The following is a 72089-nucleotide window of genomic DNA, read 5'->3' as shown; positions in this document are numbered from 1 at the left end:
AAATGAAATAGTAACCATTTATGCTTAAAATAAAAAATCCCAAAACTATAATAACGCAGATACCGAATTAAACCTCTATTTTATCTTTTTTTTTTTTTTTATGGGAAGAAAAGGTGCTCTACAAGACATAGACAGCTCCAAGACCGCTGCAGTCTTCACCTCCTATTGTCTCATGATTGGCTCAATCCACCTACAGGCTGTGCCCACACTGATTCTGTCAACTGGGGGAGGGGGTAGAGACAGTAAAAACAATCGCGGAGCTGTGGAGCCGAGCCCCAAATCAGTCGGGCCCTGGGTCCACAACACCTCTAGCAGAGACACACACAGAACTACCATTTCCGAGCGACCCTTCCCTGGAAATTTTGAAATTTAGTAATGTCCCCAAAACCAAAGAATTTGTAGTCGGTGCTGAAATATGATCTCCCGATTGTGCAACAACTATGGGGTCTAGATCTCTAGTATGATGACGCTCATCAATATTCAATGCGATTTGTGGCTCGGCGAAAGTAAACAATTCATACCATTTCCGCTGTCCAGGGACAAGGCACGCGTGCGAGGCAACGCCAGTAGACATAACAAATATATAATTCTAACGCAAGATGCACTCATGACTAAATTTGGATGAGTGCATTTTTGATAAATCAAATCATGTTTGTGATCACATGTACAATGTGATATGTCAATTGGTGAATTGAAAGGGTGGCGGTTGCTAAACCACTCAGACCAGAGCAAGAACAGGGCATACCCACCGCGGGAGGATGGGAACCAGGTTTCAGAGCTGCCCTCAAATGTTTCAGTTCAGTTTAGCCACTGGGAAGGAAGAGAGCACGACATATGCTCCCTCCGACGGATGTGCAGAGTCAAGTTCAGTCCCATCCGGGAATGCCACTCGAATTCCAGTGTTCGTTCAGTCAATGGCAGTGACTCAGGCACTCTTGAGAGTCCACATGGCTCAGTGGGGGTTGCGGAAGGAGCTCATAGCTCGCCCCAATATCCAGCACCATCGAAAACTTGTCCATCCACCGTCCCCGGACTGCTAGGACCTGCTAGTCCTCGAATGCTGAAGCTCCGCTGCCCCCTGTCATGGAATGGGGTACGAGCGGGTTTGTGTCAAGTGCGTTGGGAGTGGGTAACGGTGGCGCCCCCTGCGCTGGTGGAGCTCTTTGTGACAGATATGGCACCGGAGGATGGCACATTCCAGAAAGTGGCTCGGCATGGACAGCTCATCACCCAGTGACCCCACACCCCGCAGCCAGAGCACACCCCACTCACAACCCCCGTCTGTAATCACCCATACCTCTTTTACTGCAATCCCAACCTCGTTGACTGGCCTGCTATGGACAGCAGCCAGTCTGCTGTGGCGCTGCGTCACCCGAACCTTGCCCAGAAGCAGCAGAAGTGGAAGGAGCAGCTACCTCCTTTTTTCTTATCTCTCTTGGCCTTCTAAACCTGCAAGTACAACAATTTTAGTCACGCTCCTTAATCCAATCCCATATATTCCTTTTCTGATGTCGTGCAAAGTGTGTTCTACTTAGGCCGATTAGCATTATTTCATTCATGGACTATTTCGCCTGATGTCTGCCACTGGAAGGTGCACGCCCTTGTGGACGGCCAACTGGAACAGCTGTGTAATGTCGACATTATTGGATGGGTCACTGCCGGAAGTCTCACTCCATTCATGTCTCGCCCTGGCCACATAGACCAGGCCTGTCTCCCTTTTCCCCACCTGAAAGACACAGCAACATCGACCCCAACGGGCCAGAAATATCTGATGCACGGCACAGCCAATCTCACCTGAGGTGTCCCCATTTAGCTGGTGACCATCATGCTGGTCAGCAGATCTGGCCTCGGCCTCAAGTGAGGACAGTTCCTCTTAAATAAATTTTGTCCCGCTTGTAACTCTGTATAAACCTCTTAGTCTGGTGTCTCCTTTGTAGGAGATTTCAACCAACGTGACCTTTTTACAACGTGTCAAATAAACCAATGTTGACCTTTCTGCTATCTTTACAGCTGTGAGAGCTGTTACTAACGCCTCCTTCCCCCTTGGGTAATTACAAATGTCTTATCTTCAAACTTCCTACAAGCACCCAGTATCCTGGCTTCACTCATTTTGTGCCCCTGCTGGGAGACAGAAAGATCCTTGTCACTCTAAATTTGCGCCTGTCTTTTGTTTTCCTAACACTTTTCACATATGGTCAACTAAAGTTGCTTCAACATCTATTTCCCATTTGTTCTTAAATTTGAGGTATTCTATAAGTTCTTCCAAACAGTGTTTTACAATGTCTTAGTCCTAAATACAATGAACTACGTTACAATGGAAAATATCAGAATAACATTCATACATCCAACATGAGACACGTGCTTGAGACCACTTCAGGGTCATTTTTGTCTGAAATATCTCCTCTACAACAACTTACCCTTGCGTTAAGTGAGTAATTTTCCATAAAAACAGTGCCACTAATTCGACATTAACTTCAAGTATCACTGCTGTGGTGCTGTATTATATGGAAAAGTCTAAACAATCCAAGAAAATTTTGCCCTATCCTGGACTGGGTGTGTGTTATCTAGTCGCGCATCCAATGTGAATATATCTTATATCTCCCTCCTTGTTGAGGAGAACCTCTGGGATGGTAGTGGTGAGGCGCTATTTGAAGCATTCTCTGGCCTTCTGGTCACACTGGTCACATGTCACCTCAAACCTGTGGACAGAACTGGACGAGTGGCACTTGCCAGTGAGAATGAGAAGGGGTAAATTATCTTCCTTCCAAAACTTTCAGTTTTGCATAAATTTTGTGTAATAACGTCAATCAATCATTCACTTGATGCTTGAATTTAATTACTCCAATCTTTCTCCAAAAACAATTTCAAAATCAATACTCGGGAGTGCAATAGGGATTCAGGTTGATCAGGCCTGTCCACCCATCGCATCCTAAGTACTGTAAGGGCTTGCCGGTGACCTCAAACAATTTTCTGTCCTGAGGCCCGTCCCTACAACATTCACTCAAACCACATATGCATACAAACACTTTTCTTTCACACTGTCATTCACCAAACGATACTTTCCAATTCCACACAGAGACCCCTCCCTTGGCGCGTCCGCCTTGATTTCACTGAGATTTGTGCTGGCAGATCCATAATTTTGCCTTAATTTAGCCAGCGTATGCCAAAATTTACAACTGTGGGTCTCAGGATTTTCCCATTCACTCCCCGTGAAGTTGTTTCTCCTCTCCTGGACGCAGCTGACGAAACTGCACCTGTGACATCAAACAGCTCATAGATGCGAATGTTAGCAGTCTGGTATTTATGGAATGATGTCATATCCTCTAAAATTGTCATGTCAGCGTTCGCGTCGTACAGTCAAACAAAAACATCTGTCTTCCACCTTTGTCACATTTAATACACATCAGTTAATAAATCATCTACAAAACTATTTAGTCCAACTTTAAATTTGGTAAACCAATCTCCAATGGCTAGATATTCCCCTTTCCAAAGATTTTCTTTCAACATGTTCATAGAATACTTCACTTAAAACTTATCCCAAAACCATAATCCCTTTGCTTAAAATTTAAATTTTAATAAGATTGTCGCCGCCCTGCTGTTCCTCAGGCATCCCCTGCATGTTTCAGTGTTTAACTTGTGTTCTAATTCCCTGCTAATTTGTATTTATTGTTAGGTTGAATACATATATTTTATCCCGTACTTTACTACACTAGCACTGTAAAAAAAAACTGCTCCACACCTCAATGAGAGGCAGATGCCTGAAGATTAGATCAACGTCTGCAACATCGAGGGGGGTGCCGCGACACACCTCTGAAACAAAAGGACTGTGACCTTCTTACGAGAGCACCAAAAGGCATATCTTCCTTTTCAATCAGTTAACGACTGCCATTGATGCCTGTTTTTCCTCTTGTGTCTGAAATGTTTACATGTTCCTGCTGGTGCTTCCCCCCCGGGGCCAGCACGGGCGTCTCCACACTCCCCTGCTGTTCTCCGCGCACACTCTCTCTCATTATTCACAGCCTGTTCGATCAATTGTATGGTCGCTGGTGCCATCCGTGAATCGTTTTATCTTTTGCATCTCAAACCATTCTGCTCCCCCCCCATTAATGGCGCCGTCGGATCGGGCGGCGGCTCAAACACATACTGTTGCGAGTCCGGCAACTGTGGATAAATGCCTCTCAGACATTCCGTCTTTTCTTCCACTTTTTCAATCACTTCATCCTCTTTCTCTGACTTCCTCCCCCTACTTTGGAACGAGCATCTAACTTCAAAGGGCTGTGAACTCTTTGTTACAGCACACTCATGATTTTACGATTACACCTCTACCCATTGCCTTCTGTAAAATCTTTCTCACTCTTATTTTTTCCTTTAATTTTCCAAATTCACTGTAGCCTTACCAAAGCCACTCAAACAATCAAGGTATCAAATCACAAACTACAAAGTCAGGAACCACCTATGCTCTTGCAAAGTTTTCTCATGCTCTCAAAAGCTTCATTCAATTATGATTTCATAACACCAATCTTTTATTTTTTTTTTTGGTCTCATTTCCATCCGTGCATTTCATTCCAGTTACTAATTACAGTTACCTTAATAGAAAGACCATCAACTAAAGTATGAAACATAAAATATTTATTTCTTCAATTCCTCCTTACAGCAGACCCTAATTCTTATCCTTTTCATTTGTTCAAGTCACACCTTCTTCAATACTGCCTGTTTAATCATCCTCCTTTCAATGGAACATTAATTGTTCCTTTCTCTTTTCTTATTGAACTTCCAATCGCTACACTGACACAATTTCTTCTCTTTTCTCTAGCTTTCTTTCTTTCTCTTTTCTTATTTCATCCCTACTTCATGTTTTTCTTCTCTTTTTTATGTTTCATTTTTATGAATTTATCCTTAATCTCCGTGCCACACCCGAGACCACTATCACACTTACTCTCCTTCGCCATCTTGAAATCCACTCGTGTGTGTCCCAACCACTTCTTACGCAGAACAATTTTAGCCTTCACATTCACACAGCTTCCACACAGACACGTAAATCCCAGATTTTAAACCGTGTCCCGATACGTAAATCCCAGATTTTATACCGTATCTTAACCACGAATAGTTCCAAACTATTCTAGTAGGTAAATCCCAGATTTCAGACCCTACTAACGTCCACACTGTAACACTTTTTATTTTTTTTTTTTAAGTATACTACTTTACTTTTGCGCCATTAATTATGCTAGAAGGTAAATCCCAGATTTTACACCCTAATAGCGTCCAACACTTTTACGCTTACTACGTTCCGCTCCTCCTTCCTCTTATAATTTAGCGTTGCCAATGTGCAGAATTTGAAAGGGTTCTGCTTACCTTGTTTCACTGTGGGCCCAAGAGGAAAGATGGTCGGATGTGTGGCTCTTTTATACTTTATCCTTTCTCAGGTCGTCACCTGGTGTGGACGTGCGAGACCCAGTCTCATGTGGTTTTTCTCGAAGTTCCAAACTTCTTTTACCTCTCATGCATCACGTCGGGGTCACCATAATTGTTGGAATTTATCTTTAAATCAATGTTAGAATTTAATTTTAAACCAATGTAAACTCAAATTAATAATCTGACTCCAATTTGTGACTTTACCCAACTCTCATTCATCCAACAATATGCGCGCTCGTTCTGCAATAGAAAGGTATCAGGAAGCCGGCATTTTCACACACGAGTGGATTTATTCCTAACACACAAATCTACAACTTGAGTTTGGGTCCCTCTCAATACAGCAGCTCTCTTTGTCTTCGCTGTTCAGCATTAATTTATAGACACAATATGCAAATGACACAGAGACAAAGGCATCCTGGCATGATTCTATTGGCTATGTGTATGCTGCAGTTAACTTTAGCTTGCTTCTCTTGGTCTTTCTTCAAGTGGTGGCCCCTCCTACTTGTGGCTGAAGGGTCCAGTTTCTTGTCGACCCCCTTCCCGCTCGAGGTGTCTGTCTGCGCCAGGCACCAACCTAAAACCTCCCAAACCTCACATTCTTTCACTTTCTTTTTCCAACTTCACCAGCCACACACTCAGCATTCCACAGAATAACAGTGACACAAGATGCAGGACATCGAATAAAACTAGCCAGGTTTCAACTCTTCCACTCCTTTACCGTAGAGGAACAACCTCCGCCCGTTTCGTTCGGGACCGGTGTCGTGCCAAAGTACTTACCCCCTGCCAAAATCTGCATCCCCTGTCGCGGGAGCGCGCACGCATTGACTGAAGGCGGCGCGATGTTACTACGTTTGTTTTCATTGAAAGGCACGAAGAATGTATGAGTTTGTGTTTTTGATTTGCTTTCATTTAAACTAGGGTTTCCATCAGTGGTAGTCTTAGTCGGTGCGGTTTTCAGCACACCATTCGCTACAATTCAACACGTCAAGTAAGCGTTAGACTGCGCCAAAATCGGGTGGGGTGGGGGGGGGGATTCCCTCCATTTGCATTCGTTAGACCAAAGAAATTTCGCAATCAATGAAGCTACCATACGGGAATTTCAGTGATTAAAACACGATGAAAAGGGGAGAGGGTTAGTGACGTGGGCTATATCGTGTTTCCAGCAAGATCAAATTAAGTGGCATCATACACATAGGTGGTATCCTGTTAGAGAACACGTAATTGTACTCCAATTGACTGATTTGTTTATTTTTTATAACCACCGATAGCTGCGTCAAGAGTAGCAAAAGAATAAAAAAATAAAGTCACTCGCGTTCTGCGTCGGACTCGAGGTGCATTCACTGACCACTTACGCAGTAGGAAAGTTACCAGGGGTGACTGATTCTGGCAGCCCCCCCCCGATAACTTTGCCTAGAAAAGAGGGATCCTGCTCAAATTTGCCACACGTACTCAAAATGACCCAATAGGTACACCGAATAAGTCACTTGATGGTTGGGGTCAATTTTTGTGATTAGAGGGGGGGTACTTATTGTGGCAGAGGCTGCCAGAATCAGTCCCCCCCGGTAACTTTCCTACTGCGTAAGTGGTCAATGAATGCACCTCGAGTCCGACGCAGAACGCGAGTGACTTTATTTTTTTATTCTTTTGCTACTCTTGACGCGGCTATCGGTGGTTATAAAAAATAAACAAATCAGTCAATTGGAATACAATTACGTGTTCTCTAACAGGATACCACCTATGTGTATGTTGACACTTAATTTGATCTCGCTGGAAACACGATCGCCCAATTCACTCATCCTCTCCCCTTTTCATCGTGTTTTGATCACTAAAATTCCCTTATGGTAGCTTCATTGATTGCAAAATTTCTTTGGTCTAACTAATGCAAATGCAGGGAATTTCCCCCCGATTTTGGAGGAGTCAAACGCTTACTTTACGTGTTAAATTGTAGCGAATGGTGTGCTGAAACCCACACTGACAAAGACTACCACTTTTATGGAAACCCTGGTTTAAATGACAGCAAATCAAACACACAAAATCATACATTCTTCGTGCCTTTCAATGAAAACAAACGTAGTAACATCGCGCCGCCTTCAGTCAATGCGTGCGCGCAGGGGATACAGATTTTGGCAGGGGGAAAGTACTTTGGCACGACACCGGCGTGCGTGAGCGGAGCGCGAGGCTGTCAGTTATGAATGAATAAATGAATAAATAAATAAATGAAAAATGCCACCTTTGATTTCACAGGGCACACCGGACTGCGTACCAGCAGGTAAAAGTCGAAGTAATTAAATAAATACAAAAAGAAGTAATTGAATAAATACAAAAATAATGGCTGGGGAATAAAAAAAATAATACGTTTTCATAATTTTTTTTGTTATAACATGAATTTCACTCTCTCTACCCGTATATATATATATATATATATATATATATATATATATATATATATATATATATATATATATATATATATATATATATATATATATATATATATATATATATATATATATATATATATATATATATATATATATATACATATATATATATATATACATATATATATACATATATATACATATATACATATATATATATATACATACACGTTTTTTTTTTTTTTTTTTGAAGGTACGACGCTACTTCACGGATTTTCAGTTTTCGCGGGTGGTCTCGGTCCCCATTAACCGCGATAACCGGGGGTTCACTGTATTTCGATTGCTGGCATTATTTTAAACACTTACAGGACCGAAGGTCAATTATTTAATTTAGCAGGTTCATATTTACTGAATATGTTCAACATTGATTGTTAAAGATGTGCTCTCAAAGTCCTTACTTTGTTACGTATGTTTATGATGTATTACTTTGTCACATGATTGCTTATGATGTGCCGCCCCTTTCATCCCTTTTATCCTTTGTAGCCTCAGAATAAAATCACTTCTTCCACACTGTCAGACGAGACAGGTTGTGTGCAGTTATTCCTCTGTCAATACAGAAATTCTGGTTTGCTGATCCTGAAAATAGTTGGACGCGATACTACTGCTGCGTAGTACCACTCTGCCAACATTGATTAAACAAAAAGCATTTTTCAAATGTATGTAGAAGTACAGTGCATAGATAAGATTGACTGGGATTGTAGTCATGGTGTTTACTGATGCATTCATATGCTAAATTTATGACTTAGTTTAAATGTAAGACCTCAAAATTGCACACATAGTATTTTCATGACCCACACTCTCATTCAGAACAAACAGATTCAGTCTGCTCAGGTCAAACTGATGACAAACCAGATAGCACTTCATGGACAAATACGACAAAACACATTCTCCACATAGGCCATAGAAGATACAAACATAAAGTTGGGCCGGGGAGGACGTCACCGGGACGCGATCAGGAACACCAAAAACACAATTTGATCTGGGAAAACATACACCACACAATCTGTACACTGACGAGATTACAGGGGAATGTGAGCAGGAGAGACGGAGAGACTGCCGCCTGCCTGAGAAGGTCAGCCTTGGACGTGGAACGTGGACCGGGGGAGGGAGCAAGGACGACCGATTCAACCTACATGACCCTTGACATAGAAAACCTCCGATAAAATGTGAGGCTGGGCTGAGATCAGCGCAACATTTTTCGATTGGGCTCGTCCGAGTACAGTTTCTCGTCAGATTAAGAAAAAGCCGCCCAGATATCTGTCTTTGTACTATTTCCTGAACTCCAGAAATCAAAGAAACTAAAATATCGGAACTCTAATCAGCTGTTGTTGAGTCTTTATTTGACCCTATTCTTCTTGAGTACAAAAAACGAACACGCATTGGAGGAAGTTTGGCTTTTAAGATTCATTTACTAAATGTTTCTCATTTTCTCAGTGGCTCAACTCCAACAGTGTATATAAAAATACACTTCATCTGTCAGCATAGTTTTGAAACATAATGACATGACAAACTTAATTTCTTTAGCAACATATAAATACCGGAATATGTAAAATGTTAAATAATCAGTTCGAATTTTAAAATGGGGAAAAAAAACACGGAGTTTACCCCCCACAAATGGTTATTCTTTGGCATATATTTTCGGCACTGATTTCATTTGGCATAAACAAATGTTAAGCAGACCTGCAAGTAAACGGCAATATTCAAAAATAAAACGGCAATAACCTTGAACGATTTCCCCAAACAACTTAATGTTGTGATGCATATTTTTAACGATAGAAAGTCGTTCTTTACAAAGCAAATCAGAGTAAAACGTGTACAAACCTGCTTCGTTCTCTTCTTTTATTCCACAAAGTTCCACTTTGTACTTGGGTGTCGTTCTTTCACACATTTTCAAACGTCAATCTCAACAAATCCGCACTTGATCTCTGCTTGGCGATAACTCGCGTGCTTCTCTTTGTTCGACGAGATGAAAGGAAGATGGCGTCGTCTTTTCAAAGTCGCACAGAAAGGATTTCCTGTTCGGCACGAAAGCGGAAGAACAGGACACACCCCGCTGTGATATGATTGGCTGTTGGCTCTGTGGAGCACTGTCACCAACTCACCGACAGATGTCGCCATTTGCGATGCAAATCATTGTTATCTTCTAAACATAGAGAAAAACCTAAGATGCACATAAACATTTTAGTTCCCAAATATGAACTTGCGAGATGTATTGAATTTTACTTTTGTTGCTGGTTTTGTTTTCACATCTGACACCATGTTGTTGGTTGGACAGTATTCCAAATGTATTTCTCTATTATTCACAGTTGACATGATAAAGTGAAACTTTATGTCAACATATTTGCCTTTTTACAGGGTTTTTCGCCAGCGACGTGGTTGTGAATTTTAAATTAAAATACATCACTGTTTTATTCTCTAAATGTTAGAGTCTTAAAAAATGGTTTCAGTGTTTATAACTTAACTAACTTAAATATTTCATTATTTGTTTCAGTATTCATTAAACTACGGTGATTCATTATTTATTTCAAGATTCATTAAACTGTTTTAGTAATAATTTAGTATTCAATGTTTACTCGTTACTGTAGTTACTTTTTCAATATTTGTGTCACTATTTTGTTCAATCTTAATATTAATATTAATAAGGCTTTGGCCTTACAGCAAGCAAACCAACTTGGTGTAAGGCCTCAACCGCAGAGAGAAGAAAAATGGTCGTGGAGGAGGTGCGCCGCCAGGAAGAGGCTGAAAGGTCTGCAAAGGCTGTCTCGCTTGCCAAGCAGGGACAGTGGATGAGGTGGGAAGGCCTGGAGAAAAGAAAGCTTGGCTGGAGGGATCTCTGGGAGATGGAAGCTAGCAACATCAGCTTCATCATCAGAGCTACCAATGACGTGCTCCCATCCCCAAAAAACCTCCACCAGTGGTATGGCGAAGATCCAACCTGTGCCCTCTGCCCAACACCAGCAACTCTCAAACACATCCTGACTGGTTGTAAGACCAGCCTCACACAAGGCCGCTATACCTGGAGGCACAACCAGGTTCTCAAGAGCTTGGCAGCAGTGCTTGAAAGCAAGAGAATTACCATCAACTCCTTGCCCTTAAGAGCCACCACGACCATTACAGCACCAAAATTTGTCAGAGAGGGACAGAAAAAGCCCCACCATCCTTTTCTCAAGACAGAAGTTGGTCAGCTAACCAAAGGCCCGGGATTGGAAGATGCTGGTCGACATAGGTCAGCAACTAATCTTCCCAGCAGAGATTGCAGCCACCACCCTAAGGCCAGACTTAGTGCTGTGGTCCCCTTCATTGAAGACTGTCTACATTGCAGAGCTGACAGTCCCGTGGGAAAATGCAGTTGAAGAGGCCTATGAGCGTAAGAAGTTGCGCTACACTGAACTGGCGGCGGACGCACAACAACGAGGGTGGAAAGCCAAGGTCTATCCCGTCGAAGTTGGATGCAGAGGGTTTGTGGCCTCATCAACCATCAAGCTGCTGAAAGACCTGGGCATCCATGGACAGGCTCTGCGGCACACAGTCAGATCGCTCTCTAAAGCGGCTGAAAGAAGCAGCCAGTGGATCTGGATGAAGAGGAAGGACCCCTCATGGGCTCATAGATCAGCAAAATGACCCCCGCACCCCCTCCCCATCCCACCACTAATCTCCGTCATCCCACTTGAGTACCCAGGGCAGAACCATCCACCACAGTTGATTGGGCATGGGACACAAGCGCGGGCGTGATCAACCCGCCGCTGGCCACCATCGATGAGGGTGTCTAGTGATAAAGGCCGAAACACCCAGTGATTTGATGGAACACTACTGACGATGTGTCCCAAATTGACATCTCTCCCATCCCAACCATGAGACACAAGCCCCATGCCACTCTCAACAGCAAGCCTAACCTCATGCGAGTACCATCTATCGGCACAATGGACAGTTTACCATCACGTCCAGTGTTTTATGATTCTATTATGGAAAATTATTTTGCAAGTAAGGTTTTTGTTATTTATTGTGACCACCTGCTTTTGAAGAAAGTGCCTTTCGCTTCTTGTACGAGAGGATTCTTTGTGAAGCCAAAACAACACGAACTTGACTGATAAGTAGGCTCAACGCAGAAAAAGTATCTTTTTGTTTTAAGATTACACAGTTCCTGTCAAATAAATCTTCATCTTCCTGTGTGCATCAGTATCTTCCCACACACTTCTCCCACTGAGATTACTCTGCAGACTGACTCAAAAGACAATTTATTTTCCAGACTATCTCATTGATCTTCCCTTACTGCTGAAAATTCCACAACAATCTGGGATCAGACGTGGGAGAGCTGAAGATCCGCCGGTGAAATTCAGGGACGCTGGCGGGTGACCTCCAGGGTTCAATTTAGACAGCAGCAGCAACGAACTGCGTGATGCGAATCATCTCCTCCGTGGTGACAAATAAACGCTGACTCCAGTCGCCATCAAGTTGCCAACTCCTGACATACTAAAGCCATTGAGAGAAACTGAGACGATTTGCGTTTCTCTTTCTGGTTCTTTTTACAGTTCAACTTCTAGTTCAGTTTTTCACCTTTTCACACAGCGTAATGAAGGCCAGTTGAGCAAGTGGAACAAGTGATTTTATTGATGATTGTGGAAGTTACCGATTTCATAAGCACCGTTTCTTCTCACACCTGTACCATTAAGTAAAAAGACAACTGAAAAGCATAACGTTAAAAAATGTTGTTCCAGGCAAAGGCAATTAATTTCATTTCAATGTTTGATGTAAACACAAAAAAATCATCATCACTCAGACACAATGCACTGATCACATTGGGCTTGTGTCAATAAAAGAGCTTTGAAAATTCAATATATCATATTTTCTAAATCACATTTACATCTTACCACGAAGAGTCAGTTCCTTCAGGTTTTTTTTTTGTCTTTTTAAGCTTCAAGGATCGCTGCTATTCTCGTAGGGCTGGGCAATAAACCGAAAATTTACAGTGATCGAAATTTCATAAAATCATTTTGCCCATGTCGGTTAATTCGGTGTTTAAAAAAAAAAGAAGTCCTTTTAGTCTGCAGCTATGTTCATGCCCCTGTAAGACGGCTTGAGCGATTGTAGTCACGTGACTCCACCCAGCTGAACAAGAAAGAAAACTGACGACGCGGTCGTAGCTGTCGATTCAAATCTAGAAGCAGCTGACACGGCTGAAGACGACGTAATGTTCGTTGAAATTGTTCCTGTCTCGCTTGCCCCGAAAAGAAATTCCGACATCTGTCGTTAGGAAATGTTTTGGGTTCTATAAAGACGATGTTTAAGCAAAAGAACACGAACTACAAAGTGCGTCGTAAGCACCAAAACAGAGCGTCCAACCTTTTCTTTTTCACCACCCACAACAACACCATGCTGTTGACTTGGAGCTTGTGCTAAAAGTTCAAAGTGAGGAGCAAGGGTAGGACAAGTGACAACAGCCCATAACGGAGGCGACACCATTCGAGAGAATGTCTCGGTGGTGGACGCGATAGCCGAGCACATAGCTAAAGATAGAGCTCCTCTTGTTACAATGGAGCGCACAGGATTTAAACGCCTCATGAAAGTAGCCGACGAGAGGTACGAAAATATTTTGCCGCAAACAGCACTTCCCGATATGGACAACATCGGGACGGGAGCTTAGACATGTCAAGCATTTTGCATCCACATCCGACTGGTGGTCGGGTCGCAACATGGATCCCTGTTTGAGCCTGACCGTGCATGACATAGACGACAAGTGGCGACCGCGCACCAGCGTACTTGAGACGGCATTTTCCTGATGAAGCACACTTGTTTATTTGGCACTGGCATTCCATTGACATTTTTTTCCATTCTATTTAGCATTTTGTTTACAGGCGACTAGCTCCTTTGCACATGTCATTATTTATATTGTTTGCAAGATACCTTTACACAAATCTAGGCCTTTGCAAATGGCATTACAGCATCTCGGCACAATCTATTTGCAGAAAAAGAGGAGGTACCCTTTTTCTCCTGTTCTTTGTGACATTGTTCAAATCATGCAAAGCAAGCTATTTGGAATGTTTATACAAATGATTTTTGTACTTTTATTTTTCATTGAAAGTAATGTGTACCAGTTGGTCAATACAAAAAACAGTTAATATGCACTTCCTGCATTTATTTTGATTTTGGTCCTCAGGGGGAATTTATCGTGCATCGATCATTACCGAGGTAAAATTGCTCAATTTATCGCAATATTGATTTTAGGTCATATCGCCCAGCCCTATATTCTCGCCATCACAATCGTGTCTCTCAGCATGCCGTTTAGTGGCAAATTTCTTAGCACAAACGCTGCAACTGAATGGCTTGTCTCCACCATGTGTTGTTGTGTGTTTAATTAAATTAGACTTTTCAGAGAAGCATTTACCACAAACTGAGCAGGAAAAAGGTTTTTCTCCACTGTGTGTTCTTGTGTGGCTTGTTAACGTTGACTTTGCAGAGAAGCATTTTCCACAAACTGAGCAGGAAAACGGTTTTTCTCCACTGTGAGTTCTTCTATGTTTTGTTAAAGTTGACTTATGAGAGAAGCTTCTGCCACAAACTGAGCAGTAAAAAGATTTTTCCCCACTGTGTGTTCTTGTGTGGCTTGTTAAATGAGGCTTTTGGGAGAAGCTTTTACCACAAACTAAGCAAGAAAGAGGTTCTGCAGTGTGTGTTTTTGTATGTTCTGTTAATCGTGACTTTAGAGAAAAGCTTTTACCACAAACTGATCAAGAAAAAGGTTTTTCTCCACTATGTGTTGTTGTGTGTTTTCTTAAATTAGACTTTCCAGAGAAGCTTTTGCCACAAACTGAGCAGGAAAAAGGTTTTTCTCCAGTGTGTGTTCTTGTGTGTTCTGTTAAATTTCCCTTTTGGGAGTAGCATTTTCCACAAACTGAGCATGAAAAAGGTTTATCTCCACTGTGTGTTCTTGTGTGGATTGTTAACATTGACTTATGCAGGAAGCTTTTGCCACAAACCGAGCAAGAAAACTGTTTTTCTCCACTGTGTGTTCTTGTGTGCGGTTTTAAAGACAGCTTTGAAGTTAATGAGTCAGTGTGACATGCCCTTTCACCTTGAGTTTGCCCATCATCATCATCATCATCATTAGTATCATCATCATTGTCATGAGCGTCTGATAATGTGTCCTCATTATGTGCTTGTGATGGCCCCCAGTGGTCTTCATCACCTTCTGTTGTCACGTGATGACTTGAACTGATGCTTGGAGGCTCCGCCCCTCTCTTGTCCTCACTCTCATCCTTGATTACATCTTCAGTCTTTATAGGGACAACGTTCACTGGTGACTTGTTGATCTCCTCCTCCTCCTCCTCCTTTTTGATGTGAGTCAAGTCTGGCTCCTCTTTCACAAAACGGAGATAGTTTTCACTGACCTCTGTCGGACGCAAAAAGACAAACATACATTTGGTTTGGTCAAGTCAAACCTCGTGCGTCGACTTTGTCTTATATTGTTTCTACCGTGCTACCTTGACTTGTGCCTGCTGCATTAATGTTGTGATGCATGCAATGCGTGTGACCCCGATTTGGACCAGACCATGGGGGCATTTCACAAAATTACGTCCTACGATGTAAACCTCCCTGAAGCAGCACAACAGTGATAAACGAGCATTTAAAAAGGAAGCACGTTGCGGCTGATGCCCGATTTAATTCCTTACATAGTCACAGACGTTTCTGGAAGCGAGCTGAAGTTAGCACACACAGGCTATTGTGTGCGTCTGATGGAACACCTGTTGTGGGACCCCAACATATTGATGGGGGCCATCGCAACTTTATGTCATTAATAGAATAGAAATCTTTCAAGTGAAATATGTTTACAAGTTTTTCATTTTGCATTGAGAGATAGTTTCATCGTGGGTACTTTTTGCTTCCATTCTAATCTGTATGCCTAAAAGAATTAAAGGGGCCCTGGCATCATAGTCGCTATTTATTGCATGATTTATGTTTGTTTTTTTGTTTTGTTATTTTTTCCCAAAATGACATTTAGCCTGCTAGTACGTTCCAACATTCCCCTTTTTATTTTTTTTTTAATAAAATTTCTGTTTCTAAATAAATTTTAAAACAAAATTACGTGTGAAGAATCAAAATCCCTACACATAAATTAAGCAACAACACTTTCATGTTGACATATTTGAATAATGACTGTATATTTTAAAGTTATCCAATATGTATTAAAATTAGACTAAGATACACCATAATATTATTAGAGTTCACTGAATTATTTTGGAACTGCAATGATGCTTAACTGCCAAAGGGTGTCAGTAATGAGTAACAAAGTAACACAAGACCTCCCACTGATCCATCATCATTGTCATTTGGATAAATTACCAGGAACTACGAGTTGTGGGGGAGATGCAAACCACCTGGGCCACAGGAACTTTATGACCAGGAACTAAATGTTCCTGGACTAGTAGGTAGAAAAGGGGGTTGTGACGTTCTCCCTTTTTAAGCCCATAGTAAGACAAAGATGCAGATGCATTCCTTGCAGCATGCGCTTGATCACTGATGAGATCCGTGCAACCTTGGATGGATGCATTCAATGTATTTTAAATGTTTGGATGGGGTGAAACTATGCACACGTGCACAAAACAGTGCAGAGCCACCGGAGGTTCATTGACTCTCACCCGACCAAGCCAGTACAATGTTCATAAATAAATAAGACCAATACGTACTTGATTTAAAAAAAAAAAACTTAATATTTTGTGTTTTATCCACTAAAATTGATCAACCGCCATTGATGTTTTCGCCGCAGTGTGCACATTTTGTAAGTTAGGCAGAATTCCTTCCGTAAGGAATTGCTTAAACAAGATATAAAAACCAGAAAATTGAAAATGTAAAATAATCAGTTCAAATTTTATAAAAAAAAAAATACATGGAGTTCACCCCCCCCTATTGGTTATTCTTTGGCATTTATTTTCTGCACTGATTTTATTTGGCATAAACAAATGTTTAGCAAACCGACAAGCAATATTTAAAAATAAAACGGCAATAACCTTGAACGCATTTCCCCAAACAACTTAATGTTGTGATGCATATTTTTAACGATAGAAAGTCGTTCTTTACAAAGCAAATGCAAGTAAAACGTGTACAAACCTGCTTTGAGTGGCACAACACGAGGCTGGTTGCAAACTTCGTCCAGCAGTTGAAGATGTTGCTCGTTCTCTTCTTTTATTCCACAAAGTTCCTCTTTGTACTTGGGTGTCGTTTTTTCACACATTTTCAAATGATAACTCCAAAAAATCTGCACTTGATCTCTGCTTGGCGATGAGTCGTTAGCGGCTAGCTAGCTAACAAGCTAAGCTAACTACACCGAAAAGCATCAACGCGCGAAGATGAGGTTATCGGACACAAAGACTTAATGAATTATGTCGTAGTCCTTTAGAGTAGCACTGGAAATCCTGTGAGAAAATTACAGCCAGTTCCACACTAAATCAGAAGAATTTAGCGGTGTTTGTTTTTATTTCGGTGTGGACGGGTCGGTGCATGTGGTCGAGGTCCTTCGGAAGCTGCGCGCTTTCTAATGACGTCATGCTTTAAGCACGTATTTTTCAAATATATTTCTTTGCCTCTGCGTTTGTTTTTTAACCCTGGCTGTTCTATTTTAATATATATTTTATATAATATTTTAATTCGGTTGATAAAAAAAAAAACTAAATTAACACCCCATTGGCGAGTCAGCTCCTACGTCACTTCCGCCTATGCCCCGAGAAGCCGCTGCTGGAACAGCAGTGGGACGTTCAAGTTTCTCCTACCGAACTTGCAACAATGCTGTGGTTCACTCGGGCTGCAAGATTGTATGAATATAATGTCTGCATATACTAGCAGTGCTTCTCAATTATTTCACGCCCGCCCCTACCAAGAAGAAAAAGATTCGCGCCCCCACCACCATTTTTTTCAGTCTTTGTATATTGATATTCGATTGTCAATAAAATATCCCTTAACTAAGCTAAATTCATAAGAAATATGATTTTGAGAACTACTATTGTGAGGATCTCGAAACTCAGTACTCTGTTGTGCAAATATTGATGAGATGATAAATATTTACTCATACGTTTTTTGGTAAAAAAAAAAAAACTTTATTGACATTAGCAAACCAAACACAGTTATTAATACGTACATAATATAGAAATGACAAAAAGAAGAGCGAGGGGGATTTTAAACACCAATTCTTTGTAAATAACATAAAGCAACAGCTTTAGTATGTTTACGATACGTTTTTTTTTTAATTTTATGGTGACTATACGTTTTTTTTATGGTTACTGTAAAGTTTTGTCTTCTATCTTAAGAAGTCACGCAGGTAACGTGATGCTGCAAGCTTGTGCCTCTTTATTTATTGACTTCTCGTCTATGTGCGTAGACACTTGTTCGTCTGGTAACCAAACACACGTCAGGCAATACTGCCAATTAGTGACTAATGACATAACTGCTCTCATTACATCTCCCTTTCAAACGTTAAACAATGCCTTTGACTTTTTTAATTAATTTTTTAAAATATTATTATTATAATAATAATTTAGTTTTGTTATCAATTATTTTCACTTCTTATCAATATCTATCCATTTTTTGATGACAACAAGCAGCTCTACAACAATTTTAGGAACAATAACACAACATTAAACATTTTCAATCAGCCTGTCCGGTTGTCGTCTAACTCTTGTTGATCTTCGAAGAGGTTCAGTAATCCCAGAAATTGCTGGGGGTTGAGGTCTGTGCTCCTTCGATGTATACGCCTGCTTTGCAGCCTCAGCCTTATCAGAAGATTTCTTGCAGTCCTCGGTAGTGATGGGTAGATGAGGCATTCTGTATCGTTTCGACACAGTGACACACTGTATTGACACTGTGTTGACACTGTGTTGCTGAATACTGACACCTGGTGGACTTGCAGGAAAAATTTGACCGGGTCATCAGACTCTGATCTGTCAAACTAATTTTATCCAATTCCATTGATTAGGCATTTCCATTCACATTATTTTTACATATACATACTTTCATAAAAAAAATCGTTGATATTCGAGACGCAGTTGATAAATTAAGTGAACATCTGTCTGAATGCCTAAGTAAAAGTGTTGTGAATGACAATGGACTCATTGTAATTAAAGATTTTTATTAAAAAAAATAGTTTCTCCAGCGTTTTGTTATTCAGTCTATTTATATCTTTTTTTTTTTTTAGGCAATTTCCCCCGCCTTTGAGAAGATCCTCCCACAAGGCACTGAAGAGGCCGGTGTGCACAACGCCTGTGTGGCTAATAGAAATAGATGAGGGAACGTTGCCTCCATGGACTTCCAGTATAAGAGCGGGTCTTCCGTACGTGCAACGTGTCCTGCTGACATATAGCGCTGCACCTCTGAGTGCGCATCAACAGTGACGTCTTCCATCTTGCGGATATTTAACGCAGAGTAACGCGCCAATAACTCGATGCTTGTTTTGAGCGTCCATCCTGTTGACAGATGCGCTTCCTTATGAACACAGTTTGGCGCGCGACCGCTGTGTCGACACGATTCTGGTAGTGGTCACGTGACTTTCTCAAAGCAGTACGCGCACCGACACGGGGTTTGCCCTGGAAGCTCGGCGCACGCATCGACGCCTCAGTGTCGCTGGACCCATCACTAGTCCTCGGGAACCTTCACAAGACTCCTCCAGTTCCCCCTCACTCTTTGTCCATCCTTTGTCCCCACAATGTAAGATCTCGGACACGAGACAGTTTTCCGCACCGAGAAAACATGTTTCTAAAACGAGTTACGACCTAATAGCATTTATATAACTCCTTGAATAACACGATTCGGTTTTAGAGGGACCGCAGAACCCTTAATTTACACTTCCGTGCTATCCGCAGGGGAAACACAGTTTCCCGAAAAACCCAGTTTCTCAATGAGTTAAGGCCTAATTCCATTGATATAACTCCTTAGACTAGCACGATCCAGTCTATCACACCGTACTGGTCAACGGCGCGCGCCTAGTCCATCAGCGTGAAGTTGGCGCTCCATTTCTTGCAAAAATAGGGTGAAATAGTTAATAGTGCATCTGTGCTCGTTTGTGCTGTTAAAATTTCCGTTTGTGCTGCTTCGGTTCCGGAGATATTACACTTTTTTATTTCGAGTGGTGACGTCACCCAGCCCCCCACTTTCATCCAAATGAGTCGGGAATGGTGCCATTCGTTTGTGCTTCGTTTGTGCTTGTTTGTGCTGTTAAAAGTTTCGTTTGTGTTGCTCCGGTTCGATAGATATTACACGTTTTAATTCACGCGGTGATGTCACAAACACTAACGCTCCGGCGTCAGTCTATTTTGTTTTGGATGCTGTCGAACAAGGAGCTAGGTATCGCGCTACCGCGTTCAGCTAATCACTTGAATCACTCGTATTTGTTATTAATTCCAGGTTATAAACTAGTTCCTGGAATGAACCGATGTTTTGTATGTTTTTGCGCATTTTACATTCTTCATGGTCCTAGAAAGCAACTGTTGCCCGACGAACTTCAAGTAAACACGTCACACTCACTGTTGTAGCTTTTTTTTGCTAGCATACAGTAATATTAAAATCTTCCTGTTTTCACTGCTGTAAATTACTTTAAATTCGATCTTATTTCTTTTAATATGTTGTTCTGCTGCTCACTTGTTTATTAAACATTTTCATTAAACATTTTCATGTTTATTAAACATTTTCATTAAAGCTATGTTATTATTTCTTAAATTATAGCAGACGTGAGGCCGAAACATCCGTTGAACTATTTTGAAATAAAAACAACATAAACACACCTCTCGATGTAGCATTCCCTCATTTGAGAACAACTGAATTAATATAAAAACAGTCCGTGTGTAATTGATGAGAGCCTGCAGAGAAAGCTTTATATGTAAAAACAAACAGCAACAAACAAAACACCAAACTATTTACATTGCAACAATTAAGCAATCACTGCTTTGTGAAGAACAAAGCATGTGGGAAGATCTTTGTCCTTTCTGATGCTGCTTTCACTCCACTTTCCAGGTCATTGTACATCTCCTAGGCAAAAGCAGTCCTCCTGCAGTATGCCACATAATGTCCAAGAGAATCCTGGGTCAAACCTCTTTGAAATCCTATGACTGCTCTCAAAGTAAACATATTCTCTTGCAGCACCAGACTAGAGGGAATTTCAAGCAGGGCAACTTCTGTCCAACTCGTACCAAAGTCGGTGTCAATCCACAAACATTCTCCCAGACTGTAGCTGTGGGAAACATTCGCCGAACACAGAGCCTTTCCTGTACTGTTGTCTTGCTTTTTAAATGTAGATGGACACTGAGATGCATTTTGGATTGGTCGGAGGCAAGTAGAGTCAGGAAGGCTCAGTCCTTCTTCAGCAGCAGTCTGAAGATGAGTCATGCCACAGGTCTGCAGGACAGCAATGTTGGTACACACAAGCGGAACTTCCCTTATTACTTGAGTGCTTAGGCTGCAGTACGGTGAGGAACATTGTTTTTTCAAGTATACACTTGGAAGATTCCTCGTGGCTCTCTCAATCACTGTCGAGATGTGGCATTGTGCATCTATTTGGAGAGCACCAGAGGTTAGGTGGACAGGCTTGAATATTTCTTTCAGGAGTTCTGCCCTCTTGGAATACACGTGTTGTGTCACAACTCGTGTTGCGATTGTTTTTACCAAGTGGAGGAATGGATTGTCACAGGTCTTGCTGCTTACAGCCTTTTCAAATGAAAAGCTGTCACCATAAGAGCAAGAAAGACTGAAACACGGCATCAAATGCACAAATGTTGAGCACAGCGACTTTCAATTTGGAAAGTTTAAGAGGCTGTTGTTGGTTTCCATTTTTCAACAATTGCACCTTGACTTTTTTACGTTCCACGGATGAATCCACATGCAGCCACTCAGGACAAGGAGAGAGATATGAACTCATCTTCCTTTTTTGGGTGGAACTTCTAAGCCTCTCCAGTTCTCAACTTCTGTAATTTGAAGATTGTTTGCAGCAGCATCAGATTCATCACCAAGGTCAGCATCATTTTTTACATTTTTTCCCCCACTCTGGGAAGTAGAGACATCGTCAGGTCTTAAGACAGTCGTAGCATCACCTACATCAGCCTTTTCTCTTTTTTGTTTTGCAGCAGAAATCCGCATGTTTCCGTCAATGAAGGCAAGATGACGAGCAACAAACCGGTCGACACGAATGGGAAGGCTTTCATGCTTGAAAAGCCCATTTTTTATGTTTTTAAACTCTGCTTCAACAGCTGCCGAACTTGCAGTGATGGTGGTGCTTCGGAAGAGAGGGACCATTCATTACTCCTGTCCAGAGTGGTAAGTAACTTCCCAGTCTGATGATGTGGGGAATAATCTCAGGGAGGAAGTGGATGTTATCTCTGTCTCCCTCAGCCATGGCAAGTGACCTGCTCTCCTCGCATAATTCAGTCACCCACTGTCGAGCATTAGTGTGGATCTGTTGATGCGCCTCGACGGGTTCCTGTGCCTGAACCTCTGTGTCTGGCATGCTGATACAGTCTTCTTGTGCAATTTGTGTTTTTAGATATTTCTTCCGCTTTTCTGATGGGAGAGGGGTTCCAGAACTGTCATTACCTTCGGACTCACTCAGTGCCACAATAGTGATGGCACGTAGAAGTTCTGTTGAATGTTCCACACATTGTGACTTGAGTAGTTGTGCTAATGATCTCACATAAAACTCTTTAACACGATGTCTTTTATTTTTCAGGCAGTCCCACTGGCAGATCATTTTGATGCAGTGTGCAACATCTACCCTGACAAAGCATGGCGGCAGGTTTGCATGCTGATTCCCAAGTAAGACTTTAAAGCACTCATTAATGTAGCTCTTCAAATCGGGATGTGGGGTAAAAGCTTTGACCAGAGATCCAAGAATTGCGAGAGAGAAATCACTTACAGCTTCTTTTGGGACCGGTGCACCTGCATGTATCCATTCTTTTAGCCACCCTGTGATAGCGCTAACATCATGCTTCTCTGATAACATCTGCACCACTGGGACACTACAGCTGTTATTTCCCATCAGAACACCCTGATAAAGGAAGATGTGGCCGGACGAGCCATTCGGTCTCACCAGTTTCTTAACTACTGAGCCAGTAGCATCAAAGCATACAGTTGGATGAGGTTTTTTTTGACAATGTCTTGTACACATGCATTTGTGTTTGACTCCAGTAATGACAGAAGAATTTGTCAAGTCCAATGTCTTTGATGCTCCCACTGTGAGGTGTACTGTACTTTAACAGCTGCAATGACAAAATTGGATTTTTATCTCCGAATGCCGAATCATTTCTCTCTTGTTTTGCCTTGCGCAGGGTGGCCAAATTTGGGAGGTGGCTTGGCTCAGGATCTCCGAAGTTCATTAGTGTTGTTGCTTGCGGTGCCCGCCATACATGTGGTTCCATCCTGCCCTCAACAAGTTCCTTGGCTATCTTCACATGCAACTGCCCAGACAGGAATCGCTTTGAGCTGCCAGTGTAATGAGAGTCATCAATGTTCTTGATGTAAACAGTTGAGCATCATTGGACCGTCGAGTTCAGGCACTCTGTCGCAATTGATGTCAAGATGGCCATGACATTCCCTGCAGTGTCCTCTAATTTCAATATACAGTGGAACCTCGGTTCTCGACCATAATCCGTTCCTGAACCCTGTTCAAAAAGCGAATTGTTCGAACACCGAAACCATTCCTTTACTGCTTGCACTGACTTTCTTTGGAGGCATGATTAGGGGCTAAAACACTTCGTACACCTCTATAAAACGCGAGAGCAAAACGCAGCACGTCCGCACGCGACAACAGTTGATCACGAAGAGAGCAAGAGAGCGATCTACACCCGTACGCCGCTCAGCATCCCACCCTCGCGTACGCACTCACGCGTCATACCGGCGTTCGAACTCTGATGTTTGTTCGAACTGCGAAGCAAGAATTTCTCTATTTTTTTGTTCGGACTCCGATTTGTTCGAACTCAGAGTCGTTCGAGAACCGAGGTTCCACTGTAATTATTTGTGACTAATGGATAGACTCGACCGAGTTGTGTGCTGTGTGGGCAGCGTGGGTTCAGTTTCCACTCAGTGACGGTGTCTATGTCCGTCCTGTGACTAGCTGGCAACCAGCTTAGGGTGTTGTGCGCTTTTCGCCCGTAGTCAGCGGGGATAGGCTCCAGCACCCTCCCGCGACCCTGTACAGGATAATGACATGACATTAACGATAGCCTAATCATTCAATTGTTGCACCTTTTCTTGCCTGATGACGACCGTTTTATTGCGTGCTACTTTTCAAACTTGTAACTATGCACTCTTGTATTTATTCTTCCACCTTCCCCCTGTGTTTTCCATCAGGTAAGCTGTGACCTTTCCTGTCTTTGTCACTCCATACACTGGCAAGTACCGCGGGCAGTCCTAGCCTGGCGGAAAGGGGCAGTACTCGTAAACTGTGCTGCTTCTGGAGACCCCATGGCTGCGGGCCCACCATCTCCCTCTGCGAGCAACCGAAAGCTCACACTGGTGTAGTTTGCAACCAACAACGGGTCAGAGGGTCTACACCAACACATGAGCTGTCCACATACCAGGAGGTCGGGAGGAAGCAGAACAAATTGCCATTAAACAAGGGTTCCTCAACTACGGACATGTAAGTTCAACAACTCTGCTCTTAGTGTTCTGGTTTGCACAGGTGAAGGGTAAAAAACACAACTCGGTCGAGTCGAGTGTACCACTACACCTTCAGTGACCGCTATAATTAATCTGGAATCAAATATTAAGTATTTTGATAATCGGTTAATCATTGAGAGACACTACTTAAAATTCAAATTGCCCAAGTCCTGACTTCAGCCTCTCGAAAGTTAATTTTCTCTGATTTGTGACTCAGAATAAGACGGGCAAACACCGGCATTTACTTTGGAAAACAATGATAAACATTTCTGACTATTTTCTGACATGTCACTAGTCACAAAGTGAATCATTTACAATGCATGGAAAAAGCGGGACTATTTTACAGTTCATGCTCAGTGTCTAGAAAGTCAGCCTGGACCATTTGACTGACCTACGGTCAAAAGTCACGGCGCAAACTGTGAAATTAATGCCAATACCACATGATCGATGGCCAGCGTGTTAAAAACAATGGTAATATTATCGTGCATCACTGGTAAATAATACATTGTGAAATTTAAGACACGCTCCCAACAACCCGAGAGATATTTTTCAAATAATCAAAATACAGAAAATGAGAATGAGGTTTATTTGCGAAAATGCGGCTATCTTTTATGTTGCCTGTTTTCCTTTTTAAAAAAAATTAAACACGCCAAGACAAAAAAAATGAATATGAACAAATTCCTGCCATCTTTTTTGTTAATATATCACAGTCATGTCTCCTACAAAAGAAACAAAAAACAAAGGAAGAGAATAAGCTTATTATTATTATTGTTTTAATAGTTTGCTGAAGTCTCGCTGCCAAAGATGTTAATAGTAGCTATTAGTCAGAATTTTGTCAGGATAATAAATCATCAAGTCAGATTTAAAAAAAAGAAAAGTAAATTAAGGATGAAAAAGACTGTCAAATCGGTGTCAAGTCATATCTGCAGCAAAACTTACTCGACTTTGCTAACATTACAAAAATTGCTACATTTCTTATCGGATTCGTAAAATATTTACCTTTTCAAAGAAGTAGATAAACACCATTCCATTCAGTGTATCTGACATCGACTTACTGAAAACACAATATATCAGCGTAAGAGTATGCAAGCATAAATGGTATTAAACAAATTTTGGTGTTTTCCACTAAACATAAAGCACCACCCGAGAGCTATTAAGTCCGGTGTTTTACTGACAGTTCAGAAGAACAAGGCTTTTATTATTTCTTAAATGATGTTTACGCAGTCTTTATCACTTAATGTCTCATTTCTTAAATAATGTACACAATACCTCGTACTAAATACGAGAATGCGCTCTGAAAGGAGCTCTTAAGATTTTACATCAAAATATAAAGCAGCTTAATTTATGTTATCATTCTAAATCATTCAACCTTAATTTATTTACCGAACAATGCTTCTGTTTTATGATGGACTCGTAGTCGGGCACCAGTGGATTTTCGTAGTCGGGCACCAGTGGATTTCCATATTGGCAGATTTTTTTTCTATCTCTCTTCAATATTATTTTAAGGTTTTGGGGTCGTTTGTGCTGGCGGCAGCCGTCTTTACTTTTGACCACCTGCGGGCACGATGACAATAAATTCTAAATAGCGATGGTACGCGATACAGTGAACGCTTAATGATACTTGTTAACTCTGGAAACTCTCTGTCTTTAACTATTTCATCCTGGCTGGCCGACTTTTGCGGTAATTTATTTGTTACCAAGTGCAATTTTATTACTCTGTGGGGCAAGCTTCAAAGCAGAGACTTCCCTTTAAACCTTTCTGTGCTCCTATTTTCGTAGGTGTATGCATCTTGCGATGATAAAAAAATTCCTTGATTTTATGACGCGTCACTTTTTGACCCATTTTCTCCCTCGCAGCTAAATGAAGGCGATCTGCACCTCCAAAACTGGCTGGTTGAATGGGATCGTAGTACAATTTTTTCAACCAACGCTTAACGCTCATGACGGTTTATGATTTAGTGACAAACGTCACATTGTTATTTGTCTAAACACACAGACGCAAAACCCTCTTTTTTTAAAACATCCATTTTTTATTGAAAGAAAAATCAAAAATATGACAAGGTTCAGTCTGGTTACACATGATAAGGATTCTCTAAGACGTAAAAAGTCTATAGGTCAGGGTTAAAACAGATGGATTAACTTTTGATTCTAACAGGTCTTCAAACATCTTCAATTCGTGCGCGAGATCCACAGGTTGTTGATGACGGAGACGGTATCTTATCACATCGTTAAACAACGTGAGTATGCTAAGTCACTTATCTCATTTTCCAAAATATTTTGAAACGTGTCGATCGAACCCGAGCGACTCAAAGTAGCTTCTATAGCCAAAAAGCGATAATTTTCTCAACACATTACCCATTTTTAGTCAAAGTTAATATTTTCTATAAGATATTCTTCGAAAATATCAAGTTGATCACGATATATCATAAAACATACGCTCTCATCCACTTTAAGGCGGTCCGGTAAGTCCTTTACGAGTGCTAAGTCCACCATTAAGATCTCTACAACTCGCTTGACTGTTTCTTTATCCGTTTTTACAGAACACAAATACAACAAGTAGTGAATACAGGGTAAAAACTTTTTATCGCAAAGGATCGGCATGATGCGCTCATATTGCAGTCTTAGATAATAATTATTGCATAGGTATCTATAGCTATGCAAACAACCCCGTTTTTTGTGATACTTTATCACAAAGCGTCTGACCATGTAAAGAATCGCCGCTTTAACAACTATTACGACATCCATATCAACCCATCCCTTAGGAGGATCAACCCATGACATATGTTGTACATCATCCTTGGAAATAGGTGCAGGTCCGGGGTCAGGGTCGTTGACGGTCTGAACCTTAGAGGGTTCAAGCGAACGGTTTGAGAACTCTTGTTCGGACCAACTAGGTACTCGTACCTCCGTGATTTGTGGAGATTCAGCCTGGTCGGACCAACTGGGCTGTTGTACCTTCTCGTTTTGTGAAGATTCTGCCGACGAGGTGGGGGTCATCGGAGGTGTCGACGGCGGTGTCGTTGAAACGGGACGGCTCCACCCTGAATATGATGGCTCGCCAGTGTTGTACGAGGCTACAACAGGGGTTGGTAAGATTCCCGTACCGCCCACCCATAAAGAGTATGATGGTCCTGCCTGGTCCTCGTCTGTTTTTGTAGGGGTTCCATCCTGGTCTACATTTGTACAGGCGTCAACCTGTTCCATGTCAGGTGCAACGATGGTTGTCACCCTTCTCGGTGTGATGTCCATGACCATGCGGCGTCTTGTTCTGAGCGTCTTCATTTTTAGAGTCGGTCTGGCTCTTCAGCCGGAAAAATTGGTTTGTCTGTGCAGAGCGTGACTTGGGCTTTGGCTGTATTGAGACTGGGGTCGGGATATGATAGTAGGGGATGTGCTTATTTTTGACAGAAGCGTGATTCTGGGGGGCGGGCGGTGTTGTTTATGCTTACAAACACGACCACAACTTGGTGGTCGTCTGTCTGTCCAACTGTAGATAAGAAATACGTGAAAACATGTCGAAGCTTGTTGCAAAGATGACTTGGGGATGTCTACAGACAAGATGATGCTCCTCCTTGAAAGGTAAAATAATTGGTAAAACAACCTTAATGATATCTTAGCTTAGCTGCTATTTCTTAACCTAAACGCATGTTGTTTCTTAGCTGTATTCTATTTTCTTAACCTAAATGTATATTGTTTCTTAACCTAACTACATACTATTTCTTAGCTGTACGCTGTTTCTTAGCAGCATGCTATTTATTATATATATATATATATATATATATATATATATATATATATATAATATTTCTTTGCTTACCTGTATAAACTACAAACATGAGGGTTGCCTAGCTGTGTGCTATATTCTTAACCTAGCTGTATTCTATTTCTTAACCAGGCTGGTTGCTATTTTACTCAGCGTATGGACTACAAAAAAGGACTACAAACATGGGGGCTGCCGGAATGTGACGTACAGGGAAATAGGAGGGTGCGACGGGCGGGAGGGGTGGAGACATCGCCCTTCATTTTTCTCGCCCGGGGCGGGATAAATGACGGCGTTTGACTGTCCAAATGTAGCCAACAAATACATGTCCAGACATGCAAACATGACTAGGCAGATTTTACAAAAAGGCAAGGGGTCTGACGACCGGATGTCGACAGTTGCCTGCCACTCACTATCTTTTGAAACACCTTGAGGCTGCTGCAGGCTTGGAGGGTGTCTATGGCCGGCGTCTTGCCCGGACAACCCCCCAAGCCTGCACAATACCATGTTTAAACTTTTGTCGCTGGGAATATGTCCAGACATGTTTGCAAAAAGGGCAAATATCAACCGAATAAACATATTATTCAAAGGTAATAACAACGCCTGCTCTTCTCAACTCATATTATTTCACTCGTTTAATTTAATTTTATACATCTACATTATTTAATTAGATATAGCTCATTTCATTGGATGCTTTATATACTTCAGATATTAAAATATGGATGACCTATATCCACCGAATAAACATCTTATTCAAAGGTAAAAACAACGCCTGCTCTTTTCAACCCATGTTATTTCACTTATTTCATTTGGTTTTATTTATTTAAATAGAACATTTCATTGGATGCTTTATATACTTCAGATATTAAAATATGGATGACCTATATCCACCGAATAAACATATTATTCAAAGGTAAAAACAACGCCTGCTCTTTTCAACCCATGTTATTTCACGTCAAGTCAAGTCAATTTTATTTGTATAGCCCTTAATCACAGACAGTCTCAAAGGGCTTTACATAGCCACAATCGACATCCACTGATCTTAACCCCCAGGAGGGCAAGGAAAAACTCACAAAACCTCATTAGGGGAAAAGTGAGAAACCTTGAGAAGGGACCACAGATGGGGGAATCCCCCTTCCAGGATGACCAGGCTGCAATGGATGCCAACTGGGCAACATTTGACACATACAATGATGCTATGCAATAATAGATGAGATAATATAAGAGTCAATTGAATGAAGTGCTGCAGGAAGATGACTTCAGTGGAGTGGGTCCTTATCCAGGGCCGTAATATCCATGGCAGCATATCCGAAGATGAGCCTTCGATCTTGTACCGGTCAGTTGGTGTAAATTCAGTACAGCCACTTCCAAGTGAATCGCCATCACCTAATTCGGGGAATTGGGAACAGAAAAGAAAGAACAGAAATAGCAAACAGGCCAACAAGTAGTTCAATGAAGTGCTGAAATATAAGGAAATCAGAAAAGGCGCTGCATGAAGACGACTTCGGCAGAGCAGGTCCCTTCCCGGTTCGTCAGTGCCGTAATCTTCAAAGCATGTCCCCATCACCTAATTCCCAAGCAGGGGAAGGAGGGGGCAGAAAAGAGAAGAAGCGGCAGTAAACAGGCCAACAAATAATTAAATTAGATTAGTATACAAATAAATTGATCAAATGTCGCGCTGCAGGAAGACGACATCACTGGAACAGGTGCATGCCCAGTTGGTCAATGCCTTAAACTTCCTAGTGGCTCACCGTCACCTAATCCCCCAGCCGGGGGAAAAGGGGGCAGAAAAGAAAACAAAAGAGAGGGAAAAAAAAAAGCGGCAGTAAACAGGCCAACAAATATTTCAGCTAAATGCACAAGAGTATAAATGCGTCTTTAATAGTGTTTTGAACATTTCTACTGAGGTGGCGCCTCTAATATCTGAGGGAAGTGCATTCCAAAGCATTGGTGCCCGAATAGAGAACGCTCTAGAACCTGCGGACTTCTTTTTGGCTCGCGGGATCACTAAAAGACCAACATTTTGTGAGCGAAGGTTTCGGGACGGAACATATGGTACCGCGAGGTCAACGAGATAGGAAGGTGCTAAGCCGTGCAATATTTTAAAAGTAAGTAGCAGAACTTTAAAATCACATCTCAAGTGGACCGGAAGCCAATGCAAATTGGCTAATATCGGGGTAATATGATCAAACTTTCTCGTCTTAGTTAAGAGTCTAGCTGCTGCATTTTGAACTAACTGCAGACTTTTAATACTCGACATGGGGAGACCCGAGAGCAAAGCGTTACAATAGTCGAGGCGAGACGTAACAAACGCATGGATTAAGATTTCCGCGTCACACATTGATAGAATTGGGCGAATTTTAGCAATGTTACGCAGATGAAAAAACACAGTTCGAGTTATATTTTTTATGTGCATTTGAAACGACATAGTTGCGTCAAATATAACACCGAGATTTTTTGTTGAATCCTTTTGGATAATATTACATTTATCGATATTCAGAGTGGTGTCTTTGAAAAGGTACCGATGACGCGCTGGTCCAATGATGAGCATCTCGGTTTTATCTGAGTTAAGACGCAAAAAATTGAAAGACATCCATTGTTTAATTTCGGCAAGGCACGCCTCTAATTTATAGCAGTCGCGCGGATTCGTTATATCCAACGGCATGTATAATTGCGTATCATCAGCATAACAGTGAAATCTAATGTTATATTTCCGTATAATATCACCAAGCGGTAGCATATAGATGCTAAACAATAGAGGTCCAAGTACCGATCCCTGCGGAACTCCACATATGATCTTACAAAGATCCGAAGTCGTATTGCCATGAATTACACGGTGCGTCCTCTCCGACAGATACGAATTAAACCAAGAAAGCGCTGAACCTGAAATGCCAACACACGTTTCAAGGCGTTTTAATAATATGTTATGATCAACGGTATCAAAAGCGGCACTAAGATCGAGTAAGAGTAATATTGATGAGGTGTCGGCGTCCATAGCTATGAGAAGATCATTAGTAACTTTAGCAAGGGCCGTCTCAGTAGAGTGGTCGGCTCTAAAATCCGATTGGAAAGGTTCAAATTGATTATTAGCAGTCATATATTCATTAAGTTGTTGCGCTACGACTTTTTCAAGAATTTTTGCAATAAACGGAAGATTTGAAACCGGCCTATAGTTGATGAGACTCTCTGGGTCGAGGTTTGGTTGCTTCAATAGCGGTCGGATAACGGCGGTCCTAAAAGCTGCTGGTACTACACCCGTGGTAAGCGATAGATTTATTATATTTAAAACAGACGGTCCTAGGGTCGTAAACAGTTCTTTAATTAGTTTGCCAGGAAGCGGATCGAGCACACAAGTTGTCGGTTTTGCTGCACTAACCAATTTTGTTAGGCTCTCAAGAGATATTTTTTTTAAATTGACATAAGGTTATCGCATAAAATCGTGAGCTGAATAGGAAGAGCTATCCGAGGTTGGTCGCTGTTGCGTTAGCATTGCTACGGTATCAAATAAATATTTAGGGTTGTTTTTATGTAAGACAATTAATCTAGAATAATAATTAGTTTTGGCTAAATTAAGCGCTTCTTTGTATATTAGTAAACTATCGCACCATGCCTGACGGAAGACCTCAAAGTTTGGTCGCACGCCATTTGCGCTCAAGCTTCCTACAAGATCGTTTCAGTACGCGCGTTTCCTCTGTAAACCACGGAGTAAGCCTCTTTGGACGAGTTTTAGTTTTTAAAGGTGCGACGGAGTCAATCGCATTTAACAAAGCGACATTAAAGTTATTTGTGAGATCATCATTCGTACCAATATAATTAGGAAACGGAGCAGTTGCTAAAGGGAGTAGCTCAGAGAACGCAACGATGGTTGAGGAGCTAATGTTGCGGCTGCTATAATTTTGATTATGGTCAGAACGATGACAATGAGCCAAGACTTCAAATTTGATAAAGTAATGGTCAGATATAGCACTGGTATATGGTAATACAATTATTTTTGAAGATGCTAAGCCTCGGGTTAATACCAAATCTAGCGTATTGCCATTTATATGCGTTGCTTCATCTATTATTTGCGTGAAACCAAACATATCAATGATTGTCCGAAACGCTACGGTAAGTGGTTCCGACGGGAGATTCATATGAATGTTGAAGTCGCCCATGATAAGTATATTATCCGCATGAGTTACTAAATCAGCTGCGAATTCAGAAAATTCATCTAAAAAGCCGGAGTAAGAGCCAGGTGGACAATAAAGAACGGCAAGATAAAACGGCAGCTCGGCTGAGGATCGCATAATGAGAACTTCAAATGTTTTAAAGGAATTGCTAGGACGAGGACTAAGTTTTAGATTAGATTCGGAAATGAGGGCTACACCCCCGCCTTTCTTTTGAGGGCGCGCAACATGCGAGCTCACGAAGTTTGGAGGCGAAGCCTCATTTAGCGGTAAAAACTGATTCGGTTTTAACCAGGTCTCGCAAAGACCAATCATGTTAAGATTATGGTCTCTAATAAGGCCATTAACTAACAAGGCTTTCGATGAAAGCGATCTAATATTTAAAAAACCGAGTTTCAGTAAAATAGGTCTATCTAAGTTATTCCGCGCAACAGGACTCCTGGTCATAATATTAAGGAGATTGCCTTGCTTAGGTCCCGGATTGTACCTCGAGCGACTATAAACGCGGCGAGAAATTCTGACGGTCGGAATCCGATAGTTATTTACCAGCTTTCGAGTGCTATTATTTTGAGAGAACGGCTCGTCGTCAATAAAACCGACCGAGGAGGAATGCTTAAACCCATCATGTATTGCCACCTCAGTAGAAATTATATCAGTATGAGATGTAACAGCGTATGGTGTGTAGCGCTCAAATCTAGAAGAAAAGCTATGTGTGTTGTCTAAGTCTAGCATAGCGCTAGTTAGCTCTAGCCTTACAGACTCCATACCCTTCCTTACAGGCTCACTATTCGCCTGCAGCCCGACCTGCTCTAATATGGATAGTCATGGAAGGCTCAAACAATAATCTATGTTTCTAGAAAGATTGATGGCGCCTTCCCAGTTAGGGTGAAGGCCGTCCATCCTCAGCAGGTCGGGTCGGCCCCAGAAAGAAGGCCAGTTATCTATAAACTGCAGTCCCTGCTCACTACAAAAACTAGCCAGCCACTTATTTAGCGAGAATAATCTACTAAACCTCTCATCATTGCCTCTCGCAGTCAACAAATAAGTGAGATGGTATTGAAGTGCAGAACATGTATATAGGGAAGAGAAAACCCTCATGAGCCACTGATGCCAACTGAATACCCCAAACGCCCATGGCAAAGAGTGGGTACAGATTTGTTCGAGCTAGGAGGGAAAATTTACCTAATCGCTGTGGATTATTTTTCCAGGTTTGTTGAGATTGCCTGTCTGAACAAAACCAAATCCAAAGACATTGTCACCTGATAAAATCCATGGTCATGTGGCATCATAGGATTATACCTTGATGCCCAGTCGCAGCAGAAGAATAATTCTGATATGTAGACAACTTCTCTCGTTAGCCAACTGGCGTAGTTTATTTCAGCAACACACACGAACTGCTCTTCTCCAGAGCCAAAAGCAGAGAGAGAGAAATAAGGCTTGAACACCTGCCTAACATGGCATCGTCTGTTAGCGACAGCACCCCTTGTGGCAAATAAGCACATTACAGTAACAAGCAGTCATACAATAACACTCAACACTCCCACTTATGAATGTCTTGTATACTGTACAACTTTCACAAAGGCAAAAAAAAAACAAATAACATGACATTTGAATGTCAAATATTTACATGCCAAACAGGACCCCTGTAAATTTCTTCAATTTAGATTTGGTAACAGGCTTGGTCATAACATCTGCTGCCATGTCATTTGTGGGACAGTAAACAAGTATCATCTTCTCGTCTTTTATAATGGATCTAATAAAATGATATTTGATGTCCACATGTTTACACCTCTGCCTGTACACAGGGTTCCTCGCAAGTGCGATAGCCCCTTGATTGTCCTCATGAATGATAGTTTTCGTGTACACATAGTCATCAATACCTTTTAACAGTTGTTCCAAATAAATACACTCCTGTATTGTTAGGGCTAAAGCCATGTATTCTGCCTCACAGGTAGATAGTGCTACTGTTTGTTGTTTCTTGGTCCTCCAGGAGACCAGTGCACTGTCTTTACACATGCTCACACAATACCCTGTGGTACTGCGTCTGTCAGTGGCGTCCGACGCCCAATCTGCATCACTGTAAGCTCGAATACCAAGACCTTCGCTGCTCTTTCTAAAACAGAGCTGTCTGTCGGTTGTACCTCTGAGATAACGCAAGACATGTTTGACCGTGATCCAGTTCTTATCTGTGGGTTCAGAAAAATGCTGCGATAGTCGGCTCACCACAAAACATAAATCAGGGCGTGTGCAGGTGGCCAAATATATGAGACTGCCAACCGCTTCTCTGTACATTTTCACGTCAGTCATTCTAGGCGCATCTTCAGTGTAGTCTAGTTTTTGTTCGCAGGGTGTTTCCCTTGTTCTACACATTTGCATGTCAAATCGGGTAAGGATCTTTTCCACATACTTTGTTTGTGACATATATACACAGCCTTCCGACTGGCTGAAGACCATGCCAAGGAAATGTTTTAATCTGCCTAGATCCTTCATTTTAAACTTGATGGAGAGCATGCTCTTCACTTGTTCTAATCCACTAGTGTTATTGGCTGCAATGATAAGGTCATCCGCCCAGATAACAATTATCACTTTCCCTTCTACTTTAGACTCTTTCGTGTATACACAGTGGTCTGCTGGGTTCTGGATAAATTTGTTCCCGATTAAGTATTTGTGAAGTAATAAATTCCAATTACGTCCAGATTGCTTTAGGCCGTAAATGGACTTCTCCAGCTTACACACTAGCCCATCTCTTCCTTTCTCATAACCCTCAGGTTGTTCCATGTATATTTCTCTATCAATGGGTGCGTGCAAATATGCTGTTTTTACGTCCATTTGGTGTAAGATTAAGTCATCCTGGGCAGCCTTTTGCATTACTACCCGTACACTAGTCAGATTCGCTGTCGGTGAGAATGTTTCACCATAGTCTATTCCTGCTCTCTGGCTATATCCCTTAGCCACAAACCTGGCCTTGTACATCTCACGTCCATCACTGTTTTCCTTGATTAAATAGACCCACTTTCCTCCCACTGTCTCCCGGCCTTCTGGCAATTTAGTCAAAGTAAAAGTTTGAATGTCCTCTAAGGACTTCATCTCCTCATCCATTGCTTTCTTCCATCTTTCTGACTCAGTTGATGTCATGGCCTCTTTAAAGTTTTGGGGAATATTACACATTACTCTGTAGCAGTAGTCTATACTCACAAGTGTACTGTCCTCCTCCTCACTGCTGTCTTGACTATAATCTTTTAGATAACCCGGTGGTCTATGCTCTCGAGTAGGATATCTCCCACTGCTTGGGACCTGTGGTGTCCCTTTAGGGTGCTTGTCATCATCGTCCTTCGGTAGTTTTGAACCACCAGTTTTTATGTCTGTGCTCACACTTGATTGTGTGGTGTCTTTGACTTCACAACTCACTCTAGGTTCCAGTTCTAACTCATAAGTCTGCGTTTCGTCTTCACATGTTGTCCTGGTGACAAACCTTACCAGTCTATGCTTTTGTACTTTTCTGTCGCTGGGATAATAAACTAGAAAGGCTGGACTGCCTTTGTCGTGCCCCACAAAATGTCCTTTTTCGCATCTAGAGTCTAGTTTACCCCTGTCTTGTTGATAGGCATAGCATATTGACCCGAATTTGTGCATCCTAGATAAGTTACACATTTTCCCTGTCAGTGCTGTGTATGGTGTGGTGCCAGTATGCTTATTAAAACACCTATTTCTTGTATATGCTGCCTCCTGAACAGCATAGTGCCAGAGGCTCTTTGTTACATCTGGCCATCTCAAAGAGAGTACGCCATTCCCTCTCTGCTACGCCATTCTGGTGTGGGGAATAAGGGCAGGAGGTTTCATGTCTAATCTTGTTCTTTCGTAGCAGTGTCTTAAAGTCTCCGTTTGTGAACTCTGTTCCATTGTCTGACCGTGTGCACTTCACAGTGCCGTAAGGTGCTACATCAGATAAGAACTTCTCTGTAGCTTGAAGAGCATCACTCTTTGCTTTCAAAAAATAAACAAATACAGCCCCTGTATACACATCTGTAAAAGATTGCACATACTTAAAACCATCAATGGATTAGTTGCTAATAGGACCAGCTAAATCTGTGTTCACCAGTTCTAGCGGTGTCTTTACCTTGTCAGTTGGAGTTCGGTTTCTCGTTTGGGTGAACTTCCCTTTTATGCATACATCACATTCTTTATCAGGCTTGTGTTTCGCACCACTAATGTGCATGCCAACTGTTACATTTTGCAATTTCAATATATCCTCATAGTTGCAGTGCCCCATTATCTCATGCCATGTCTGAATATCATGGCTGACTTTACACACATCGTTTTCATCACACGCTGTTTTCAAGTAGTACATTCTTTTATACATATAAATGTCAAATGTTGGACCATCAGGCGCCGTAAGAACGTCTTCACCTTCCTTGAAGAACACTTCGGCACCGTTAGCCGTAGCTGACTTCACAGAAAACAGTTCTTGAGGGAAGGATGGGATGTAGAGGGCGTTCTTTAACGCGACTTTACACTGACGCCCCTTACTGTCGATTAAACATACCTGTGCATCTCCCTTGCCTCGTGCCAGCCCAAAAACACGTTTTCCATCTGCTAGTTCCATGCTGTGTTTCTCCGGCCTGAAATCACTCACAAAGTTCTTAAACCGTCTTTTGTCATTCATAATGTGGGACGATGCACCTGTGTCCACAATCAGTACCGTTCGTTGCAATTGCTGTGTTGTCCAGCTGGTATCCTCAGTCTCCATCCTGAAGGAGTAATCCTCACCTCCAGTTGCTCTGCTGGCGTCATCATGTTGCATTTCATGGCTGCCACCGTCGTCATCTTCTCCGCCATCTTGGACGCGTGCGTAACGGGCGCTCTGTCCGCGCTTCTTCCGGCATGCTTGGTCCGCGTGTCCCGTGTGTTTACAGAAACTACACCAAACAGTCTTTGAGCAGTCATCTTTACGGTGACAGCTTTCGCCGCATCGCCAACACGCCAGCCCTGTCGGCGGTCCGCTTTTCTTCTTTTGCGCCGCCCGTGCTTTCATCAATCTCTCGTCCGCCTCCTCGGCGAGCGATCCTGTGTCTTCCGCTGCCTCGAAGTTCCGTAATTTGGCCTTGAACTCCCCCAGCGAAACGTCCGTTGAGCCGTGTGTCACCATTAACGTGAACGGCTTATATTTTTCCGGTAGCCCTCTCATAATCATTGCCATCATCAACCCTTCGCTCGGCGCTTCACCCGCGCGTCTCAGCGCCGTGATAATCTGTTCAGCTCTGATGATATATTCAGTCACAGTCTCTGTGTCCGCTTTCTTCAGCGCCGTCATCGTAATGTATAGGGAGACGATGCGGGGCCTACCTTTGCCGATATAGCGTTCTCGCAACACTCTGAGACTTTCCCGGCCCTTGTCTTTTGTGTCTCTGAATATGAGTCCTAAACTTGTGTTGTCGAGGAGTGGTGCCAGCGCACAATATGCGTCGGCATTCAGCTTGTCGTCCTGGGCCCTGGCTTCCTCTGTCAGTGGGCCGGTCGGCTCTTTCAAAATCGTCTCTTTCAAACCCACTCCGTGCATACAGCACAACATCCTCTCTTCCCAGAGCTCGTACTCATCTGCTCTCCCATCGAAGGTGGGCCACTTGCTTTTGCTTCTGTTCGCCATGGCTTGTGTGTTCGTAGCTCCGCTTTACTGTCCGTTAGCCTAGCTTTAGCTTCCCGCGGTACTCCCGCCGCTAAACTAGCTATACCTTGCAGCTAACTCGCAACCGTTGCTTCACCGTGCTAACGTGCACTTCGTTACTGCATTCAGAATCTATTCTCGCGACTCTGGGCCCATAACCTGATAAAATCCATGGTCATGTGGCATCATAGGATTATACCTTGATGCCCAGTCGCAGCAGAAGAATAATTCTGATATGTAGACAACTTCTCTCGTTAGCCAACTGGCGTAGTTTATTTCAGCAACACACACGAACTGCTCTTCTCCAGAGCCAAAAGCAGAGAGAGAGAAATAAGGCTTGAACACCTGCCTAACATCGCATCGTCTGTTAGCGACAGCACCCCTTGTGGCAAATAAGCACATTACAGTAACAAGCAGTCATACAATAACGCTCAACAGCATATATTTTTCCGGTAGCCCTCTCATAATCATTGCCATCATCAACCCTTCGCTCGCCATATAATATAATGATATTCTGTTCAGCTCTGATGACATGTTCAGTCACGGTCTCTGTGTCCGCTTTCTTCAGCGTGGTCATCAATGTATAGGGAGACGATGCGGGGCCTATCTTTGCCGATATAGTGTTCTCTCAACACTGAGGGTTTCCGGGCCCTTGTCTTTTGTGTCTCTGAATATGAGTTGTTAGCGCCATTTCACAAATGTTTATATTTTTATGGATAATGATTGCAAATATTTGTTTTTTGCCATTTGTATGTTTGTGAGAAGAAATTATACATTTGTCTTTTGTAATTATTTTGATTTGTGGAGTGAAATGTGTCAACGTTAGAGGGCGCAATTCTTTATTTACTGTAATGCACGAAGAAGAAAGTGTTTTTTTGGTTGAAGAAGAAATAAAGATGATGGCGAAGGAGCAACACGGTCTTTTTGCCGTGCTTCGACCATCAGTGTTTGCTCACGCGTAAAAAGTTGTTTTTATTCGCCACCAAACGAAGAGGTTGAACAACGAAAATAAGAAGAAACTAAAGGAATCTAAAATAACCTCTACACATAGCATTTCCATGAGCTGCCCTCACATTCACAGCACTTCATGGACAAATACGACGAAGCACATTCTCCACATTGGCTGTAGAGATGCAAACATACCAAATTGGGCACTGGAGGACTCACACAGACGCTATCAAAAGAAAAATACATTCCGAAAGACAGAACAATTGGAGATCGGAGCTCATGCACATACGCATACACACACACAGACATATACATACACCTGCACATACACTTGCTCATACACGTGCACATACACACGCACACACCGACAAGATTACAAAAGAATGCCAGCGGAGAGAGAGACGGAGGGACTGCCCGCCGGAGAAGGCCAGCCTTGGCGTGTCAGTCTTGGGGACCAGACGGGAATCAACTAACCAGACGATGACTAACCTGGGAAGGACATTCCCTTGGACGTGGACCCGTGCCGTGGGAGGGAGCGAGGACGACCGATTCAACCTACATTACCTTTGACATATAAAACTCCTCTAAAAACTGAAGCTGGGCTGAAAGATGGCGCGCATTTTTCGACTGTGCTCGCCCGAGTGCAGTTTTCTCGTGAGATTAAGAAAAATACACCCAGATATCTGTATTTGTACTATTTCCTGAACTCCAGAATCTGAAGAAACTAAATATCGGAACTCTAATCAGTTGTTGAGTCTTTTTTTTTTACCCTTTTCTTGAGCACAAAAAACGAACACGCATTGGAGTAAGTTTGGCTTTTAAAGGTTGATTTACTAACTACTTCTTATTTCCACGGTGACCCAACTCCAACAATAACATGACAAATATTTGTCCTCTCATCAATATTTGCACAACAGAGTACTGAGTTTCGAGATCCTCACTATAATAGTTCTCAAAATTATATTTATTATCAATTTACGTTAGTTCAGGGATATTTTATTGACAATATAATATCAATATACAAAGACAGAAAAAATTGGTGGTGGGGGGGCGCGAATCTTTTTCTTCTTGGTAGGGGCGGGCGTGAAATAATTGAGAAGCACTACTAGTATATGCAGACATTATATTCATACAATCTTGCAGCCCGATCGAACCACAGCATTGTTGCAAATTCGGTAGGAGAAACGTAAACATCCCACTGCTGGAGCAGCAGCGGCTTCTCGGGGCAAAGGCGGAAGTGACGTCGGAGCTGACTCGCTTTTGTGGCGTTATTTTAATTATTTTGTTACATTTTTTTTATCAACCGAATTAAAATATTACATAGAATATATATTAAAAGAGAACAGCCAGGTGTAAAAACAAACACAGAGGCAAAGAAATATATTTGAAAAATACGTGCTTAAAGCATGACGTCATAAGCAAGCGCCAGCTTCCGAAGGACCTCGACCACATCCACCGACCCGTCCACACCGGAACAAAAACATCCACCGCTAAATTCTTCTGATTTAGTGTGGAACTGACTGTAATTTTCACACAGAATGTCCAGTGCTGCTCTAAAGGACTACGACATAATTCATTAAGTCTTTGTGTCCCGATAACCTCATCTTCGCGCGTTGACGCTTTTCGGCGTTGTTAGCTTAGCTTGTTAGCTTGTTAGCCGCGAACGAAAAGAGGCACATGACTCATCGCCAAGCAGAGATCAAGTGTGGATTTTTTGGAATTATCATTTGAAAATGTGTGAAAGAACGACACCCAAGTACAAAGAGGAACTTTGTGGAATAAAAGAAGAGAACGAGCAACATCTTCAACTGCTGGACGAAGTTTGCAACCAGCCTCGTGTTGTGCTACACAAAGCAGGTTTGTACACGTCTTACTCTCATTTGCTTTGTAAAGAACGACTTTTTATCGTTAAAAATATGCATCACAACATTAAGTTGTTTGGGGAAATCGTTCAAGGTTATTGCCGTTTTATTTTTAAATATTGCCGTTTACTTGCAGGTCTGCTGAACATTTGTTTATGACAAATGAAATCTGTGCAGAAAATATATGCCAAAGAATAACCATTAGTGGGGGGTAAACTCCGTGTTTTTTTCCCCAGTTTAAAATTCGAACTGATTATTTAACATTGTACATATTTCGGTATTTATATGTTGCTAAAGAAATTAAGTTTGTCATGTCATCATGTTTGAAAACTAATCTGACAGATGTAGTGTATTTTTATTTCCACTGTTGGAGTTGAGCCACCGAGAAAATGAGAAACATTTAGTAAATGAATATTCAAAGCCAAACTTACTCCATAGCGTGTTCGTTTTTTGTACTCAAGAAGAAAGGGGTCAAATAAAGGCTCAACAACAACTGATTAGAGTTCCGATATTTTAGTTTCTTCGATTTCTGGAGTTCAGGAAATAGTACAAATACAGAGATCTGGGCGGCTTTTTCTTAATCTGACGAGAAACTATACTCGGACGAGTACAATCGAAAAATGGCGCGCTGATCTCAGCCCAGCCTCACATTTTCTAGGTTTTCTATGTCAAGGGTCATGTAGGTTGAATCGGTCGTCCTTGCTCCCTCCCCCGGTCCACGTTAAACGTCCAAAGCTGACCTTCTCAGGCAGGCGGCAGTCTCTCCGTCTCTCCTTCCCCTGTAATCTCGTCAGTGTGCAGATTGTGTGCTGTATGTTTTCACAGATCAAATTATGTGTTTTTGGTGTTCCTGATCGCGTCCCTGTGACGTCCTCCCCTGCCCAACTTGAGATGTTTGTATCTTCTATGGCCTATGTGGAGAATGTGTTTTGTCGTATTTGTCCATGGAGTGCTATCTGGTTTGTCATCAGTTTGACCTGAGCAGACTGAATTTGTTTGTTCTGAATGAGAGTGTGTATGTAAGGATTTTTAATAGGACATGTCAACAATGATCATGCAGAGGTGAAAGAGTTGAAGATTGGGCCCAGCAGGAAGAATGCAAGCAGTGCGCTGTGGTCTCACCTCCATCTACTGTGGGACCAGTAAGTCAGGCAGCCCCCACGCAGGAGATAAGGGGTGATAGTTATAAACCAGTGCCGAATTGCCCCTTCTAAAACCCAAATGTTATTGCATTAATATTCCGTTTTATCAGTTCAACTAACGCGTGTGCGTCCTAGTGTGCATTGAAAGATGCAGCATAAAATATGTTTAAAAATTTGGATAATAACTAAAGCAAAATTAAAACGAGAAAGATAATTGGCTACATAATAATGGGGGTGAAATTAATCTTCATTGCAAGAAGCGGTGAATTAAATACAGAAATATAAGATCATAAAGGAATGAATGCATGTTCCGTGGAATGTGATTTGTCAACACGGAAAAGCCCTGAGTGATGAAATCGTTAACACTGATAAGAGATACAATTTTGTTGAAACAGGACTGCAAGGTTAAAGGTCATGCAAAACGGGAAAAAAAAAAGATCTAATGTTCCATACTTCAGTTTGGCGACGGATGTACAAGGGTAATTCAATTAATGGAACGACATTTTGAGATGGAAATGACAAGAATATGAATTATCATGTTATGAGGGGACTTTTGAGATACAGTAAATTGATTTAAATTAAATTAGAATTTTTTAGTCTGCGCATAATCCACTTCAAAGAATACTGACTCATTGGTTGAGGAAAACGGGGTTATATTAGTTCAGTGGTTCTCAATTATTTCCTGTCACGCCCCCCCATACCAAGAAGAAAATACATTTGCGCCCCCCCACCACAATTTTTTTTACATTTCGTACTAATGTACATGTTCTTTGTATATTAATGTTGGATTGTCAATAAAATAGCCCTTAACAAAGCTAAATTGATAAAAAAAATATATATAATTTTGAGAACGACTATTGTGAGGCTCTCGAAACTCAGCACTCTGTGGTGCGAATATTGATGGGATGATAAATATTTACTATACGTTTTTGTTTAGTTTTTTTTTAACTTTATTAACATGAACAAACCAAACAGTTATTAATGCGTACATAATATAGAAAAGACAAAAAGAGCCAGGGGGATTTCAAACAAAAATTCTTTATAAATAACATAAAGCAACAGTTTTAATTTGTTGACTATACATTTTTTTTCATGTTTACAATCTGTTTGACGTCAAACCGCTTCGTTTTGATGACGTCAGCCATTTCCGTGTTCCAGCCTGAGAGCGTCTGCTAAATTGCTCACGTAGCCATCGTCTTATTTTGTTTGGATACGTAATGGTTGCAATACAACATTTCTGTTCATAGCTGCTGGCTCTCCGCCCAAACGCGGTTTGAGTCAGACTTCTTTTCAAAGTCGAGCGTCCATCGAAGCAATTCATTTTAGCGATTAGCGCCTCCTTGCTCGCTCTACTGCGGCGCAAGATAGCTTGGCGCGGGGCATTTAAGGAGCGGCGAAAGAAATCACTTCCGGGTCAACGAGCGACGGGGCGACGCTTTTTGTTTTTGTTAATCAGTACTGCGTGACAGGGCGACATGTTTTTTTAAAACCAGTACTGCGTGAACTCGGGGCACAAACAGCTTTGACGAGCTCAAACTCGCATTGCCTGAGATCGCCTTTTTCGGTCCCAAAACCATGCAAAAAAGCATGTTCGCCAGGGTCCCACACGCCCCCCTCAGCATCGCACCGCGCGCTACTATTTGAGAATCACTGGTGCAGCACAACACGAGGCTGCTTGCAAATTTCGCCCAGCAGTTGAAAATGTTGCTCGTTCTCTTCTTTTATTCCACAAAGTTCCCCTTTGTCCATCTGCGCCCCCTGGTCAGCTCCTCAATGGACCCACTCCAGTTTGCATACCAGCCTGGCATCAGTGTGGATGATGCCATCATCTACCTGCTCCACACTTCACTCTCCCACCTGGAGAAGGCGGGGGGCACGGTGAGGATCATGTTCTTTGATTTCTCAAGTGCTTTCAACACCATCCAGCCCGCCTTATTGGGAGACAAGCTGGAGCAGGCGGGAGTGGCCCATCACCTCATCACATGGATTCACAACTACCTCACAAACCGGCCACAGTACGTGAGAACACAGGACTGTGTGTCTGACGTGCTCCTCTGCAGCACGGGAGCGCCGCAGGGAACTGTGCTGGCTCCCTTCCTGTTCACCCTCTACACCTCGGACTACAAATACAATTCCACAACCTGTCACCTGCAGAAGTTCTCTGATGACTCTGCGATTGTCGGCCTCATCACTGACGATGACGATCGGGAGTACAGAGGGGTTACGCAGGGGTTCGTGGACTGGTGTCAGCAGAACCGCCTCCAAATCAACGCTGGGAAATCCAAAGAGCTGGTGGTGGATTTCCGCAAGCGTCGGCACTCTCTACCTGCACCAGTGAATATCCAGGGAACAGACGTTGAGAGGGTCTCAACTTACAAGTACCTGGGTGTTCATCTGAACAATAAACTGGACTGGAGCGACAACACAGACGCTCTCTATAGGAAGGGTCAGAGCAGACTCTTCCTACTCAGGCGGCTGAGGTCCTTTGGCGTTCGGGGAACACTCCTCAGGAACTTCTATGACTCAGTGGTTTCACCGGTCATCTTCTATGGAGTGGTCTCCTGGGCAGGAGGCATCTCGGGCCGAGACAAAAAGAGACTGGACAAACTGGTGAGGAGGGCCAGCTCTGTCCTGGGCTGCTCCCTGGACTCTGTGGACTCAGTGGGGGGCAGGAGGATGACGGCAAAACTGTCATCAATGCTGGACAAACCAGCCCACCCACTCAATGACACTCTGAGAACACTCCACAGCTCCTTCAGTGACAGACTTTTACACCCTCGCTGTACCAAAGAGAGATTTCGCCGCTCCTTCCTGCCGACTGCTGTCAGACTTTTTAACATGAACATTGGGTCAGGCCTACAAACAGGAGGGCATTAGTGCAATTGTGCAGTCCTAGGATGCAATATAAACTACTACTGTACTTTCAGCCAAGGGTGTACTTAAATATTGACCAATGATGTATTTTGTTTACCTTTACAGTATTCTTATTACTGTACTTCTATCTCTGCAGTATTTCTACCATTGCAGGATGTTCACTATTACAGTATACTTTATCATTGCAGTACTTTTACCATTACAGTATACTTTATCATTGCAGTACTTTTACCATTACAGTACTTTTACCATTGCAATATTTTTATCATTGCAGTATTTCCAATCATTCAGTAGTTTTTATCATTACAGTGTTTTCCCCCTCTGTATAATGGACAGACATTAGGAGTGTTTCCTTACACTAGATACGTTTATACTGTGTATATTTGCATGCTTTTTATGAATGTCTGCTGCTAATGTTATACATTAACGGCTACATTACGCCGCCGACTCTGTGTGATCTATATCTTTACTCCTGTAACACCTCAAATTTCCCCATTGTGGGACTAATAAAGGACAACTTATCTTATCTTATCTTTGTACTTGGGTGTCGTTCTTTCACACATTTTCAAACGCCAATCTCAACAAATCCGCACTTGATCTCTGCTTAGCGATAACTCGTGTGCTTCTTTTTGTTAGACGAGAAGAATGAACGGCGTTGTCGTTTTTTAATGTCGTGCTGAATGGATTTCCTGGGTGAAAACTGCAGTCTGTTCAGCACAAAAGTGGAAAAATAGGACACGCCCCGCTGTGATATGATTAGCTGCTGGCTGTGTGGAGCACTGTCATCAATTCATGCGCCCCCCTTAGCATCGCACCGCGCCCCACTATTTGAGAATCACTGTATTAGTTAAAAAAGAAGAGCTAAATTATAGTTGACGTGTTCATGGTTGTTCTGAAGGTTCGCATGTTTATAGAATCATCCCTTTGAGTTGTGATTAAGAAGGGGATATTTTCCGAACTAATGTTAATTGTGATGGCTTTATGATATACACAGTTATATGGTTAATAATTGTGCATCGTTTGCTTATTTTGTCGGTCGCGGGATGTCTCGCGCAATCCCGATTGATGACGTGAGAGAGTGTGCACTTGAAGAAGGGAGATTGCACAAGCACAAAATGAGGACACATTATCAGACACTCATGACGATGATGATGATGAAGATGATGGGCAAGCCAAAGGTGAAAGGGCATGTCACACTGACTCATTAACTTCAAAGCTGTCGTTAAAACCGCACACAAGAACACACAGCGGACATAAACCTTTTTCCTGCTCAGTTTGTGGAAAATGCTTCTCTCGAAAGTCTTCTTTAGAAAGGCACACAAGAACGCACAGTGGAGAAAAACCTTTTTCCTGCTTGTTTTGTGACAAAAGCTTTTCTCTAAAGTCACATTTAACAAGCCACACAAGAACACACAGTGGTGAAAAACCTTTTTCCTGCTCAATTTGTGACAAAAGCTTTTCTCTAAAGTCACATTTAACAAGCCACACAAGAAAGCACAGTGGTGAAAAACCTTTTTCCTGCTCAGTTTGTGGCAAAAGCTTCTCTCAAAAGTTGCATTTTTGAATCCACACAAGAACGCACAGTGGAGACAAGCCATTCAGTTGCAGCGTTTGTGCTAAAACATTCTTCACTAAACAGCATGCTGAGAGACACAATTGTGCTGGTGAGAATTGCAGCGATACTTGAAGATTAAAAAAAAGAAGAAAAAAAATGAAAGAACCGACTCTTTGTGGTAAGATGTAAATGTGATTTTCAATAAAATATGAAATTGAATTTTGCAAAGCTCTTTTATTGACACAAAGCCAATGTGATCAGTGCCAGAAGAAGCAATGTGTCTGAGTGATGATGAGTTTTTTTTTGTGTGTTTACATCAAACATGTAAATAAAATTAATTGCCTTTGCCTGGAATAACATTTTTTAACATTATGCTTTTCAGTTGTCTTTTTAATCGTATTTAATGGAAAAGGTGTGAGAAGAAACGGTGCTTATGAAATCGGTGCCTTCCACAATCATCAATGAAATGACTTGTTCCACTTGCTCAACTGGCCTTCGTTACGCTGTGAAAAGGTGAAAAACTGAACTAGAAGTTGAACTATAAAAAGAACAAGAAAGAGAAACGCAAATAGTCTCAGTTTCTCTCAAAGGTTTTGGAATGTCAGGAGTTGGCAACTTGATGGCGACTGGAGTCAGCGCTGGTTTTCTCGCTGTGTTAGGCTGGCTCGTATATGTATGGTCCATTGAACATAACTCAAACTCTTCAAATATCCCCTCACATACATTTAATATTTCGCTTTCTGAATAAATTTCTGACTGGCTAAATACACTTTCTAGGTTGAGCTCCATCAAGCGTTTGGCATTTGTTGCTAAGCAGAATCTCACTTCGGAAAAATATACCAAATATTTTTTTTCATGCTTTATTATATTTTTTATAGATTGGATTATTTATATAGTGAAATAGGGAAATATTAAAATGTAAAATTGGAAATCACATACAGACTTAATTCAATTAATAACAAATATAGAAACATTTTATAAATATTGAACTCATTGAGAAGAGTCCTGATCTTGAAATAAATATTGAATTATAAAAAAATACTAAAAAATTAATTCAATAACCCGACCCCGGATGAGCGGCAGAAAATGGCTGGATGGATGGAATAATTTAAATTGCATACATATTCAAATGAACAAATATGTTAAGAAATATTCAAGTGTGAAATAAAAAGGTTTAAATTAATATTTATATAATTTCACATATTAAAATAATTGAATAAATATTGTAGTATTACATAAGCAAGCTTAAATATACATTGAAATAAATGAAAAAATAAGTTGTGTATTTTTAAATGGCCTAATTTAGATATGGGAAGTAATTCTCTTTATGAAACTATGAAGGGACTGTAGCTCACAGAAGTGACCAGTCTTGGTTCTGAAGTTCCGATGTCACCAGATACTGCCCTGAGAGAAAATAGGCCTGAGCATTGTTTATGGTGGGGACAATTCTCTCGCCAGGTCAGTGACCTTCCAGGGTATGGAAGTAATTTAAGGTGGTCACTAGTAGACTGGTCGTATCAACGGGGAGACGCATCTGCTCTCCCTCTGGGGGACTTTTGGAGGGAAATCCCGAAGACTAGCGGGATGGGAATGCATATGCAACAAGGGAAAATTAGATATTCTTGTCCTATTTGGGCATTCCCCATAAGAAGGGAATGTCTGAGAGGGGGCTCGCACGTTTTTGGGGAGACTTCTTTTGACATCAGCATGTGACGAGAATAAAATCTTTTTCGAACCAGTTCTTTTCCATCACCAATCCAGCCTTGCTCGGCTGCCTCTCCGGAAGGCAGCAAGGACCCACACTTCAAAGACAAAATATACTACATATTGAAAGAAAAATAATACTCAAATATTGAAATAAGTATAGAATTGAATGAATAAACAACAAAGAAATAAATACCTCCTGGAAAATATCATTATTTGCAACATTTGTCAACATTTTTCTTTCTTGCACATTCTTAAACAGTCGTAATTTTTTTTTTTTTTTACTTTTACTTTTTAAGTTACTTCAGTGCATTTCACACCTGTGCCTTCGGGGAATTCCTACTTTGTTCTACTTGAATAAATCTCCATCAAAATACCATCATTTATGACACCACGGCTGGACAAATAATATCCAGAAACACACTTACGCACCACTGAGTGAGTGTTGCACGATATAGCTTCTCTTGAAAGGTCCGACTTGAAAATGTCCTTGCAAGTGTATCTGCAATTAAATCCACGCTTATCGCTCCTTCGGCCATTGTGGTTTAAAAAAAGCAAGAATATATTTTAGATTTTCGAACGGCCGCCAATTACAACTTTTGGGTGTGTTGATTCAGCATAGCGCCGCCCCCTCACGAATGAGTATCCAATCACAAAACGCGTTCATCGCCCTCAGCATAAGGCCAGCGAGAAGGCTCACTGTAACCAACTTGTGATCTAACAAATATGAAAGCTCATTGACTTTGACAGAAGAGATGCTCGCACAATTGCATCTTAAGGCCTCGGAACGCATAATGCGCGCTCCTCGTATTGTGAAACCTGCCCGGCAACACGAGCTAGCGGAATTCCGATTGGATTCAAAACCCTCACCTAAAAATACAACGCTCAGCTATAATATGACATCAATGCGACGATTATGATATTTTTTTTTTATTGATTATGTTTGGCCAGCAGAGAAGGCCTTGAAGGCCCACCACTGAGTTACTTAATAGCCTAAATTAAACTTTACTTTCATCAATAGAGTTAAAGTTATGCTTTATTGTAGGCGTTATGTAATTAATAGTGAAGGATTGTATTACGATTGCTGGCATTATTTTAAACACTTACGGGACAAAAGGTCAGGTTCATATTTACTGAATATGTTCAACATTGATTGAACAAAAAGCATTTATCAAATGAAAGTAGAAGTGCAGTGCATCGATAAGATTGACTGGTATTGTAGTCATGGTGTTTACTGATGCATTCATATGCTAAATTGATATGACTTAGTTTAAATGTAAGACCTCAAACTTGCACACATAGAATTTTATGACCCACACTCTCATTCAGAACAAACAGATTCAGTCTGCTCAGCTCAAACTGATGACAAACCAGATAGCACTTCATGGAAAATACGATAAAACACATTCTCCACATAGGCCATAGAAGATACAAACATATCAAGTTGGGCCGGGGAGGACGTCACAGGGACGCGATCAAGAACACCCCAAAAACTTAATCTGATCTGGGAAAAGATACACCACACAATCTGCACACTGACGAGATTACAGGGGAAGGAGAGACGGAGAGACTGCCGCGTGCCTGAGAAGGTCAGCCTTGGACGTGGAACGTGGACGTGGGAGGGAGCAAGGACGACCGATTCAACCTACATGACCCTTGACATAGAAAACCTAGAAAATCTGAGGCTGGGCTGAGATCAGCGCGACATTTTTCGATTGTGCTCGTCCGAGTACAGTTTCTCGTCAGATTAAGAAAAAGCCGCCCAGATACTATTTCCTCAACTCCAGATATCGAAGAAACTAAAATATCGGAACTCTAATCAGCTGCTGTTGAGTCTTTATTTGACCCTTTTCTTCTTGAGTCCAAAAAACAAACACGCATTGGAGTAAGTTTGGCTTTTCAGGTTCATTTACGAAATATTTCTCGTTTTCTCTGTGGCTCAAACGCCAACATTTTTGGTGACCCCGACGTGATTTTCTCAAAAAGGGAGTCCTTGCGGCTTGTTCTTCACACTCTTCAATATTCCAGGCCTGGACAATCAGAACAAAGGTAGGGGAGAGCCTGTTTATTCAAAGTCTCCTGATTTGTTATATTGTAGAGTGGAAAGACGTGGCCGATTATTAGACCGTTAAATTTTGTCAGTGGTTCTGGATATATTGTTTCTGGACTTCAGGAATGCTTTGTATAGAATGTAGATTGCGCATGGATTACTAGTAATATTGGAAGCGTACGCAGGTGAAATAAGTAGGGGGCTCCTATTGTCGGCCGGCAACAGAAATTAGCACCCGGAGTCAAAAACGGGGACTCCTGCTCTGGCAGTCGAAGAAGGGGATGCACAGCTGACTAGCAGAACGTGTGCACGGCGATCCCAATAAAGTGACGCTCAGTATAGTTAGTAGTATATAAGTGGCCTGAGGCTGGGAAAGATTGGATCTTTCGGACCGCCATTATTTGTCGCTGCAGAGGCATACACGGTGGAGGGAAGTGCACAGCTGACGAGCTGATGGTCGCACTGCAACCTCAAAAAAGAGTGCGCAGTCACGGTAAAAGAGCGGGCAGTCACGGTATACGTGGTTGACCGAGGCGTGGAGCGTTCCGGTTGCTGGAATATAGAATAGATTTTAAGGTGTTCCGATATTGTTGACAGTTTCTTGATTTCGGGGTGTTCCAATGTGGTTCACTTGCTCTTTTGTGTGTTTGTGCTGTTGTCTGTATGTTAATTGTGACATGTATTTGTTGTGCAATTGTCTATACGTTGTGTGTCCCGTGGCAATTTGTGGCCCTTGCTGTGCTGCATTCTACTGGGTTGTTGTGTCCCATGTTTATAATTCCCGGGTCTATGTCTTATGATGCTCAATTGGTTTAATGTTAGGCGTGTGTAGGAGAAAGTAGAGTGTTAATGTCTGGTGAGTGATGATAAAATGGAGAGAGTGGGGTTTGCGTCCCACACTCACAACAAAACATGCTTAAAGTAACGTGTGGTGCATACAATATATCGTGTGAAAGTTCAAGCGATCGTGTGAGTGAATGCAACCCTGAAGCAGAACAGAACACTTTGTAGACCGGGGCGGGACGCCGACAGCGGTCAGCGATCCGCCGATTGCGCTCGGCGGTGCAGGACAGGGCCGCCCTGGCCTCCCTCTAGACGCAATGCGCCCGCTTAAGATGGAACTGGATGGACGGAACCTCCACCACCACCTCCTGGGATGGAAACAGCGGAGGCTGGTAGCCATAGGCGGTCATGAAGGGAGAGCGCTCCGTGGCAGACGAGACCAGCGTGTTGTGCGCATACTCCACCCATGGCAGATGGTCGGCCCACAAGGATGGCCGATCGAGACACATCCACCGCAGAGCAGCTTCCAGGTCCTGATTTGTCCTTTCAGACTGTCCATTGGACTAAGGGTGGTACCCGGATGACAGGCTTGACGTAGCCCCCAGGGACCGGCAGAATCGCTTCCACACCCGGGACACGAATTGTGGGCCTCGGTCGGACACCAAATCCGTCGGGATTCCGTGAAGCCTAAAAACATGAAGCACAAGCAGGTTGGCCGTCTCTAGGGCAGATGGAAGCTTAGGCAAGGCGACGAAGTGAGCAGACTTGGAGAAGCGATCCACAATGGTGAGTATGACGGAGTTGCCCCGAGAGGCAGGCAGACCCGTGACAAAGTCCAGGGCTATGTGTGACCAAGGTCGTGGAGGTATTGGCAAGGGGTGCAGAAGCCCCGCTGGAGGCTGATGCGTTGCTTTACTCGATGCACAGATGAGCCCGAGGGTACGACGAACCCCGGGATGGCATGCCACCTTGGAGGATTGGCCCCACTTTAGTACTTCTGTGCGAAGTTGGGCCGGCACAAATAACCGGCCCACTGGGCACCCGGACGGGTTGTTGGCATCGTCCTGTGCCCCTTGGATTTGTTGCTCTATCTCCCACTGCAAGGATCCCACCAAGCAATGGTCTGGCACCACGCTGTCAGGTCCCGGCCTTTCCTCCACTGGATCATGGATGCGTGACAGGGCGTCCGGCTTGGTGTTTTTGGACCCAGGGAGATATGTTAAGGTGTAATTGTATCGGCTGAGGAGCAAGGACCAACGTGCTAGGCGAGGATTAAGTCTTTTTACAGTCCGGATGTATGAGAGATTCTTATGGTCAGTGTACACGGTGAACGGTTCTATGGAGCCTTCTAGCCAGTGTCTCCATTCTTGAAGCGCGAGGACCACCGCCAACAGTTCCCGATTCTCCACATCGTAGTGGCCTCAGCCGGACTGAGCCGGCGGGATAAGAAGGCGCAGGGATGGAGTCTCTGGTCGACTGGAGAACGCTGAGATAGCACCGCCCCCACTCCTGAATCAGAAGCGTCCACCTCTACAACAACAGGAAACTCAGGGTTAGGGTGACGCAATATAGGCGGGTTGGTGAAGGCTCGTTTGAGGCCACGGAACGCGGTTTCAGCCCTTTGGTCCCAGATAAAGATTGTCTTGACGGATGTGAGACGAGTGAGGGGTAATGCTTGGTGACTGTAATTCTAAATAAAGCGGCGGTAAAAATTCGCGAAACCCAGGAAACGCTGCAGCTGTTTAGGGTTAGTGGGTGTCGGCCAATCTACCACAGCGCGGGTCTTGGCCGGATCGGCCTAATTCTTGTGTAACTCACACTTCTCCACCTTGACGTACAACTCGTTTTCAAGTAAACGTTGCAAGATGGCCCGGACGTGTCGTTGGTGTTCTCCACGGAATTCAAGAAGATTAAAATGTCATCAAGAGAAACAAAACAACAGACGTTCAACATATCTCTTAAGACGTCATTGATTAGGCTCTGAAAAACTGCGGGGGCATTGGTCAATCCGAAAGGCATTACCAAATATTCAAAATGCCTAAAGGACGTCTTGAAGGCTGTCTTCCATTTATCCCCCTCGCGTATTCTCACCAAATGGTAAGCACTTTGTAAATCTAATTTGGAAAACACTGTTGCTGATTGCAACGGAGCAAAAGCAGAGTCCAGCACCGCAAGTGGATAGCGATTTTTAACCGCGATGTGATATCGTTCAGACTCTTGTCGTCCACACAAGGGCGTAATGTCTTATCCTTCTTTTCTACAAAGAAAAATCCATATCCCACCGGGGATTTTGAAGGCTGAATCAATCCCACCGCAAGGGAGTTGGTGATATATTCTTTCATTGCTGTTTGCTCGGGCTGGGATACTTATACAGGCGAGCAAAAGGAAGGGTCGAGTTCGGAAGGAGCTCGACGGCGCAATCATATGGAAGGTGCGGGGGTTAGGATTGAGCCCTATCTTTGCTGACAAACGGAGCGGAGGTCATGATAAACTTCAGGAACATTATCTAAGCAAATAATTTCAAGTGGCGTGGCACGGGTACTTAGTCCTTCTTCCACTGAGCGTAAACAATGGGCATAACAATAAGGGCTCCAATTTTCAAAAGACAGCCTACCCCAATCTATTACCGGTTTGTGAGACCTCAACCAGGGTAACCCAAGAACAATCGGGGCTGCTCTGGAGGGCATGACAAAAAAAGGACCATTTCTCTACGTGGTTACTTGATAATTTTAAGGTTAACGGTTGCGTTACCCGTTTAATATCCGCCAGGAGTCGCCCGTCGAGATCGCAAACTCTCTCGGGTTTTCCTAATTCTCTGACCGAGCAACCTAATTTAGCGACCAACCCGGGGTCAATGAAACAATCATCCGCTCCCGAATCAACAAGGGCACGAATGTGGATACTAGCACTTAGTCCAATAATTTCCCCGTCCATCTCAAGTCTTTTAGTGTCCCCAGGTCGTATGTCCATTTGTCCTCTGACCTCGAGGCTTGAGTTCTCTTCCCCGGAGTCGGGGTGCTCGAGGTGGCGGATAGCCGACTTACAGAATTATCCTTGCTTCTGTGGTGGTGCCCGGCGTGAGGGTCGTGTCGGACATGAAGACACCCGGTGGCCCAGTAAGCCGCAGTAGAAGCAAGACCCCGACCTGAGCCATCGCTGTCGTTCCACCGCATCCAGCCGACCTCCTCCCAGCTGCATAGGTTCATCAGAAGGAAGAGGCACTAGGACCCGGGGGTGCGCTGGCTCAGTGTGAAGCTGCTCTGCTCCTCTCTCTCGGATTCTCTCTCTCAGGCGTTTGTCCAGACGGATCGCCAGGCTGATGAGCTCCTCCAGTGATGCCGTAACCTCGCGGACGGCGGGCTCATCCTTTAAAGCCGAGTTTATTCCTCGGCGGAACACGGTTCGTAAGGCACAGTCATCAAAACCACTTTCCGCCGTGCAAATGCGTAAAGAAATGGAATAGTCGGCCACCGATCGGCTGCCCTGAGTGCAATCTAACAGTTCACCTCCAGCCTCCTTTCCCTCAACTGTGTGATGGAATGCCCGCTGAAACTCAGCCAGGAAAGCAGGGAAAGAAGACCGGAGGTCTGGTCGGGCATTGCTCACAGCCATGGCCCAAGCACTAGCTTGGCCAGTCAATAGACTCATCATAAATGCTACCTTGGTGCTGTCATGAACATTCGTGAGGGGCTCTTGTTCGAAATTTAACCTACATTAATGAATAAACTCCCCACAAAGGCCAGGTTCCCCCCCATAATGGGAGGGGTGAGGTAAATTTGGCTCGCGACTGTGGTAGCCGGGCGGGAGAGCTCCGGTCGCAAAGGCAATCGGGTCGGAACCCGAGACAGTGCGTGACAGCAGGCTACCTATGCGGGCATCGAAATTCTCAAAACGGTGGGCCAGCTGGCCAACTGCGTTGCGGGGGTCCGCAAGCTAAGTCTCCTGCTGTCCCACCAATCGTCCTTGGCTGGTCAGAGCCTTGTAAATCTTCTCTGTGTCCGCAGAGTCCATGGTCGGAATATTTTGTTTTGGTATTTTCCATCACAGCTGGAAAATAGGATCAGGACTCTTCAAGCGCAGACACAGAGAGATGAATTTTAACAAAGATATTTATTTTTACAAAAACAGGAACACTATATATATACATAAAATCATACGCAATACCGACAAAGTGCAACTAAAGACGCGAGTGGAAAAACTGACACCAGGGGAATAACGACGGGAACGAAAAAGGCTTGCAAAAGGCAAGGAACAAAATGAACAAAAATCGCTTACCACAGAAGGGCAAGGAAAACCAATTGATGAGCGAGCTCAACCGAGAAAATCAATAAAAGAAAACGGAAACACTAACAATGAACGGGAACAAGTTACACGGAATGCAATAACGAGGTGTCTAGAATTCACAACTTGGGACATGAGCAAGAGGAATATTCCGACGCTGAGTAGTCAGCGTGGAGTGTTTAAATAGTGCAGTAATCAATGACTTGACGAGTGACAGGTGCGTGGCTGGTGGGCGCGTCTCTCCAGCCATGACGACATGAACAGGAACAAGCGCTGGAAGGAAACGCCCCCACTCCAGCTGGGCAAACACAAAACAAAAACATGACAGGACAAAACGGACCATGACACAAAAGGATTAGGTTTTTGGGATAGGTTTGAATTGAAACATTTTATGATCATGTTTAAAGAAAGTCTTTAGAACAGGAGATGTCTAGCAATTGATGAGAGGTTTGCCAAGTATAAAGTGGGATTAAATAGTTTGGCAGCTGATTTATTAACTGATGTGTATCAAATGTAACAAAGGTGGACGACAGATGTTTTATGACTATGCGATACCAGCCCTGACATGACGACTTTTAAGGGACTAGACAGCATTCCATAAATACCAGAATGCTAACGTCCACATCTATGAGCTGTTTGACGTCACAGGTGCAGGATCGTCAGCTACGTCCAGGAGGAACAGGAGAAACGATTTCACGGGGACCGAATGGGAAAATCCACAAACGCACAGTGGTAAACTTTGGCATATGCTGGCTAAATTGAGGCTAAATTAGCGCCGAGGGAGGGGTCTCTGTGTGGAATTGGAAAGTATCTTTTTGGTGAATGAAAGTGTGACAGAAAAAGTGTTTGTATGTCTAAGTGGTTTGAGTGAATGTTTAAGTGACGGGCCTCAGGAAAGAAACCTGATGAAGGGCACCGGCAAGCCCTTACAGTACTTAGGATGCAATGGGCGGACAGGTCTGATCAACCTGAATCCCTATTGCACTCCCAAGTACTGATTTTCAAATTGTTATTGGAGACAGATTGGACTAATCAAATTCAAGCATCAAGTGAATGATTAATTGACATTATTACACAAAATTTATGCAAAACTGAAATTTTCAGAAGGGAGGTAATTTACCCCTTCTCACTGGCAAGTGCCACTCCTCCAGTTCTCTCCACAGGTTTGAGGTGACATGTGACCGGTGTGACCAGAAGGTCGGAGAACGCTTCAAATAGCGCCGCATCACGCCCATCCCGGAGGTTCTCCTCAACAAGGAGGGAGATATAAGATATTCTAAGTTAGGTTCCATGAAAACAGATTAAGATATAGTTGTTGCTTTAGCCTGCTCATGTGCTCCGCAGTTTTAATATTCACATTGGGTGCACGAAGAGATAACACACACCCAGTCCAGGATAGAGCAGAATTTTGTTGTATTGTTAAAACTTTTCCATAATATAGGGCACCACAGCGGTGATACTTGAGGTTAATTTCAGTTAAGTGGGCGGTGGCGCTGTTTTTATGAAAATTACTCACTTAACGCAAGGGTAGGTTCTTCGTAGAGGGGATTACAGAGTTACATGCGGGACAAAATTTACTTGTCAGAAACTGTCCTTACTTGAGGCCGAGGCCAGACCTACAGACCAGCATGACGGTCACCGGCTGAATGGGGACACCTCAGGTGAGATTGGCCGTGCCGTGCAGCAGATATTTCTGTGTCTTTCAGGTGGGGAGCGGAGGAGACAGGCCTGGTCTATGTGGCCAGGGCGAGACGTGAATGGAGTGAGACTTCCGACAGTGACCCATCCAATAATGTCGTCATTCCGCAGCTGTTCCAGTTGGCCGTCCTTTGGGCGTGTCCTTCCGGTTAAGGACATCATGTGAAACAGTCCATCAATGAAAAAATGCTAATCAGTCTCAGGAGAACACATTTTTTTTTACATCATTTTGCACGACATCAGAAAAGGAAAATGTGGGATTGGATTAAGGAGCGTTACTAAAAATTGTTGTACTTGCAGGTTCAGGTGGCCAAGAGGGCTAACAATTATAAAATAATAAAATGAAAAAAAAGGGGTGGGGCAGCTAATGCATGCAGCTCCCTTTGCACCTGCGCCTTCCGCTTCTGCTGCTCCTAGGCAAGGTTCGGGTGACGCGGCACCACAGCAGATTGGCTGTCCGTACCCGGCCGGTCAACGAGGTCAGGATTGCGGTAACAGAGGTAGGGGTGGTTATAGACGGGGGTTGTGAGTGGGGTGTGCTCTTGCTGCGGGGTCACTGGGTGATGAGCAGTCCATACCGAGCCACTTTCTCGAATGTACCATCATCTGGTCCGGTGCCATTCCTGTCGCCCAGAGCTCAACCAGCGCAGGGGGCGCCACCGTTACCCACTCCCAACGCACTCTTGACACCAACCCGCTGGTACCCCATTCCATGACAGGGGGCCGCGGAGCATATGTGGTGCTCTCCTCCATTCCACTGGCTGAACTGAAACATCTGAGGGCAGCTCTGAAACCTGGTTCTCCATCCTCCCGCGGTGGGTATGCCCTGTTCCTGATCCAACCTCCACCCATTCACCAATTGACCCAGTACATTGTACACTGTACATATGATCGCACACATGATTTGGTTTATCAAAATGTATTCATTCAAATTTAGTCAGGAGTTCATCTTGCATTAGGATTATATATGTGTTATGTCTACCGGCGTTGCCTCGCATGCGTGCCTTGTCCCTGAGCAGCAGAAATGGTATGAATTGTTTACTTTCGCCAAGCCACAAATCGCATTGACTATTGATGCGCGTCTTCATACTAAAGATCTAGGCCCCATGGTAAAGCGGTGTGTAGAGGCGGTTGGCTGGGTTCAGACGTCTATATTACGAATGTTGAATACTCTGCGTCACTAACAGGGTATCATACTTCAGCACCTACTACAAATTCTTCGGTTTTGGGAACGTGACTAAATTTCAAAATTTCACGAGACGGGTCACTCGGGAGATGTAGCTCTGTGTGCGTCTCTGCCGGAGGGGTTGTGGACACGGGGCCCGACTGATTTTGGGCTCTGCTCCACAGCTCCCCCAATTATTTTACTGTCTCTACACCCTCCCCCAGTTGACAGAATCAGAGTTGGCACAGCCTGGAGGTGGAGGGAGGCATTCGGGAGACAATAGGAGGTGAAGACTGCAGCGGTCTTGGAGCTGTCTACGTCTTGGAGAGCACCTATTCTTCCCGTAAAAAGAAAGGTTTAATTTGGTATCTGCGTTATTATAGTTTTAGGATTTTTATTTATTTTTTTTTTTTTTATCATAAATGGTTACTATTTCATTTGGCTTGCTTTAAAGATTTGCCAAAGAACGGTCAAAATTGGAGCGTTAGCTCAGGGCTTAATTTATCATCTCTAAACAGTTAGATATTTGAACTCAGTGAACTACATTTTCTTGAATTCAGGAATAATTTGCCCATCTTGCAAAGCCAAATTCTAACATTGTGCCATATTAGCTGGATATCATTCGGACATTAATGCGAACCAACACTGCTGGATTGTGGTGATTATCGGCAAAACTAAATGTATACGTTGGAAAATTGTTTCTGGGGGCAATGCCTGTGAGGATGCCACTGTCTAAATTATATTCAAAAAAAGCTTTTACAACAGTCTGGGAATTGAAATAGATATAAAATTTGGTGGGTCTACGTTAATTACAATATCTTATTCAAGTGACTGATACGAGCTTCACAAACAAGTTTAAAAAGGTGATTGAGTGCAATTAATGACGGTAGTGTTGCAATTATTTAGTTAAGAATTTTAATTGCGGGACGGCACTAGTTAATTTGTTACTTTTTGTTGTCTAATATAACTTTGATTGGGATCGACCCCACTAGGGGGGGGGGGGTCATAGTATATTTCTTGCCGCATGCATTTTTTGTGGCCACAGGTTGCGTTTTCATTTTCATGGTAAGATATTTTTTCGGCGGGGATTGAAGGATTGTATTACGATTACTGGCATTATTTTAAACACATACGGGACAGAATGTCGATTATTAAAGTTAGCAGGTTCATATTCACTGAATATTTTAAACATTGATGAAACAAAAAGCATTTATCAAATTGAATTAGAAGCACGGGTCACAAGAATGACTGGGATTGTAGTCATGATGTTTACTGATTTATTATATTTTTCTCATATGCTAAATTTATAGTACTTAGTTTAAATGTGTGAACTTTATTGAAATTCTCAGTCGTGAGAACAAATTTGCCTACATAGCATTTCCATGAGCTGCCCTCACATTCACAGCACTTCATGGACAAAGACGACAAAGCACATTCTCCACATTGCACTGGAGGACTCACACAGACGCTATCGCAAAAAACACATTCCGAAAGACATAACAATTGGAGATCGGAGCACACGCACATACACACTTGAACATACACGTGCACATACACGGACACATACACGTATACCTGCATATACATGCACACCGACAAGATTACAGAGGAATGCCAGCGGGGAGAGAGACGGAGAGACTGCCCGCCGGAGAAGGCTGTGAGAGTATGTAAATAGTTTGTGTATTTTTAATCATGTTTTTTATACACTATTTGTATCAATGATAATTACACACACACTCACAGACACGCACATCATTGCTTCAGCACACATGCGCACACCCACACGCTTGTTTTAAGTTTCACTTTCCATAGGTTTCGTTTTTCTCTGAATAAAGTCCAGAGGGATGGGCGAAGAAGTCAGTGAGAGTACGGGAGATTGAACTGGCAAGACGCCTACTTCACCTCCTGGCTTCTCCTCCCATCGCGATGGAGAAAAGACAAAACCTTCCCTGGTTATTCCTCTGGTTCTCTGCATTTAATTCAGTCTAATGAAGGCGTCAGGACCTTTTAAACCTGACATTTATTGGTGCCGGTCAACCCGGGAGCCACACCCGGACGGACGAACGTCGCTGGAAGAAACTGGATCGTGCTAGTCCAAGGAGTTATACAAATAACGAATTAGGCCATAACTCATTGAGAAACTGGGTTTCTCGGGAGACTGGGTCTCCCTTACGGAAAGCACGGTTGCGTTGATTGACGGTTCTGCGGTCCGTCTGATAAAAAAAAAGTAGAAGAAAAGAAAGAAAAAAACCGGCTCGCGTTATTCAAGGAGTTACAAATAGTATTAGGCCGTAACTCATTGAGAAACTGGGTTTCTCGGGAGACTGGGTCTCCCTTACAGATAACGCGGTGGTAAAAAAGAACGTCCTGCGGTACGTCTAAACCGGATCGTGTTGTTTAGGGAGTTACAAAAAGAAGAAATTAGGTCGTAACTCGTTCAAACCGACAGCACGGTAGAGTCTATTAGAAGTTCCTCGGTGTCGATAAATAGAGAAAGAGAAAAATAATCGCACTTGGAGGAGGTCTCCTCACAATTTCACATTGAAATTTAGGGAATAATAAGGCATTATTTTTGGTGGTTTTTATTATTTTTATTTGAATATTCTTTGTAGCCGCGCAGCTGTGAGTGTGTGTATGAGGACAAAGAGAAAAAAAAAGGTGGGAGTTTGAGAAAGAGCGTACGTGCGTGAGTGTGCGTGTGTGCGTGTGCGTGTGCGTGTGGGTTTGGAGAAGTAGCTGACCAGACAACAGCAAAAGAAGAGGTCTGGCTGGGCCAAGCCTGAAGGATCAGGTTTCAGGGTAGTGAGAGAAGAATTTGCAGAGAAGCTGAAAAAAAAAAAAAAAAAAAACCCCGCACACACAACACCAGATGTGGAATGATCATTTTTGCTTGTGGATGTTTGCGAAAAATTGTATGCAAAGTGAGTGAATGGTGTGATTGGGGATTACAAATACCATTTGGTATTTTATCCCGTATAATGCAATAAGGGTTATAAACAGGAATAGTATTTGAGGATGACAGAGAGTGTTGTTGAAGAAGGTAAAGAAGGGGGGGGGGTTGCAACTGCCCCTGCATCCTGAATTACCCCCACCTCCACATTATCAGGTAATGCCACATAGAATGAGAACTAGATCAGACAGAACTGCATCGATAAGACAAAAAACCCCAATAAAAGATAGATAAACCAAAAAAGCGCTCACCTCAATGTGTTGCGTGTATAAGTGGCAGTGTGCATTTGTGGCAGAAGCTGCACTCGCCCTACAGGGCTGCACATACATAATTATGAGAGATATTAGTTGAATTAAAGGACTTATTATGGGCAAAATATAAAGATGGATTGTGTTACTGTTGTAGGAAGAAATCACGCTGACTTTTATGCGATGGGAGTATTAGTAGTGTGATACCAACAGATAACTTGTAAAAGAGAAATTGTTAGGATAAGCAGGAAGAGCGTAGGCGGTTGTGAGCTAATTAAAATTTGGAGTTTCCCATCTTGTATGAGCTGTATGGTTACAATGTGAACTCACAGTCAAGATAAGATGTTCTTGTGTTCTGTTGATTTTGGGCGAACGGGTGCTTTAAAAATCACAAAAGATAAAAGAAAAGTTGCGCATAAAGCACGTCTAAGTAAGTATTTGTAAATAAAAAAAAAATTTCTGAACAGAAAATGACACGATTACGATTGAATAAAGGCTGGAGCCAAGCCATAACCCCAGAGTCAACAAAGCACAAGAGGTTTAATGAAAGCACACACACACACACACACACACAGTAAATCAACTTGACAAGTTGATCTCAGGCCAGGGAAAAAGGCACCACTAATTGAACATGCACATTGGGTGGACAATGATGCAAACATTGAGTGAGACACGAGCAGACGTCGTGCCTCAACAGGGAGGAGATATGATATGAAATTGTTCCCACATACAGACTTTTCAACAAAAAAAAATTTTTTTTGGACACTGTTATTTGTTTGGGTTGCAATATTGTTTGACTATGATTGATATGTTTTCAAAATGGATCAAGTTGTTTCCATCAACACATGCTGATGCTAAAAACGATTGGGAAAAGTGTTGTGTAATCAAATTATCCTGACATTTGGAATTTCAAGAAGTGATTTGAAGTGAAAATGATGCATTTTGTGAATGATGTTGTAACAAGTGGGACAGTTGTTAAAAAATGGACTCAAAGCGTCACTGTGCATACAGTCTGCAGGACTTGTGGAACGCACAAATTGAACTGTTATGGCCAGACTTATCAAGACAATGAAAAAAAAGAGACAATGGCCAGACTGTGTTTCAATCACAGCAATGAGGACAATGCCAGCCGAAGGAAGGACACTATCCCCTATCGACTCTCAGGTTCATCAGAACCACCAACAAAAAACATGTTTGACCGAAAAAGATGCAAAAGACGCCAATACTGGTCAAGTGTTGTTCTGATTTACAGAAATTACGTCCGTGTGGGAGACCAACTCTTCTTCAAGGTGTTGAAACGACTCCGTTGGGGGGAAGTGAATGCTGAGATGGCCCTCGCCAGATGATGCCGGTGACCCCAACGCTGCAAAGGTCGCGGGGCGTGGCAGCTGGATCCACCAGTTGCAGTACAAGCTTCACCGGTTTCCAGCTAAAGGCCTAGCAACGCGAATCCCTCCCCGAGTCACAATCTCGGACCACACGCACATCAGAACCACACCACCAGCCACAGATACGAATGTTGAAGCCGCAGAATAAAAAGATTAGATATGGTTTGGCATTTAAAGTTTTAAAAATGAAACAATTATTGATGTTATGACCACTATGAAGAATTTGAAAGACACAATATATATCGGGATAATTATGGTTTTCATTTTTTGTTATGTGTAGTCTGTTCATGTTGCATTATTTTTATGACAAAAATGATGATTAACTGCATGTTTGTTGCCCAAAAATAACATTACAATCTGATTGATGTTGAGTATGACAAACTCGAACTGGACAATGACGAACTCGAACTGGACACTGAAACGTAAAATGAATATGGACTTGTCGCCCAAGCCCCACACACGAAGATCCGGGAGGTAAAGACGGCTGTCTCCTCCTACAGCGAGGCAAGGGGCCTGCATCGAGTCCCCCAGAGACAAGCTCTGCGTGGAGACAGTTTTGTTATTTTTCACTAGGCACATTGAAATGTATTTTTATATGTTTTATTCCCTGATGACTCATCTTAAAGCCGTAAGGACATGATCTAAATCCGACAAACAGGGGGGAAATGTGAGAGGATGTAAATAGTTTGTGTATTTTTAATCATGTTTTTTATACACTATTTGTATCAATGATAATTACACACACACTCACAGACACGCACATCATTGCTTCAGCACACATGCGCACACCCACACGCTTGTTTTAAGTTTCACTTTCCATAGGTTTCGTTTTTCTCTGAATAAAGTCCAGAGGGATGGGCGAAGAAGTCAGTGAGAGTGCGGGAGAGTGAACTGGCAAGACGTCTACTTCACTTCCTGGCTTCTCCTCCCATCGCGATGGAGAAAAGACAAAACCTTCCCTGGTTATTCCTCTGGTTCTCTGCATTTAATTCAGTCCAATGAAGGCGTCAGGACCTTTTAAACCTGACACCCCTGAACACCAAAGGACCTCAGTCTCCTGAGTTGGAAGAGCCTGCTCAGGCCCTTCCTATGGAGAGCGTCTGTGTTGTCGCTCCAGTCCAGTTTATTGTTCAGATGAACATCCAGGTACTCTTAAGTTGAGACCCTCTCAACGTCTGTTCCCAGGATATTCACTGGTGCAGGTGGAGAGTGCCGACGCTTGAGGAAATCCACCACCAGCTCTTTGGATTTCCTAGCGTTGATTTGGAGGCGGTTCTGCTGACACCAGTCCACGAACCCCTGCGTAACCCTTCTGTTCTCCCGATCGTCTCCGTCAGTGATGAGGCCGACAATCGCGGAGTCATCAGAGAACTTCTGCAGGTGACAGGTAGAGGAATTGTATTTGTAGTCCGAGGTGTAGAGGGTGAACACCTGGCTCTTACTCCGGCTTTTTAGATGAATTTTCTGAATTCGTAGCTGATTTAGTAACTCATGCGGATAATATACTTATCATGGGCGACTTCAACATTCATATGAATCTCCCGTCGGAACCACTTACCGTAGCGTTTCGGACAATCATTGATATGTTTGGTTTCACCCAAATAATAAATGAAGCAACGCATATAAATGGCAATACGCTAGATTTGGTATTAACCCGAGGCTTAGCATCTTCAAAAATAATTGTATTACCATATACCAGTGCTATATCTGACCATTACTTTATCAAATTTGAAGTCTTGGCTCACTGTCATCGTTCTGACCATAATCAAAATTATAGCAGCCGTAACATTAGCTCCTCAACCATCGTTGCGTTCTCTGAGCTACTCCCTTTAGCAACTGCTTCGTTTCCTAATTATATTGGTACGATTGATGATCTCACAAACAACTTTAATGTCGCTTTGTTAAATGCGCTTGACTCCGTCGCGCCTTTAAAAACTAAAACTCGTCCAAAGAGGCTTACTCCGTGGTTTACAGAGGAAACGCGCGTACTGAAACGATCTTGTAGGAAGCTTGAGCGCAAATGGCGTGCGACCAAACTTGAGGTCTTCTGTCAGGCATGGTGCGATAGTTTACTAATATACAAAGAAGCGCTTAATCTAGCCAAAACTAATTATTATTCTAGATTAATTGTCTTACATAAAAACAACCCTAAATATTTATTTGATACCGTAGCAATGCTAACGCAACAGCGACCAACCTCGGATAGCTCTTCCTATTCAGCTCACGATTTTATGCCTTTTTTTACTCAGAAGATAGAATGTATTCGTGATGAGATCAAAGACACTGTTCTTAAAACTCCGTTGAATTCCGCGATAAATGGTGTTAATAGGGACATTAGGGCTGATAACTGTCCAATAACCTTATGTCAATTTAAAAAAATATCTCTTGAGAGCCTAACAAAATTGGTTAGTGCAGCAAAACCGACAACTTGTGTGCTCGATCCGCTTCCTGGTAAACGATTAAAGAACTGTTTACGACCCTAGGACCGTCTGTTTTAAATATAATTAATCTATCGCTTACCACGGGTGTAGTACCAGCAGCTTTTAGGACCGCCGTTATCCGACCGTTACTTAAGCAACCAAACCTTGACCCAGAGAGTCTCATCAACTATAGGCCGGTTTCAAATCTTCAGTTTATTGCAAAAATTCATGAAAAAATCGTAGCGCAACCACTTAATGAATATATGACTGCTAATAATCAATTTGAACCTTTCCAATCGGGTTTTAGAGCCGACCACTCTACTGAGACGGCCCTTGCTAAAGTTACTAATGATCTTCTCATAGCTATGGACGCCGACACCTCATCAATATTACTCTTACTCGATCTTAGTGCCGCTTTTGATACCGTTGATCATAACATATTATTAAAACGCCTTGAAACGTGTGTTGGCATTTCAGGTTCAGCGCTTTCTTGGTTTAATTCGTATCTGTCGGAGAGGACGCACCGTGTAATTCATGGCAATACGACTTCGGATCTTTGTAAGATCATATGTGGAGTTCCGCAGGGATCGGTACTTGGACCTCTATTGTTTAGCATCTATATGCTACCGCTTGGTGATATTATACGGAAATATAACATTAGTTTTCACTGTTATGCTGATGATACGCAATTATACATGCCGTTGGATATAACGAATCCGCGCGACTGCTATAAATTAGAGGCGTGCCTTGCCGAAATTAAACAATGGATGTCTTTCAATTTTTTGCGTCTTAACTCAGATAAAACCGAGATGCTCATCATTGGACCAGCGCGTCATCGGTACCTTTTCAAAGACACCACTCTGAATATCGATAAATGTAATATTATCCAAAAGGATTCAACAAAAAATCTCGGTGTTATATTTGACGCAACTATGTCTTTTCAAATGCACATTAAAAATATTACTCGAACTGTGTTTTTTCATCTGCGTAACATTGCTAAGATTCGCCCAATTCTATCAACGTGTGACGCGGAAATCTTAATCCATGCGTTTGTTACGTCTCGCCTCGACTATTGTAACGCTTTGCTCTCGGGTCTCCCCATGTCGAGTATTAAAAGTCTGCAGTTAGTTCAAAATGCAGCAGCTAGACTCTTAACTAAGACGAGAAAGTTTGATCATATTACCCCGATACTTGCCAATTTGCATTGGCTTCCGGTCCACTTGAGATGTGATTTTAAAGTTCTGCTACTTACTTTTAAAATATTGCACGGCTTAGCACCTTCCTATCTCGTTGACCTCGTGGTACCATATGTTCCGTCCCGAAACCTTCGCTCACAAAATGCTTGTCTTTTCGTGATCCTCCGAGCCAAAAAGAAGTCTGCAGGTAGAGCGTTCTCTATTTGGGCACCAATGCTTTGGAATGCACTACCCTCAGATATTAGAGGCGCCACCTCAGTGGAAATGTTTAAAACACTATTAAAGACGCATTTATACTCTTGAGCATTTAGTTGAACTATTTGTTGGCCTGTTTACTGCCGCTTTTTTCTCTTTTCTGCCCCCTTTTTTCCCCGGCTGGGGGATTAGGTGACGGTGACCCACTAGGAAGTTTAAGGCATTGACCAACTGGGCATGCACCTGTTCCAGTGATGTCGTCTTCCTGCAGTGCGACATTTGATCAACTTATTTATATACTTTAGCATCTAATTTAATTATTTGTTGGCCTGTTTACTGCCGCTTCTTCTCTTTTCTGCCCCCTCCTTCCCCTGCTTGGGAATTAGGTGATGGGGACATGCTTTGAAGATTACGGCACTGACGAACCGGGAAGGGACCTGCTCTGCCGAAGTCGTTTTCATGCAGCGCCTTTTCTGATTTCCTTATATTTCAGCACTTCATTGAACTACTTGTTGGCCTGTTTGCTATTTCTGTTCTTTCTGTTCTGTTCCCAATTCCCCGAATTAGCTGATGGCGATTCACTTGGAAGTGGCTGTACTGAATTTACACCAACTGACCGGTACAAGATCGAAGGCTCATCTTCGGATATGCTGCCATGGATATTACGGCCCTGGATGAGGACCCACTCCACTGAAGTCATCTTCCTGCAGCACTTCATTCAATTGACTCTTATATTATCTCATCTATTATTGCATAGCATCATTGTATGTGTCAAATGTTGCCCAGTTGGCATCCATTGCAGCCTGGTCATCCTGGAAGGGGGATTCCCCCATCTGTGGTCCCTTCTCAAGGTTTCTCACTTTTCCCCTAATGAGGTTTTGTGAGTTTTTCCCTGCCCTCCTGGGGGTTAAGATCGGGGATGTCGATTGTGGCTATGTAAAGCCCTTTGAGACTGTCTGTGATTAAGGGCTATACAAATAAAATTGACTTGACTTGACTTGACTATTTTTGTATTTATTCAATTACTTCTTTTTGTATTTATTTAAATACTTCGACTTTTACCTGCTGGTACGCCGTCCGGTGTGCCCTGTGAATGTTATGATCCTCCAGCTCACGGGAAAAAAGGTGGTGATACAAAGATATTTATTGTAATCACAATATAGTCAGTATCCATTTACAATCTAGGACTATGAGGCTATGATTTATATAATACCAATCTATTGGCGGAAAGAACGTAAAGCGCTGGTGGAACACTCGCACCAGGAAAAGGGAATAACTGTAGAACGAAAAACGCTTGCAAAAGGCAAGGAATGACTGACGAAGATTGTTTACCACGGAAGGATAAGAGGAGACCAATCATCGACAGAAAAAGAGAACAGAAAACGAGCCGAGCTGTAGCTGATAACGAAATGAAAGAAAAACGCGACAACAAGAAACACTTGAACAAGATAACGTTCGAAGTACGGGAGCATGAGCAAGTAGGATAACAATCCGACGCCAGGTAGTCAGTGTAGGTGGATTATATAGTGAGTGTAATCAGTGAGTGAATGGGAATCCGGTGCGGGGCTGGTGGGCGCGTCTCGCAGCAACTGACGGCATGGCGCGGGACGATCGCTGGAGGAACGCCCACACAGCTGAAAAAACAAAAACACACGCTGCATGACAGGCACGGATCATGACAGTGAAATGAAAGGTGGCATTCTTCATTTATTTCTTTATTCATTCATAACTGACAGCCTCGCGCTCCGCTCGTGCCCGGGCGGAAGAGGTGCTCCTCTTCGGCTTAATTGTCACGCACGCCGGACCTGCTCCCCCGAAGCGTGTCTCCGTTCGGTTGAACTCGGTTTCATTTCGCCCCGCTCGTGCCCCGGGCGGAAGGTGCTCCTCTTCGGCGTAATTGCCACGCACGCCGGCCGGCCTCCTCCGGAGCTCTCGTACGGTCCCGAACGGAGCGAAATGTCGCCCCGCTCGTGCCCGGGCGGAAGGTGCTCCTATTCGGCTTAACTGTGACGCGAGCATGCCCTCCTCCCCCGGAGCTTCCATTCGGTTAAACTTAGGGGCCGGTTGGCACCGCCCGTGCTCGGGGAAGGTGCTCCTCTACGGCTTAACTGCCACGCACGCCGGCCGGAGCTCTGGTACGGTCCGAACCGCGCGAAACGTCGCCCCAAATCGTGCCCGGGGGAACGTGCTCTTCTTGGTCCACTCTCTTCTTCGTCCATTTTCTTCTTCGTCCACTCTCCTCTTCGGCGCACGCCGGCCGTCTAACCGCTCCAGCGCCCCCTCGTGCCGCTCGGCGAAACTACAATGCCCCCGAATTATTTTTAGACCCGCGAAGCACTGAACTCTTGAAAGGTGAACCGCGAAGTAGCGGGGTATTACTGTATTTGACAAAATTATAGTTTTTCCAAAGTGAGATTCTGCTTAGCAACAAACCCCAAACACTTGATAGAGCTCAACCTAGAAAGTGTTTTTAGCAAGTCAGAAATTTATTCAGAAAGTGAAATATTAAATGTATGTGAGGGGATATTTGAAGAGTTTGAGTTTTGTTCAATGGACCATACATATACGAGCCAGCTAAACACAGCGAGAAAACCAGCGCTGACTCCAGTCGCCATCAAGTTGCCAACTCCTGACATACCAAAACCTTTGAGAGAAACTGAGAATGCTTGTATTTCTCTTTCTGGTTCTTTTTCGAGTTCGGTTTTTCACCTTTTCACAGCGTAATGAAGGCCAGTTGAGCAAGTGGAACAAGTGATTTTATTGATGATTGTGGAAGGCACCGATTTCATAAGCACCGTTTCTTCTCACACCTTTTCCATTAAGTACGATTAAAAAGACAACTGAAAAGCATAACGTTAACAAATGTTGTTCTAGGCAAAGGCAATTAATTTCATTTATAATGTTTGATGTTAATGCACAAAAAAACTCATCCTCACTCAGACACAATGGTTCTTCTGGCACTGATCACATTGGCTTTGTGTCAATAAAAGATCTTTGCAAAATTCAATTTCATCATATTTTATTGAAAATCACATTCACATCTTACCACAAAGAGTCGGTTCCTTCAGTTTTTTTGTCATTTTTTAAGCTTCAAGCATCGCTGCTTTTGTCACCAACACAATTGTGTCTCTCAGCACTATGTTTAGTGGAGAATGTTTTAGCACAAACGCTGCAACTGAATGGCTTGTCGCGACTGTGTGTTCTTGTATGGCTTGTTAAATTCGACTTTTGAGAGAAACTCTTGCCACAAACTGAGCAGGAAAAAGGTTTTTCTCCACTGTGTGTTCTTGTGTGCATTTGTAAATGTGACTTTACAGAGAAGCGTCTACCACAAACTGAGCAGGAAGAAGGTTTTTCTCCAGTGTGCTTTCTTGTGTGGCTTATTAAACTTGCCTTTATAGAAAAGCTTTCACCACAAACCAAGCAGGAAAAGGGTTTTTCTCCAGTATGTGTTCTTTTGTGTTTTGTTAAACTTGACTTGTCAGAGAAACTTTTGCCACAAACTGAGCACGAAAAGGGTTTTTCTCCACTGTGTGTTTTTGTGTGGCTTGTTAACGTTGACTTGACAGAGAAGCATTTTCCACAAACTGAGCAGGAAAAAGGTTTTTCTCCACTGTGTGTTCTTGTGTGGCTTGTTAACGTTGAGTTTTGAGAGAAGCTTTTACCACAAACTGAGCAGGAAAAAGGTTTTTCTCCACTGTGAGTTCTTGTGTGGCTTGTTAACGTTGACTTTACAGAGAAGCATTTTCCACAAACTGAGCAGGAAAAAGGTTTTTCTCCACTGTGTATTCTTCTATGTTTTGTTAAAGTTGATTTTAGAGAGAATCCTTTGCCACAAACTGAGCAGGCGAAGGTTTTTTCTCCACAGTGCGTTCTTATATGTTCTTTTAAACTTGACTTTTGAGAGAAACTCTTGCCACAAACTGAGCATGAAAAAGGTTTTTCTCCAGTGTGTGTTTTTATGTGACTTGTTAAATTTGACTTTAAAGAAAATCTTTTGCCACAAACTGAGCAGGAAACGTTTTTTTCTCCAGTGTGTGTTTTTATGTGACTTGTTAAATTTGACTTTAAAGAAAAGCTTTTGCCACAAACTGAGCAGGAAAAGTTTTTTTCTCCACTGTGTGTTTTTATGTGACTTGTAACATTTGACTTTCCAGAAAAGCTTTTGCCACAAACTGAGCAGGAGAAAGGTTTTTCGCCACTGTGTGTTCTTGTGTGTTCTGTTAAACTTGCCTTTTGAGAGAAGCATTTTCCACAAACTGAGCATGAAAAAGGTTTTTCTCCAGTGTGTAATCGTGTATGTGTTTTTAAATTTGACTTTAAAGAAAAGCTTTTGCCACAAACTGAGCAGCAAAAAGATGTTTCTCCACTGTGTGTTCTTGTGTGAATTGTCAAATGAAACTTTCGAGAGAAAATTTTGCCACAAATTGAGCAAAAAAGAGGTTTTTCTTGACCGTGGTTTCTTGTGTGTCGTTTTAAAGACAACTTTGAGGTTAATGAGTCAGTGTGACATGCCCTTTCAGTTTTGGCTTGCCCATCATCATCATCATCATCGTCATGAGTGTCTGATAATGTGTCCTCATTTTGTGCTTGTGATGGCCCCCAGTGGTCTTCATCACCTTCTGTTGTCACGTGATGTCTTGAGCTGCTGCTTGGAGGCTCCGCCCCTCTGTTGTCCTCACTCTCATCCTTGTTTTCATCTTCACTCTTTATCGGGAAAACGTTCACTGGTGACTTGTTGATCTCCTCCTCCTCCTCCTCCTTTTTGATGCGAGTCCAGTCTGGCTCCTCTTTCACAGAACAGAGATCATGTTGTCTGACGTCTGCAGGACACAAAAGGACTAATTTGGTTTGGCCAAGTCAAAGGTCAGGCGGCGACTTTGTCTTATATTGTTTCTACCATGCTACCTTGACTTGTGCCCGCCGCACACGGAGCAATGCGTGCGACCCCAACTTGGACCGGACCATGGGGGCATTTCACAAAATTACGTCCTACGATGTAAACCTCCCTTTAGCAGCACAGCTGTGATAAACGAGCATTTAAAAAGGAAGCACGTTGCGGCTGATGCCCGATTTCATTCTGGACAAAGTCACAGACGTTTCTGGAAGCGAGCTGAAGTTAGCACGCACAGGCTATTGTGTGCGTCTGATGGAACACCTGTTGTGGGACCCTAACATATTGATGCAGACCACTGGGGGCCATCGCAACATAATGTCATTGATAAAATAGGAATCCTTCAAGCGAAATATGTTTTCAAGTATTTCATTTTGCATTTATGGATAGTTTCATCGTGGGTACTTTTTGCTTCCATTATAATCTGGATCCCTAAAAGAATTAAAGGGGCCCTGGAATCAGAGTGGCTATTTATTGCATGATTTACGTTTTTTTTTACCCAAAATGACATTTAGCCTGCTAGTACGTTCCGACATTCCCCTTTTTATATTTATAAAATTTCTGTTTCTAAATAAATTTTAAAACAAGATTATGTTTGAAGAGTAAAAGTTCTTACACATAATCATTAAGCAAAAACACTTTCACTCTGACTTTCATGTTGACATATTTGAA

At 42.7% G+C, this 72089-nt stretch overlaps 1 pseudogene; it reads left to right on the top strand.

Moving 5' to 3' along the window:
- The first annotated feature begins 20818 nt into the window (after window positions 1-20818).
- On the top strand, window positions 20819-37338 carry LOC148341756 (uncharacterized; annotated as a pseudogene).
- Window positions 37339-72089: the final 34751 nt, after the last annotated feature.

Source organism: Idiotropiscis lumnitzeri, chromosome 2, assembly GCF_059441095.1.
Source record: "Idiotropiscis lumnitzeri isolate Australia: NSW breed Sydney's pygmy pipehorse chromosome 2, RoL_Ilum_1.0, whole genome shotgun sequence".
Taxonomy (NCBI): domain Eukaryota; kingdom Metazoa; phylum Chordata; class Actinopteri; order Syngnathiformes; family Syngnathidae; genus Idiotropiscis; species Idiotropiscis lumnitzeri.
Note: the sequence above shows the minus strand (reverse complement) of the source record. Positions and strands in the feature narration are given on the sequence as shown.